The 72,089-nt window shown below is 45.1% G+C and overlaps 1 protein-coding gene across 1 annotated transcript; it reads left to right on the forward strand.

The window, feature by feature from the left end:
• The first annotated feature begins 5,616 nt into the window (after window positions 1-5,616).
• Window positions 5,617-32,641, forward strand: si:ch211-232m10.6 (uncharacterized protein LOC572203 homolog). The gene is made up of 6 exons (XM_060903950.1): window positions 5,617-5,812; window positions 13,132-13,323; window positions 14,716-14,763; window positions 31,209-31,367; window positions 32,008-32,119; window positions 32,230-32,641. The coding sequence occupies exons 1-6, from the start codon at window positions 5,617-5,619 to the stop codon at window positions 32,639-32,641; spliced, it is 1,119 nt and encodes a 372-aa protein (XP_060759933.1).
• The last annotated feature ends 39,448 nt before the right edge of the window (window positions 32,642-72,089 follow it).

Consider the following 72,089-nt stretch of genomic DNA (forward strand, 5'->3'; position numbering starts at 1 on the left):
TCGAATCACTAAACCTCGAGCCCAGTCTCGAGTCCCCAGTGTTCAAGTCTGAGTCAAGTCCAAGTCGTTAAAAAAAAACTTTGAGTCAAGTCCAAGAACAAGACTCCAACTGCACCATTTGACGGTGGATGTTTTAGCCCCATTAACATTAGTTTGTTCCTGAACATGCCGTATGAACAGGTGAATGTGCTTCTCTTTGTCAGGGAGTGTGAAGTATTCTGTCAGAGATGGTTGGGAGACGGATGCAAGTGCAGATGATGTGTTTATTAATACAAGTGAAGATAGGTAAATAATCCAGAACAGCAGGCAAAATTGTAAAACAGTGAAACAGGGAATAGGTCAAGTGAGGCACAAACAGACTATCGTAGACTCGGCAGAATCAAAGACGAGGAAATCAGGGATCAGGAACCCAAACAAGGAAATAAGACTTGGTAATGTGTCAGCAACGCAACTCAATACTTCGCAAAGTAAGTGTGTTTTCACAGTTTTTATATTGGCGCGCTGATTGTGCCTTAATCCTGTGCAGGTGCAAGTCATTTACGGCGCGCATGCGAGAGTCTGCTTGGCACGTGCACTGTCCAGAGCGCCCGAGAGTCTATCTGACAGCACGCGCCAAGGCATGCAGGTGTGACACTCTTGCACAAAATTAGTACAAAAATTAATGTAGATATAAATAGCTTGTGCCAAATTATTATGGCATGTTACAAAAAATAAATAAAAAATCTGAGTCCTTGTCTTCACTTTATGAGTCCAAGTCCAGCACTCAAGTCTGGTTTGGTAGTTTGATCAATCAAGTCACAAGTCCTCAAAATTAGGGCACGAGTCGGACTCGAGTGCTACAAGCCTGATTAAGACCTCCGGGAACTGTGTCAACTTGTGGAAAAGGGGTATAATACATCACCTTTAATGTTAAATGAAAGGAATTGAGTCACATCAGTTTTGCCTTGAAACCTCTAGTGGCTGTTAGTCTCTTGAGTATGATAATGTTTGTGTAGCGATGGACAAATCAGGTTAGCATTCACAAGAAGCAGATAGATAGATATATCTTCTGGGAAATTCTAGCAAAATTAATTTCTAAAAAATTCATATTCATCAACTTAGTGATGACTGGTACGAATGAAACCATTTTAAAATCTGAAACATATTTTAAACATTCACTAAACCTCATTTATAATCTGTCAATAATTTAGACCAGAATTAATACCAACTATTATCTATGATGGTCAGAGTTCAGGCTCTCTGATGGCCAAACAAGATCGAGGCAGAAAAAAAGACTCGGAACAGATGCACTTTTATCTCAAAGATTAACATCATTCACAAAGGATTAAACAGAAATTCTCGATGATGACTGAGACATGGACTAATCCCAGACAAAACACATAAAACCTTAATCTCTCAAGGAAACGGATCACACAAAGGATGCAAAGAAGAAAGATGTCACAAGAACGGAAGATCAGACCAGTGAATATTTAACACGGGCAGATGTCTTCTAGAAGATTCTGTATACTGATGTACACAGCTCGGAGATGTACAAAGGTAAGTCAAATGAAAAACCTTAAAAGTGCAATTGTAAATTAGAATTGAATTACAGTTTTCTTGAGCTCTAATGCTTGAACAAAACGGAACTGCAAAAATGATGTACTTTTGTGACACCTTTTTGCAATAAGCAATGCAAAATAAAAATAATTAAGATCTTCATTTGAATCTACCTCCTAATAACACAACTATTCATCAAAGTTGTGCAATCAAACTCGCATCTGGTCTGTGTATGTGTAAATTTCAGTGGAAGCCTACCTTAGAAATGTTTGATTAGCAGATAAATAATATCAATTTTGTGTGAATTATTACAGCATGTACTGTAACTAGAGTAGTAAAAGTGATAGCATTAAAATTAGAAAATAATCATAATTGTAGACAGGAAACTTGTCAGTTGTGTTAATAGTGTTGGGTTTTTTTTGTTGTTGCTGCTGGGTTTTTTTTTATGTCATTACATCATTTCATATCAACACTAAAACACATCAAATAAAATTAAAACAGACCGGATGTTATTTTAGTCATTTTGGTAGTTTGACCAGTCCCTTTTAGCATTTTGTTGTTGTTTCAAATTAATGGCTTGTTTACTTGTCATGTTCTTGTTCTGTTAAATTATTTAAAACTATTTTTGTCATTTTCCAATTAACATACTGCAACCTTGAGTATCAATTGATCCCAATGACTGTTATTTAAACAAAAAAAAAAAAAAAAAACACATGGACAGTGAAGCCCCTACAGATCTAGCACCCCTGCTGGCTGGTTCCAGTATAATGTGTAGCTCCTCCCATCCACATATTCTTCAATGACAAAATACAGTATCACTTTTCTCATCTAAACACTCTTTCCGTCCACCATGTCTAATTCAAATAGTTAGTTTTCCCAACGCTGATATCTGCACATTTTTATTTATTTTCCAACAGAAATTAGTTTTTAAAGCATTATTCTACTACATCATAAGAAGACATGGATACACATGGAAATTAAATGATTGGCCAATGGACCTCGGTATTGGGAGAAGGGGCAGGTCTACCAAATGAGTAGGTGTACTTGACTTCAACTCTCCTCTCTACTGCGTAGATTCTGGCTCTAAATTTGACAACATGGCAAAGGAATTTTGGCTTCATTTCTATAGAACGGGAGGCAGTGGAGCCACACTAGCTGTATTTTTTTTAAACAATCAAGGGTTGATACTGATACAAATAAGATTGCTTGTTTGTTTCTTTAAAAGCTTTAAATGTTGTTTTTTTTTAAACCGAAGCATTTCGCAATTAAATTCTTTCACCCAGAAATCACTTGCATTGTAAATATAATAAAGCTAGTAGGTGACATGGTGGTGCTAGCACCACCTATTGCTTCACAGCAAGGAGGTTCTGTGTTCGAACCTTAAAGCCAATTGGGGCCTTTCTGTGTGGAGTTTGCATGTTCTCCCTGTGCCTGTTTGGGTGCTCTGGTTTCCTCCAACAGTCAGACATGTAGAATAGGTTAACTGGCTACTCTAAGTTGCTCATAGGTGTGAGTGTGAATGGTGGTTCATCTTTGTGTTAGCTCTGTGCTAGACTGGCGACCTGCCTAGGGTGTGCCCCACCTCTTGCCTCTCAGCTTCCCCATGACCCTGATGGATAAGCAGTGTAAAGGATGGATGGAAGTAAAGCCAGTCAAGTCTCTTTATATGTAATATTTCCATTCCCCAAAATAAGTTTATCCTCCAAAGCCAATACTAATCTTTGCTGTTTGTTACAGAAGCCGATATGTGACATGTTTTCTCCGATATCCAAACCACCATTTTTTTACATACACTGAAACATAAAGAATTTTTTTTTCATGAAGACTTGGACATCATCTTGTGATCATGAGGACTTGGCTATAAAACAGCAGGGTCTTGGGAAAACTCTTAACTGCTTTTGGACCAACAGGGAGTGCTTTCTGTTCAGGATTCTTTGAACCATGGTACTAGCTGGCAAGCCACTCCATGTTTCCACCAGTTTTGAGTGGAACTACTGTAATCAAGGATACATCAATGGAAGGCATTGCACAGTGGAAGTAAAGAGTAGTAGCAAGATGGCGAAGTGCATTGATTCCAGTACCAGCCAAAAGTTTGGACACTCCTTCTAATTCAGTGTTTTTGTCTTTATTTTTATTAATTAAAAGACACTACATGTCTTAAAGTAATGATGGATGTCATTTCTCTTTACATAGTTGAGCGGTTCTTTACATAATATGGGTTACTACAGTTGTGGTGTGGAATAGGGATATTTTGTGTATTATTTTTATTTACTGTTTGATCTCTAATGCATTAAGAAGGTAAGAAACTAGTCCGCTAATTAACTTTTGACAAGGCACACCTGTTAATTGAAAAGTATTCCAGGTGACTACCTCATGAAGCTGGTTAAGATAATGCTAGCAGTGTGTAAAGTGTCAAGGTAAACGCTGGATACTCTGAATAATCTAAAATATGAAACACATTTTGTTTTTTCACACTTTTTTTGTTTACCACAGAATTCCATACATGTTCTATATGTTATTTCATAGTTTTGATGTCATCGGTATTGTTCTATGATGTAGAAAATAGTCAGAATACAGAAAAACCTATGAATGAGTAGGGGTGTACAAACTTTTGACTGGTACTGTACCTGTGAGCTTTTGTTCCATTATTGCATATATTTGCTTTCATCCAAAAAAAGAAGAATAATGGACCAATTACTAATGATAAGAAGTCTTTATTTGTCACATGGACACTTCAAGCACAGTGAGAGTCATCCTCTGCATTTAACCCATCTGAAGCAGTGAATACACGTGCGCGCGCACACACCCAGAGCAGTGGGCAGCCACACTACAGTGCCCGGGGAGCAGTCAGGGATTAAGTACCTTGCTCAAGGGCACTTCAGCCCAAGGCCCCCCACATTAATCTAACCTAACTGCATGTCTTTGAACTGTGGGGGAAACTGGGCACCCGGAGGAAACCCATGCTGACACGGGGAGAACATGCAAACTCCACACAGAAAGGCCCCTGCCGGCTGCTGGGCTCGAACCCAGAAGAGATGTAGAAACTCTCCAAACTAATGACACACCCACTGATGTCATCATGGTTCGCATTGGAAAAAACAAACTATCATTTGGTTCCAGCTGGGACCCAACTTTTTAGGTTCTGAACCAATGTACTGTATTTTTGGTCAAAATGCTCCAAACTGTTCAAACTTGGTGCATGAACCAGAACAGGACCTGTTCCCTGTTCATGGAGAATGGGTATGTGTGGATGATTATGGTGAATTGAGTTTTCACAGGTGAGATGTGGTTTCCTTCATTAACACACAGAGTTGAGATTGATGACGCCAGTATTTAGGAAAACGAGACCGCCATGTGAGAATGTTGAGAACTGTGTGTCGAACTTTGCTCAGTGACTTGCAGCAGAATTACAAACGATGTTGAATCAACAAGAACGTGTTTATCACTGTGAAGGAACACTGAATAGATTTTAGCATGAGGAATCAATTACTTGGTGTATTCATTCAGTTACAGTGTGTCCAAAGGAGAAAATATAAATGCTTTAATTAAACCGCCACTTATGGATGGCATGTTTGTCACATGTACACACAAGCACAGTGAAATTCCTCCTCTGCACTGAACACACACAAGTGAGCACACACCCAGAGCAGTGGACAGCTATGCTATAGCAGTTGGGGGTTAGGTACATTTTTCCTGCCAGTCCTGGGAATCGAACCGGTGACTCTTTGGGCCCTAACCTTCAAGCCATGGCTGCCCCCATATTTAGTCCAACATCCACCTGAAGATTAAGCTTATTGTTATTGAAGCAAATCTGTCTTGTCCTTACTCTCGAAATCATCTGTTTCTCTTCCACAGATTTGCTGATCTTGGATACTGAGATTATTTTTATATCTCTCCACTGTTCAGACCACTTCCCCGACAGTAAAGAGTGCTTCTATCATCTCATCCATAACACTTCCTGTCCATCTTGCCTTGTAGGTCTTGTTGTAGTTCTTTCATCTTTCCCGTGTTCACCTCCTTTGGTACTTGTAGAATATTTTTTCTAGTGTCTTTCTACACTCTTGCATTCCTTTATTCATTATGCTGAAGTGCATGTCCAGACGCAGCCGCTCCCTGCTGTCCCTCTCTCTAACCTCTCTGGCCCTGACTCTCTCTGTGCTGGCCTTCTGCACCTCCTACTGGTGTGAGGGGACACACAAAGTAGTGAAACCACTCTGCCTGTCTGTTGTGAAAATGAAGAACTGTGGCCAGAACAATAGCTGGCCCTACACCACCGGTAAGAAGGATTCAAGTTGCACAGATAGCTGCAGAGGCATTTTCATATGGACTGTACAGTGGTGCTTGAAAGTTTGTCAACCCTTTAGAATTTTCTATATTTCTGTATAAATATGACCTAAAACAACATCGGGGCAGCATGGTGGTGTAGTGGTTAGCGCTGTCGCCTCACAGCAAGAAGGTCCTGGGTTCAAGCCCAGTGGCTGGCGAGGGCCTTTCTGTGTGGAGTTTGCATGCTGTCCACGTGGGTTTCCTCCAGGTGCTCCAGTTTCCCCCACAGTCCAAAGGCATGCAGGTTAGGCTAATTGGTGGCTCTAAATTGACCGTAGGTGTGAATGTGAGCGTGAATGGTTGTCTGTGTCTGTGTTAGCCCTGCAATGACCTGGTGACTTGTCCAGGGTATACCCTGCCTCTCGCTCATAGTCAGCTGGGATAGGCTCCAGCTTGCCTGAGACCCTGTAGGACAGAATAAGCAGCTACAGATAATGGACGGATGGATAAAACATCAGATTTTCACACAAGTCCGAAAAGTAGATAAAGAGAACCCAGTTAAACAAATGAGACAAAAAATATTATACTTGGTCATTTATTTTTTGAGGAAAATGATCCAATATTATATATCTGTGAGTGGCAGAAGTATGGGAACCTTTGCTTTCAGTATCTGGTGTGACCCCCTTGTGCAGCAATAACTGCAACTAAACGTTTCCGGTAACTGTTGATCAGTCCTGCACACCGGCTTGGAGGAAATTTAGCCCATTTCTCCATACATAACAGCTTCAACTCTGGGATGTTGGTGGGTTTCCTCACATGAACTGCTCGCTTCAGGTCCTTCCACAACATTTCGATTGGATTAAGGTCAGGACTTTGACTGGGCCATTCCAAAACATTAACTTTATTCTTCTTTAACCATTCTTTGGTAGAACAACTTGTGTGCTTAGGGTCGTTGTCTTGCTGCATGACCCACCTTCTCTTGAGATTTAGTTCATGGACAGATGTCCTGACATTTTCCTTTAGAATTTGCTGGTATAATTCAGAATTCAATATTCCATCAATGATGGCAAGCCGCCCTGGCCCAGATGCAGCAAAACAGGCCCAAACCATGATACGACTACCACCACCATGTTTCACAGATGGGATAAGGTTCTTATGTTGGAATGCAAGGTTTTCCTTTCTCCAAACATAACGCTTCTCATTTAAACCAAAAAATTCTATTTTGGTCTCATCTGTCCACAAAACATTTTTCCAATAGCCTTCTGGCTTGTCCATGTGATCTTTAGCAAACTGCAGATGAGCAGCAATGTTCTTTTTGAAGAGCAGTGGCTTTCTCCTTGCAACCCTGCCATGCACACCATTTGTCGTTCAGTGTTCTTCTAATGGTGGGCTCATGAACATTAACATTAGCCAAAGTGAGAGAGGCCTTCAGTTGCTTAGAAAGTATCCTGGGGTCCTTTGTGACCTCGCCGACTACTACACGCCTTGCTCTTGGAGTGATCTTTATTGGTCGACCACTCCTGGGGAGGGTAACAATGGTCTTGAATTTCCTCCATTTGTACACAATCTGTCTGATTATGGATTGGTGAAGTCCAAACGCTTTAGAGATGGTTTTGTAACCTTTTCCAGCCTGATGAGCATCAACAATGCTTTTTCTGAGATCCTCAGAAATCTCCTTTGTTCGTGCCATGATACACTTCCACAAACATGTGTTGTGAAGATCAGACTTTGATAGATCCCTGTTCTTTAAATAAAACAGGGTGCCCACTCACACCTGATTGTCATCCCATTGATTGAAAACACCTGATTCTAATTTCACCTTGTAAAACTTTGAGTGGGTGGGTGGAGCACAGAAGTACGGCAGGCCAGAAGTGAGTTTCCAAAAACTCTGTCACACTTTTCAGCGTTTACACTCTACCAGACTCTCAGACATGCGCGCACACACATCAGTCATCTGGTTGGGGAGAGAGCTCCCTTCGTCTGCTCTCTCCTTCCTTATATAAGGTGCGGTCACTGGGGAAGACACACAAACACAGGTTAATTGACATCAGGTGCAATGATTCTGCCACTTACCTTCCCTCACTCTGCCCTCCAGTCACAGACTGACGCTTGACCACACCCCCGCTGCCACATACCCCCACTGCCCGACTCAGGCCGGGCAGCCGTCTGGCCTGCAGCCGAGACCCCCCCCCTGACAGGAGAGGAAGTCCTCCACGACCATCTGCGTCCCCAGCCTGTGGATCACCTTGAAGTTAAAGGGCTGGAGTGCCAGATACCAACGGGTGATCTGCGCATTGGCATCCTTCATGCGATGGAACTACTGGAGGGGCGCGTGGTCCGAACAGAGGGTGAAAGGGCGTCCCAGCAGGTAGTAGCGGAGGGCGAGGACCGCCCACTTGATGGCTAGGCACTCCTTCTCTATTGTGCTGTAGCGCCCCTCACGCACTGACAGCTTCCTGCTGATGTACAGCACGGGGCGATCCTCCCCCTCCACCTCCTGGGACAAAACAGCCCCCAGCCCTCTGTCCGACGTGTCCATCTGCAACATAAAGGGGAGAGAAAAGTCAGGGGAGTGTTACAGTGGCCCCCGCACAGTGCAGCCTTCACCTCAGAGAAAGTCCGCTGGCATTGTTCCGTCCACTGGACCGGATCTGGTGCCCCCTTTTTAGTGAGATCAGTCAGCAGGCTGGTGACGTCTGAATAATTAGGTATAAACCTACGATAGTAGCCAGCCCCAGGAACTGTCTCACCCCCTTTTTGTTCGGGTAGCCTGTAAGGGCGGCAGCGCACTACCACCCCCGGGGGCGTCTCAATGTGGTGTTCTATGAGGCGGGTGTGGCCGGGCAGGGGCGTGAACACGTCCGAAAATTCGGTCTGCAACTGGGCAACCTCCATGAGTTGGGTCGGGGAGAGGTGGTCTCCACAGGGGACCGGAGAGGAAACGATGTCAATGTCCCTTTTTGAACCTCCGGCCCCAGCTCCACCTTCTCCGGAACCACCACCACCAATGCCACGGGGACCTCCTCGTTCCAGAGTTTGAGCAGATTGAGGTGGTAAATCTGTAGCGCCCCACCCCTGTCCATTCGCCTCACCTCATAGTCAATGTCCCTGACTCACCGTGTGACCTCAAAGGGTCCTTGCCACTTGGCGATCAATTTGGAGCTCGACGTGGGCAACAGCACGAGTACTTTATCTCCCGGTGCGAACTCCCTAAGGCGCGTACGCCTGTCATACAGGTGGATTTGCCGTTCTTGGGCCTGCCGCAAATTTTCCTGGGTTAGGTGTGTGTGTGTGTGGAGTTTTGCGCGCAGGTCAATAACATATTAGATTTCATTTTTGCTCGGTGAAGGTCCCTCCTCCCAATTTTCCCTCAGTACATTTAGGATGCCGCGCGGCTTATGCCTATATAATAATTCGAACTGGGAGAACCCCGTGGAGGCTTGTGGGACCTCTTGCACTGCAAATAACAGGGATTTGAGCCATTTATCCCAATTGCGTGCATCCTTGCCTACAAACTTTTTATGTTCTTGAGGGTGCGATTGAACCATCCGACTAAACCATCCGTTTGTGGGTGATAAACGCTGGTGCGGATTGGCTTAATTCTCAGTAACCTATACAGTTTGTGCAGCATGCATGACATAAACCAAGTGCCTTGATCAGTCAGAATCTCTTTGGGGATTCCGACTCGGGAGATGACGTGGAAGAGCGCTTCCGCAATACTGCGTGCTGAGATATTGTGAAGAGGCACTGCTTCCGGGTATCGCATTGCATAGTCCACCAGAACTAAAATAAAGCGATACCCTCGTGTTGACCGATCTAATGGCCTGACGAGATCCATCCCAATTCTTTCGAACAGGGTCTTGATTAATGGTAGAGGGCGCAAAGGTGCTTTTGGAATGGCCGCTGGATTTACTAACTGGCATTCGCGGCATGCCGTACACCACCTACGGACATCGCCGTGAATCCCTGGCCAATAGAACTGGGCCATTATTCGGGCTAGTGTCTTATCCTGCCCCAAGTGTCCAGCCATGTGATTAAAGTGAGCCGCCTGGAATACCAATTCCTGGCAGCTCTTTGGGATCAAAAGTTGTGAGACCGTCTCCTTAGTCTGAGTGTCCTGCGTCACTCTGTATAATCCATCCCTCATAATGGAGAAATAGGGGAAGGACGGGGTGGCATTTGGCTGGAGCGTTTGACCATCGATTACTCTCACTTGGTCAAACGCATGCCGCAGAGTCTCGTCTCACGATTGCTCTAACGGGAAATCCACAAGGGATTCCCCGAGAGAGGGAGGAGGAGCCTGCTGCTCCTCACGCTGATGCGGAGATGACGTAGATGGCTCTGTGACAGCTGCTCCCGCCAATGCCACACTGGGACCTCCCCGTGCTAAACTACGGCAGGACCCACTCTTCACTAAATGAGTCATTAATTCCCGAAATCCCGGCCAATCAGTCCCCAAAATTATCGAGTGGGTAAGGCGAGGATTAACCGCCGCCTTTACACTAAATTTCTCCCCTCGAAATAGAATGTGGACCAACACTAAAGGGTAGTTGTGAACATCCCCATGCACACACAACACCTTCACCAATTGTGCTCCCCCCAATGCCTCCCTCTTGCACCGGGCTTTGGTGGATTGAGGTCTGATTACAGCCAGAGTCCACCAAAGCCTGATACGTATCCCCTTGGACACTCACTGATATGCGATACGCTCCGGCCCGATCGAGGGCGGTTCCTGGCACGTCAGGGATCCGGGCCAACGCGCCCACCTCCATGGCCAAGCACTGATGCTGGAGGTGCCCCGGCTCCCCACAGCGCCAGCAAACCAGCCCGGGCTTTCTCTCTGCACCGGCGCTCTGGGGCTCACTCACCTGAGGGGGGAGAGAGACAGACACAGAAGCGAGAAACGGGAGGGCACCGCGGGTGCGGCGGGCTGGCTGGGGTGGACGAGGAACAGAAGGGAAGGGGGGAGAGGAGAGGTGAGAAGAGGAGACATGCTGTCTTGCCATGGGAACAGCCGCCAAATGATCCTCCGCCAACTCTATGGCCTGATCCAGCAATGCCGGGCGATGGCACTGGACCCACTCCGCTGTTCCTTTGGGAAGTCGGATAATGAACTGCTCCAGTGCCACCAGATCGACGATTCCCTCGGCGTCGCGGTTGTCAGCCCTCAGCCACCGCCAGCAGGCATCTCAGAGTTGCTGGCCAAATGCGAATGGCCGGCCGACCTCCTCTAGGTGTAGAGTGCGGAAGCGCTGGCGTTGTTGTTTGGGGGTGCACCCCACACACTGGAGGATGGCCCAGCACAGGTCTGCATAGACCAGCCGGCTGTCGGCAGGGAGCTTTAGCGCGGCCAGCTGCGCCTCGCCTGTTAGCAGGGGGAGGAGGCGCGCTGCATGCTGTTCCACCGGCCAGCCCCAGGCCTCTGCTGCTTGTTCGAATAGCGCAAGGAAGGCCTCGGGGTTGTCGTGCGGGCCCATCTTTGTTAGGGTGAGGTGGGGTGGGGTGGAGGCGGTGGACCCCGCCGACGCGAGGAGGTGCCAGAAGGCCTGACAATTTTCCTGTTGTGCCAGCACCAGGGCCTCGAACCGTTGCTCCTTTCGGAGGGCGATCAGCACCTGGTGCTGGCTCTGTTGGGCCGTGGTGAGGGCGGTGGATCAGGTCTGCGAAGGGGGAGGACTCAATGGGGCTGTTCTCCTCTGTGCTCCGTCCCGGGTTTCGGCACCACTGTAAAACTTTGAGCGGGTGGGTGGAGCACAGAAGTACGGCAGGCCAGAACTGAGTTTCCAAAAACTCTTGGTCACACTTTTCAGCATTTACACCAGGGGTGTCCAAACTGATCCATAAAGGGCCATGTGGCTGCAGGTTTTCATTCCAGCCATGCAGCAGCACACCTGATTTGGCTTATTCAATCAACTGACACACCCACCCTTTAATCAAGGGTGGGTGTGGCTGCAAGTATTTGACTGTGTGAAGACAGTTCAGTTGATTGAATGAGCCAAGTCAGGTGTGCTGCTGCATGGCTGGAATGAAAACCTGCAGCCACACGGCCCTTTATGGATCAGTTTGGACACCCCTGATTTACACTCTCCCAGACACTCAGACACGCGCGCGCACACATCAGTTGTCTGGTTGGGGAGAGAGCTCCCTCCCTCCGCTCTCTCCCTCCTTATATAGGGCGCAGTCACTGGGGAAGACACACAAACACAGGTTAATTGACATCAGGTGCAGTGATTCTGCCACTTACCTTCCCTGACTCCGCCCTCCAGTCACAGACTGACGCTTGACCACGCCTCCGCTGCCACACACCTTCAAATGAACTACTAATCCTAGAGGTTCACATACTTTTGCCACTCACAGATGTGTAATATTGGATCATTTTCCTCAATAAATAAATGACCAAGTATAATATTTTTGTCTCATTTGTTTAACTGGGTTCTCTTTATCTACTTGTGTGAAAATCTGATGTTGTTTTAGGTCATATTTATGCAGAAATATAGAAAATTGTAAAAGGTTCACAAACTTTCATGCACCACTGTATGTACAGTAGCAGTCAAAAGTTTGTACACACCACTCATTCATAGGTTTTTCTGTATTTTGATTGTTTTCTACATTGTAGAACAATACCGAAGACATCAAAACTATGAAATAACATATGGGATGTATATGGAATTATGTCATAAACAAAAAAAGTGTTTAAAAAATATGTTTCCTATTTTAGATTCTTCAAAGTATCCAGCGTTTACTTTGACACTTTACACACTATTCGCATTATCTTAACCAGCTTCATGAGGTCGTCACCTGAAATACTTTTCAATTAACAGGTCTGCCTTGTCAAAAGTTAATTAGTGGACTAGTTTCTTAATGCATTTGAGATCAAACAGTAAATAGTAAATCATAAAAATACAGTAAATAGCCCTATTCCACAACTGCAGTAACCCATATTATGTCAAGAACCACTCAACTACGTAAAGAGAAACAACATCCATCATTGCTTTTAGACATGAAGTGTCTTTTAATTCATAAAAATAAAGACAAAACACTGAATTAGAAGGAGTGTCCAAACTCTTAACTGGTACTCTATCTATCTATCTATCTATCTATCTATCTATCTATCTATCTATCTATCTATCTATCTATCTATAGACAAGATTATAAATATTTATGGCTTTGGAATGAAATCTTAGTCATCTTCATCTTCAACACAAATTTGCATTTCATTTGCAGTGAATCCATATAATCTCATTAATAATTATATATAATGTAATGATTTATAATTTAAGAGCTATCCACACATTTTCCCCTCTATCTCCACTCCAAACCCCAACACAGAGAGCCCAACTCTAAAGCCTGAGTCTAATGTGACAGTTTCCCCAAAGCAGAAGAAGGAGCAAGTCCTAATGAAGGCAAAGAAGCTGGCCAATGTAGTCCAATATATCTGGGAAACAGGAGAGGACAAATACATGCTGAGATACTTTCACACGGGTTTCTGGCTATCTTGTGAAAAACACCATAGCGGTGAAGGTAAGACAGCAATTGTCCTTTTTCTGGCTATTTCTTCTCCAAGAAAATCAGAATTTACATACATTTAGCAGATGCTCTTATCCAGAGCAACTAACATCACAGCAGTTGGAAGTTAGGTGCCTTGGTCAAGGGCACTTTAGCCATTCCTGCTGGTCCAGGGAATCAAACCAGCAACTTTTTAAGCCCAAAGCTGCTTCTCTAACCATTGTGTCCCCAGGTTCAGTATATCGCCTTCCTAATTAATTACCATACAATTCAGGTTGGACTGTGTCCAGTGATGGTTAACTGAGGTTATTTACACACACACAAATGTATTTATAAGCATGGAACAGTGAAGTGAGGATGCCGAGAAACCATCACACATGACGACACTTTTTCTGTGTGAACTGAACACTGAGTCATGTATATTCCCTGTTCCCTTGCATCCCCAGGTCTACACTTTTTTAGATCAAGTTAATTCAAGTAAAGGAGCCATGGTCGCAAGCAATTTTTACCTCTAACTTTGATAGCAATTTGCTGCTGCTACTACTACTACTATTATTATTATTATTATTATTATTATTATTATTATTATGTGGTGTAGTGGTTAGCACTGTTGCCTCACAGCGAAAAGGTTCTGGGTTCCAGTCTAGTGGCCGACAAGGGCCTTTCTGTGTGGAGTTTGCGTGTTCTCCCCATGTCTTTGGTTTGCTCTGGGTGCTCTGGTTTTCCCCCAAAGACATGCAGGTTAGGCTAATTGGTGGCTCTAAATTGACCATGAGTGTGAATGGTTGTTTGTGTGTCAGCCCTGTGATGATCTGGTGACTTGTCCAGGGTGTACCCTGCCTCTTGCCCATAGTCAGCTGGGATAGGTTCCGGCTTGCCCGCGACCCTGCACAGGATAAGCGGCGACAGATGATGGATGTATTATTAGTAGTATTGCTACAGTAATAGGAAATAAGTCTTCAGACACATTTGTGACTGTTATTTAATATACCTTCAGTATATACAGTATATCCACTTTAAATTTAGTTTTTTAACACTGTGTTTACAAAAAGGTGTGTATCCATAAGAATTACCAAAAAAGGATATGTTGAAAAAAAAACTTTGAGCAATAATGACCATTCTACATCAACAAAATAAGTCTTGGAAATGAAGAAAAGAATCTTGATGCTGTGTTTTAAGAATAACATTTTCATGATTTGGCCAGTAAAATTACCTAAAGCACATCTGCTGAAAATTTGCCTGGCCTTGTGCATTCACTTCTTTTGCTAAACTGTAGTCATATGAATAGTGCAATCCCCCAGAAATTGTAAGCAATCTTATACAGTTTTCTAATGATATTGAACAAAATAATTTATCATCTAAATGGGTTTAAAATTAAATCAGGGTGTAATTTTGTTTCCGTTTCAGGAGAGAAATGTCGAAGTTTCATTGAGTTGACTCCTGGAGAAGCCCAAGGTAAACCCATACAGTCTGTAACTATACTTCTGTGAGCAGCAGGGTTGGTGAATATGCACCTGTTTTGTGCATGCACATGCTGACCAATATCTTCATTAAAACCATGAAGTGACTATTCGATGTAGCATTAGTGATAGTCTTGTCATAGTCAACGTTCTTTTGGAACCTTCTCCCTACATTCTGCTGGTGGTTATTTGGTGTTCAAAGAACCACAGCTATGTATGTAACTACAACGCCAAATCAGAAAAAGTTGGGATGGTATGGAAAATGCAAATAAAAAACAAAGCAATGATTTCTAAATTTACTTTGACTTGTATTTCATTGCAGACAGAATGAACAAAGATATTTCGTGTTTTGTCTGTTCAACTTCATTTCATTTGTCTGTATACATCTATTCCTGCATTTCAGGCCTGCAACACACTCCAAAAAAAAGTTGAGACTAGGGAATTTAGGGCTAGTAATGAGGTAAAACAAACAATGTTGTGATTTTAAACATGTCATGTCAACAGTGTATTTGTAATGTATTCATGATTTGGTACAAAATCAGTATTAAGTAAAGGACGAGCCTTTGAGAAGCAAAGATGGTCCTAGGATCTCCAGTTTGTCAACAAATGCATGGGAAAATTATCAAAACATTTAAAATCAATGTTCCTCAAAGAAAGATAGGATGGGATTTGGATATTTCACCCTCTATGTTGCATAATGTAATTAAACAATTCAAGGAACCTGGAGGAATTTCATTGTGTAAAGGGAAAGGGCACAAGCCTAAGTTGAACACTTGTGATCTCTGATCCTTCAGACGGCACTGCATCAAGAACCGTCATTCATCTATAGCTGATAAAACCACATGGACTCTTGATTACTTTGGCAAACTTTTGTCGAGCTCTATAAGACAGAGTTACATCCACAAACACCAGTTAAAACTTTTATTGTGCAAAAAGGAAGCCTTATGTTAACTGTGTCCAGAAGCACCACTGACTTCTCTGGGCTCGGAGGCATCTGGGATGGACCATCACACAGTGGAAACATGTATTGTGGACAGATGAATCAGTATTCCAGGTCTTTTTTCTTTTTTTTTTTTTTAAAGAAATGGACACCAGGTACTCCAGAGTGTTACCAGCAACAAGTCCAAAACCCAAGGTGTGTCATGGTATGGGTTTGTTGTCAGTGAACTTGACAAATCTAACTTATACCTCTGTGATGGCAGAATTAATGCAGAAAAGTACACTGAGATTTTGTTGCAACATATGGTACTTTCAAGACGATATCTTTTCCAGGGGTATTTCAACAAGACAATGCAGAACCAAATTCTGCACACATTACAAAGGCGTAGCTGTGGAAGTTTGTGGAAGCTGTGGGTGTCTGTCCTCTCTGTCCCCAATAGAGAATGTGTGGTGAATTTTGAAATAAAAAAAAATATGATACCCCCTTCCTGTCGCACACCTTAAGACCTGTTTGGAGGAGGAATGAGACAAAATAACACCTGAAACACTTCATCTCTTGGTGTCTTCAGTCCCTTAACATCTTTTAACTGTTGTGAGAAGGAATGGCAACATTTGAAAGTGGTAAATACTTTACTGTCCAAACATTTTTTAAAATGTGTTGCAAGAATCAAAATTAAAATGTTTATTTTGAAAAAACAATAACATTTGAGGTAAATCATCATATAATGTGCTAGTTTGTTTTTGAATGCAATACAGATCAAAGGTTATTTACAAATCATTGTTTTCAGTTTTAATTTAAATTTGCAACATACCATCTCAACTTTTTTGGATTTGAGGTTGAAGTAGTGTTGTGGGACTTGAGATCCATATTTTTTGAAGGTCTCAGTCTTGTTTCAGAATCGACCGCATTTTTACTTGCACTTGTCTCAGTCTTAGACATGGAGGACTTGGAATTTTATTTCAAGACTGGTCAAGATCACAACTGCTGGGATTTCACTAAATTGCCCGTGCATTGTCTGATTTTTTTTTGTTAACATCGTTACTGCGATTAGATGCAAAATTATCTGCTTCAGATGCAACCAATAATATGACTCATTATTGTAAGGAATTTTTTGTTCCTGTTAACAGCTGTCATTCCTCCCCACCCTCTTCACACACGTCCTGGTCATGATTTGGTCTCGCCCTGCCTTGTTCTTGGTCTCAACCCCTCAAAGTTTTGGTCTTGTCTCGATCTGGATACACTCTGGTATTGGTCATGACTTGGTTTAGGTGGTCTTAACTACAACACAAGTAACTAATATTCTTTTTCACTTTTATTAGCCTCCAGGCAGTGAATATCACCTGGACAGCATGTGCCATAATGCCATGAAGAACCAACCCGCATTAGGGCTAACTGAAAGATGTTTGGAGATTACCTCTGTGTTCATTCATCGTGGAGGGGCGATGTTAGCCTTATACAATGTGGACAGTATGCACAGTGATGCTCAGCTAGCTACAGTGCAGATTTTCTGGAGCATCATGTGTCTAAGTAATGCCCATAAGGAGGAGATGCTCCTCATAGAGTTGCATGTCACTTTTGATCTAAATAGCACCATCTGGCATAACAAGAACACTCAGCTAACTCATTTGATTGGTTAACAAAACCCCAGAGTCAACCACAAGCTTGCTGGTAGTCTTCCTGTTCCAAAGCATGAAGTTCTGCTACTATTTTTTGCATAAGTGGCAGCTAGTATAAAGGTCAGTCTGTAGAGATATTCATTTCACTTCAGAAGAAGAAGCCAAGCCTTTATTTGTCACATGTACACTTAAGCGCACAGTGAAATTTAACCTCTGTATTTAACCCATCTGAAACAGTGAACACACACATGCGCACACAAGTGAGCAATGAGCGCACACACATACCCAGAGCAGTGGGCAGCTATGCTACAGCACCCGGGGAGCAGTTGTGGTTTAGGTGTCCTTGCTCAAGGGCACTTCAGCCCAACCTCAGGCCATGGCTGCCCCATGTTAACCTAACTTCAGCATCCTGCAAGGGCTTCTTGTTAGGGCTGGTGGAGGTATGGTGAAGTTAGGATCCAAAAACAGAACAGACAGTAATCCAATAAATAAGACAATTTAATACAGGGAAGAAAGGGTGTGGCAAAAGATAAAGATTTTAGAGACGAGAGGTTTAAGCTGTCAAGTCAAGTTTATTTGTATAGAGCTTTTAACAATAAACATTGTCGCAAAGCAGCTTTACAGAATTTGAACGACTTAAAACATGAGCTAATTTTGTCCCTAATCTATCCCCAATGAGCAAGCCTGTGGCGACGGTGGCAAGGAAAAACTCCTTCAGACGACATGAGGAAGAGACCTCGAGAGGAACCAGACTCAAAAGGGAACCTATCCTCATTTGGGCAACAACAGACAACATGACTATAACATTAATAGTTTTAACATGAAGACAGTTTTGTTGATGTAATTCTTCACTGATGGAAACTTGAGTGCAAAACTGTTCATGACAACTGCAGTCCTAAAGTTAGCAAGTCAACTGTAGTCCTCAGCCATAAAAGCATTACTGTAAGAGTCCAGAGCATCCTCCAGGTGTAACCCTCAACTGTCCTCATGGGGCCGTCCTCCACAGGAGCGATGCAATAAAACTCCAACCAGACACAGGGCACCAGGATGGATCAAGCAGGTCCAAGGGGCAGAAGAGGCCAGCATCTCAATCCCAGGACCAACATGTAACTCAGAGGGACAGATTGGGAGGGAAAACACAGGTTGTTAGGTATGCCCTAAAAATGACATAAGTATTAAGTCGGTGTGGTAGGCTCGCAGAGACGAGAGTCTTGACATCAGGCATAATACACAACAATGGCATGTTAATATGGTTAAAAAAATATGACCTGCTCTGGCTGGATGCTTGATTGGGTGATGGGAGCACACTCCTCAGCAATGATGGGATGCAGATGGGACCCTTAGGGCTGGACAAGACAATTCAGTTACATTTCACCGGGTCTGGGACATGCGACAGAATGTCTGACAGCCAATTCCCTGCAGGCTACGATAGCCAGTCGAGGTCTCCACCCTCTCCACCAAAAAATTTCCTGTTGACTCCATGTAACTCAGAGGGACAGATTTGGGGTGGGGGGGGAGAAAACACAGGTTGTTAGGTATGCCCAATGTCACCTGAATAAGTAGGAACAGTATACATATTGCACTGAGTACAAGCAGGGACTCCGGCAACTAACTATGACAGCATAACCAAAAGGGGAGAGCCAGAAGGTAACACAGGCATGAGGGAGCCCCAGAAAATAAAGCAGCAGCCACTACACTATCAACAAACTCGAGTGAGCAAGCGAGTGGGGACTGACAGCATCCATACATCCCAGTTTACCAAAACACCCTGTCTGAGGACCCTCCAGATCTACACCTTTACCTCATAAACACCATTAACAAAAGGTTTGACTAAACAGATATGTTTTCAGCCTAGACTTAAACGCTGAGACTGTGTCTGATTCCCGAACATTACTTGGAAGGCTGTTCCATAACAGTGGGGCTTTGTAAGAAAAGGCTCTGCCCCCTGATGTAGCCTTCACTATACGAGGTACCAGCAGATAGCCTGCACCTTTTGATCTAAGTAGGCGTGGCGGGTCATAGAGGACCAGAAGTTCACTCAGGTACTGTGGTGCAAGACCATTTAGTGCTTTAAAGGTCAATAGTAGTATTTTATAATCAATACGAAATTTGATTGGGAGCCAATGCAGTGTGGATAAGACAGGCGTGATGTGGTCAAGTTTTCTAGTTCTAGTAAGGACTCTTGCTGCTGCATTTTGAACTAACTGGAGTTTGTTTATGCACTTATTGGAACATCCAGACAGTAAGGCATTACAATAATCCAACCTGGAGGTAACGAAAGCATGAACTAGTTTTTCCGTGTCATGTAATGACATTAAATTTCTTAACAATATTTCTGAGATGAAAGAAAGCTATCCGGGTGATGTTATCAATGTGAGTTTCGAATGAAAGACTGGGGTCAATAATCACTCCGAGGTCTTTTACTGCTGCACGTGAAGAAACAGAAAGGCCATCCAGAGTTACTGTCTAATCAGAAAACTTACTTCTAGCTGCATGTGGTTCTAGTACAAGTACTTCAGTCTTGTCAGAGTTAAGCAGAAGGAAATGAATAAGCACCCAGTGTCTAATGTCCTTCACACATTCCTCAATTCTATTAAGCTGGTGTCTCTCATCAGGTTTTGCAGAAACATACAACTGTGTGTCATCAGCATAACAGTGGAAACTAATACAATGTTTACAAATAATATTACCCAGAGGTAACATATATAGAGAAAAAAGCAGTGGACCCAAGACAGAACCTTGTGGAACACCAAACTTTACCTCAGTACGTCTAGAAATATCACCATTTTATATCAACATACTGATAACGATCAGTTAAATAAGAGCTGAGCCAGGAGAGGGCCGTTCCCTTAACTCCCACAACATTTTCTAGTCTATCCAGAAGAATGGAATGATCAATGGTATCAAATGCTGCACTAAGGTCAAACAACACAAGTAGCGAGAGACAGCCCTGATCAGACGCCAACAGTAGGTCGTTTAATACTTTAACCAAAGCTGTCTCTGTGCTATGATTAGGTCTAAATCCTGACTGATACAATTCATGGATGTTATTCCTATGTAAATATGAGCATAACTGTTGTGCCACAGTTTTTTCAAGGATCTTGGAGATAAAGGGGAGGTTTGATATTGGCCTATAATTGGACAGCTGACAGGGACCAAGGTCAGGTTTTTTAATCAGGGGTTTGATAACTGCTAGTTTAAAGGATTTGGGTACATAGCCAATCGTAAGAGAAGAATTTATTTTTAGAAGCGGTTCAATTACTTCAGGTATTATCTGTTTGAATAGACGTGTAGGTAAGGGATCTAGTATGCAAGTTGAGACTTTTGATGCCGAGATTAATGAAAGTAATTCAGTTTCTTTCAGGGGAGTAAAACATTCTAACTGATGATCTGATAGAGTTATATAGTTAACTACAAGGTCACTTTCATTGTCTGACCTTAAATTAGTAGTTTGAATTTTTTGTCGGATATTCTCAATTTTGTCATTTTAAAAAATTCATGAAATCGTTACTATTATATACTGCAGGTGTGCATGTGTCTATAGTGGACTTATTCCTGGTTAATTTTGCTACAGTATTAAATAGGAATCTAGGATTATTTTTATCTTCTATTAGGGAGGAGAGATATGTTGATCTCGCAGCACTAAGAGCTTTTCTATCCTTCAGGAAGCTCTCCTTCCACGCTAATTTGAACACTACCAATTTTGTTTGACGCCATTTACGTTCCAATTTTCGAGTGGTCTGTTTTAATGTGCAAGTGTCATCATTATACCAGGGTGCTAATTTTTTGTCTCTGACCATTTTCCTTTTTAGAGGAGCTACATTATCTAAGGTATGGAGGAATGTTGACTCTAAACATTCAGTTGCCTGATCAAGTTCTGCAGGGGCTGACAGTGACCCAATCAAAGTTGATAACTCTGGGAGATCATTTATAAAGCTCTGTGCAGTAGTTGACATGAATGTATGTTTAATACAGTAGCGTGGTGAGGTGCATATATTATTACTCAGACATAGTTTGAATGAGATGAGATAATGATCTGAGATAACTTCAGACTGTGGAAGCATGACTATATTGTCTATGTTTAACCTGAATGTTAGTATTAGATCAAGGGTGTGACCATTATGGGTCGGTCCTAGAACATTCTGATTAATCCCTACTGAATCTAAAATGGACACAAATGCTGTTTTCAAAGGGTCTTCTGGGTTATCGAAGTGAATATTAAAATCTCCGACAACTAAAGCTTTGTCTAAGGAAATAACCAGATCTGAGATAAAATCTGCAAATTCAGAAAGAAACTCAGAATATGGCTCTAGGGGCCTGTAAATAATAAGCAATGGAATTAACTGGGCAGACTTCTTTTTCGAGGCTACATATATTATATGAGTATGAAGAACTTCAAATGTATTAAATTTATAACCAGGTTTTTGTGTTACACCTAGATAATCATTATAAATAACCGCAATCCCTCCTCCTCTGCCAGTTTGACGAGGCTGGTGTATATAACTGTATCCAGGAGGACTCACTTCATTTAATGCTATATATTTATTTGGCTTAATCCATGTTTCAGTTAAACAAAGTACATTAAACTCCTGATCAGTAATGAGTTCATTAACCATTAGCGCTTTAGATGTAAGAGATCTAATATTTATTAGCCCCACCTTTAGATCAAAGGTGATAGCAGCAGCTGTACAGTCAGTATGATCTAATTTTATATTGATTAGGTTACTGGAGCAAACTCTCTGAAAATTTCTACCTTTTTGTTAAGCACGGGGAACAGACACACACTCAATGTAGTGGACCCTGAGTGACGACTCTGTGCAGCTAGCAGACAGTCGGTTTAGCCTGTTCATCTGCTCCGTGGCCTTGGCTCTGGATTGTCAGAAATTAACTAGGCCTGTTCTGAGACTATGACCCATGCTGCAGGAAATGAGAGCAGCACCTTTTTCTCTCCGTGCTTCCATGGAAGGCGGTTGCATTCTGCTCTCCCTCCTTTTTTTCCCTGCTTGTGCTTCTGTGTCTTGTCTCGTCTGCTGTACTTTTTGAAGAGACTCTTCCTGCATTACTTTCTAAACTAAAAAGCATAGAATTGATAAACTGGTCTCCTAACGAAATTGACAGTTTTGGGTTTCGGGGAACCCATTTGTCCTGCCGGAACGTTTGTGGCTGGTTACACGATGGATGCGTGGGAGCGGTGGCGGGTCATGTGCCTGGCGATTCTTTCTGTAGAGGACATTGAAGATATCTACCTATTCGGAACCATGATTACAGGACTTTTGCTGATTGGATTAGGCATTGCCCTGGTATATTGAGGAAATCAGACAACGGTGACAGCTGTTCAAAGCCCCACAAAGCTGCCCGATATGATTGGAGTGGTGGGCAAAGCTGTTGGCACTTGGACTGTGGACATTCAGAACTTTAACCACAAAATGGTTATCTCGGAGTAGCTTTCAGCTTTGCAAGGAATACGTTTTTCGGAGATCAATTTGAATAGAATGGACAGATATGGACAAGTGGTGAGGATGTCCAAAGACTGCATCTGGAAAGAGCAAACAATTCATATCTTATCGACATTCGGCGCCCTGAGACAGAACCGGCCTTGTTTCAGGCCGTTGCTGAGAAAACATTTCCCCCTGAAGGTCAATGCCGGGAGACACTCTCATTCCTTGCATTCCTCTCTAACTCTCTGCGGTCACCATTTTTACCCCCAGTGTGACAAGCGGGTGCATGACCAGTGCCTTCATGGCTGCAGGAGCGGATGGCTGCTTGCTTGCACTGGATTACCTCCTCCACCCCCCCATCCCCTCCACCCCTTACCCCTGATTCCCCCCCCTTCAAGTCCCATGTTTAAAGTGTACCTGTGTTGTAGTTGTGCTTATGCAAAGATTTTTTAAATGTTCCCACACTGTACTCCTGACAGGAGCATAGTGGGGGGGGGGGGGGGGTGTTCTTTTTTTTCCTTATCTCTCATGTTGTGTTTCCTTTTTATCTTTATCCCTGTCTCCCTGTCCTGTCTACCCTATGTCAATTGTATGTTGTATACGTACGGACAGGTTGATGGCTAATTTCGCTGGTACATGTGACTAGTGGCAATAAAGGGCATCATCATCATCATCATCACCTTCCCGAGTGGGATGGATACCGTCCCACCCTAACAGGCCAGCAGTGCCCTCAAAATTAGCCCAATTATCTATAAAGCCCACACTGTTTTCAGAGCACCACCTGGACAGCCAGCAGTTCAGCGACCATAACCTGCTGTAAGCTATATCACCACGCCACATTGGGATGGGGCCAGAGCATACTACAGCATCGGACTTCGCCTTCACTAATTTAAACACCTCTACAAAGTTACTCTTCGTAACCTCAGACTGACGAAGGCGTATATCATTAGCTCCTGCATGGATAACTATCTTTGAGAACCTGTGCTTGCCTAGGACCCTAAGATTACCTGCTATGTCCTGCACCCTGGCTCCCAGTATACACCTGACTAAAGCTGCTGGTGCCCCTAAAGGCTGAGCTAATTTCACGTGCCATATGATAGAGTCCCCTATAACCAGAGCTCTTTCAGGATTCTCAGCGGGTGCATCACTAAGGAGAGCAAACCTGTTCAGCACGTGACGCGGAGAGGAGTGGTGCTCCCGTGAGTGAGCCTCAGCGGTAGCTTTGGCTCTATGCTTATGCCACCGAGCCGTCACCCATTCGCCCCACTGTAAGGGCTCTAATGCCAGAGTTGGGGGATTACTAACTCCACCTAGGGCATCCAGACTTTCCCCTACAGAAACTACACTGTCTTCTCTAAAGCCTGGACATGCGCTTCTAGCACTGTAATCTTCTCCGTCAGATAGCTAACTAATCTGCACTTATCACAAATAAAGCTAATAAAGCTATCGCTAGTGATGTAGGAAGAATGACCAAACATCCTGCACTCAGCACACTGAACAGGCTGAAGGTGTGCCATGATGAAAAGATTCACATACCTTAATCGAAGATCTGTTGATATTGTTACACCTGCTGGCTCAAGGCAAGTGCAACATAAAGGGAGACCACACCAAGTAGTACGTTCGATATATCGATATTTATTTAAATAATGAAAGAATGTCAGTAATATGTAAAATAAAAGTGTAATGTGTTGTGGTCTGGGTGCAAATAAGTTTAGCCAAACCAAAATGAAGGAGGAAGCTCCCTCTTGCCTTCTCGGGAGACCTTTTATAGGCCAAGCCCCCATTATCTACAATCCTCCACACCTGGACCATTCACCTGTTGATTGCACATTAAGCAACAGATGGACCAGGGTGGAGCTAAAGACACCCCAAAACAGACAAGGTAGTGACAATATTAAAGCAGATCTGATGTGTATGGCCTCCGCTTGTGGTCTTTACACAGGAGGAGAGAAAAAGAAAGCTTCCGGTCTCGGCGTTATTCCGAGCTGTGACACGTGGGGTGGATGTGTCGCATGGTGAGTGGTAGTGCCAGTCTGATGGAACATGGGTTGATTACCTTTTTGATGAGGAAGGGTCCTAGGGACTTGGGAGCCAGCTTGTGGGAGACGGTTCTGAGTGGCAGATGGCGTGTGGAGAGCATGAGTCATTACCCCACCCAGTAAGTGGGCACCTTAGAGCGCCGTTTTTCGGCCTGCCTCTTGGATGCTAGGGCGGAGCGAATGAGTTTTCTCTGGGCCAATGCCCATGTCCTCCTGCAGCGGTGTATGAAGGTCTGGGCTGAGGGTACGGTGACCTCCTTCTCTTGGTTGGGGAAGAGTGGTGGTTAGTAACCTAGGGAGGACTAGAAGGGTGAGAGACCTGTGGCAGATGAAGGAAGAGTGTTATGAGTGTACTCAATCCAGGGTAGGTACTTACTCCAAGAACTGGCATCCCTGAACGCCATGCACCTGAGTGCAACCTCCAAAGCCTGGTTTGCCCATTCTCCCTGGCCGTTGGTCTGTGGGTGGAAGCCTGAGGTGAGACTACAGGTGGCCCCGATGAGTTTGCAGAAGGCCCTCCAGAACTGTGCAGTGAACTGAGGGGCCCCGGTCAGAAACGATGTCGGTGGGTAGTCCATGTAGGTGGAAGATGTGGTGGACGAGTAATTCTGCGGTTTCTTTGGCTGAGGGGAGCTTGGGCAGAGGAATGAAATGGATGGTCTTGGAGAAACAGTCAATGACAGTGAGGATGCATGTGTTGCCACCTGAGTTGGGGAGTCCTGTGACAAAGTTCAGGGCGATGTGAGACCAAGGTCGATGTGGAGTCGGGAGGGGTCTTAGCAAGCCGGCAGGGGGTCGATTGGTTGTCTTGTTCCGGGAGCATGTGTCGCAGGCTGCCACGAACTCCTGGACGTCCTCCTTGATGGATGGCCACCAAAAGCGCTGCTGGATGAGTGCCAGGGTTCAGGTGGATCCCGGATGACAGGCCAGCTTGGAGCCATGACCCCACTGCAGTACCTGGGTTCACACAGGACAGGGAACAAACAGATGGTTAGGAGGAATGTTGTTGGGGTTATCTTCACCGGGGTCTTGCTCCAGGGCCCTCCGCATGAGCGTCTCAACCTCTAGAATGGCGGCTCCCACCAGGCAGCGTGAAGGAAGGATGGTCTCAGGTGGCTTAGGCTCCTCTTGGTGGGAAGAAAACATCCTGGATAGGGCGTCGGGTTTGCCATTCTTGGAGCCTGGGTGATAGGAGAGCGTGAAGTTGAACTGGGAGAAGAAGATAGACCAACGGGCTTGATGGGAATTAAGGCATTTGGCGGACTTGAGATACTCCAGATTCTTTTAGTCAGTCCAGACTAGGAAGGGGAGCTCCGACCCCTCGAACCAGTGCCTCCACTCTTCCAAGGCTAGTTTAACAGCCAGTAGTTCGCAGTCGCCGATGTCATAATTCCGTTCGGCTGGGGATAGCCGGCAGGAGAAGAAGGAGCATGGGTGGACCTTGTCGTCACTGGCCCTCTGGGATAGTATAGCTCCGACACCTGACTCGGAAGCATCGATCTCGACAATAAACTGCTTGGATGGATCGGGTATGGTGAGAATGGGTGCTGTGGTAAACCTGTGCTTGAGCGTGGAAAAGGCTTTCTCTGCTTCCTCCCCCCACTTGAATTGGGTCTTGGTTGAGGTCAGGGCTGAGAAAGGTCTGGCCACCATGCTGAAGTTGTGAATGAAGCGCCTGTAGAAGTTGGCGAATCCTAGGAAGTGCTGGAGCTCTCGTCTCGAAGACGGGGTGGGCCAATCGGCAGCTGCCTCGAGCTTGAAGGGGTCCATCTGGATCCTTGCCAGGTAGATGATAAATCCCAGAAATGAGACAAAGCTCAGGTGAAATTCATTCTTTTCCACCTTGACGAACAACTTGTTCTCTAGCAGGCGCTGAAGGACCTGCCAGACGTGACCCCGATGTTCCTCCAGGGAGTGGGAGAAGCTCAGGATGTCATCCAGGTACACGAAAACAAAGATGTTTAGGAAGTCAGTTAAGATGTTGTTAACGAGTGCCTGGAAAACTGCAGGTGAGTTGGTCAGGCTGAAAGGAACCATGAGGTACTCTTAGTGACCAGTGGTGGCGCTAAAGGCCGTCTTCCACTCATCCCCCTCCCTGATCCTGATGAGATGGTATGCATTGCATAGATCTAGCTTGGTGAATACCTTGGCTCCCTGGAGTAGTTCAAAGGCTGTGGTCTTGAGCGGTAGTGGGTAGTGGTTCTTGACCGTGATGGCGTTGAGACCCCGATAGTCAATGCAGGGGTGGAGCAACTTGTCCTTTTCCATGAAGAAGAATCCTGCCCCTGCTGGGGAAGAGGAAGGACGGATGATCCCAGCTGCCAAAGATTCAGGAGATGTGCTTCTCCATGGCTTGCTTTTAGAGTCGTCCTTTGGGTGGCACTGTCCCAGGTAGGAGGTCAAGTTCACAGTCATAGGGTCTGTGAGGAGAAAGGGACACTGTTTTGGGTCTTGTTGAAAACAAGTTTGAGATCCAGATATTCCAAAGGCACGTGAGAGAGGTCGGGGAACTCACTGGGTGAAGGCTGCGGTGGTTTGGCAGGAGGCAGAGCGGAGTTCAGACAAGAAGCTAGGGAGGACTAGCTCCAGCCTAGGATGGTGGTGTCAGCCCAGTTAAGGTGGGGGTTGTGCTGCCATTAACCATGGTAATCCTAAGACTTGGTGGGTACGTGGGGGTTGTTCATGACGTGAAGCTGGATGGTCTCCTGGGTGGTTACCAGAAATCCTTAGGGTGAGCGGGGCAGTAAGGTGGGTGATGCTGGTCAAGCCAGTGCCATTGAGTGTCAGGACAGTGAGAGGGACGTCAAGAGCAAGTAGCGGGATTCCCAGACACTTGGCAATGGCGGAGCAGATCAGCTTCCCGTCCGCCCCTGAGTTGACGAGGGCCTGGAGGTGGTGATGCTGGTTGTCATGGATAATGATGACAGGAAGTAACGGACGATTAGTGGGGGACTGATTCCGAGCGTTGCCCACCAGGGTCCCTTGATTCACTGCTGGGCTCATCCTTTTAGCGGGCAGGCTCAGCAGATGTGTCCCAGCTGACTGCAGTAGAAGCAGGCCTCCATGCTCCACTGGCGATGTCGTTCCTCCGCTGACACCCGAACCCGGTCTACCTGCATGGGTTTGACGGACGCGGCAGGAGGTGGAGAGGAGGTGAATCTGGGGCGGTTCTTCTCTCTCCTCCATTGCTGGATCCGAGTGTCGATGTGGTTGGGGAGGTCTGACAGCAGTTCCCGCGATTCCAACTCATCCTTGATGGCGTCGGACAAGCCGTGCAGGAACGCGTCGATCTGGGCGATCTCGTTCCAACCGCACAAAGCCTCCAACATCCGGAACTCAATGGCATAATCCAAGGTAGACTGGGACCCCTGCCGCAGCTCCATGAGCTCTCTGGCCACCTCCTGGCCAGACAGAGAGTGGTGGAAAGTTTGCCTCATCTCCTCAGAGAGATCCTTGAAACTGGAACAAAAGGGTGCATTGGCATCCCAGACCGCAGTCCCCCACTCTCTGGCCTTGCCGGTGAGGAACGTTATTGTATATGCTACCCGGGAGCATTCTGTGGGGAAGGCCAGAGGTTGCAGTTCTAGGATCAGCAAACATTGAGACAAAAGTGATCTGCAAGTACCTGGTTCTCCATTATAGGGCTGAGGTGCTGGAAGTCTCGGTTCGTGGAGAGAGGCGGTGGCAGGAGCTGAAGTAGGAGATGGCTGAGCAGGGGTAGGCATGGTTTGACAGTGCTGCATCTGCGTGGTGAGAAGGTTGAGTGCGTTGGACAGGGTGGCGAGGTTCTGGGTAATTTGTTGTAGGTCTTGTTGGTGGGTCCCGAGGAGAGTCCCTTGCTGCTGGATGGCCGTTCTCAGATGGGCAAGTTCCGCTGGATCCATGTTGGCCAGAACGTACTGTTGGGGCTGGTGGAGGTATGAAGTTAGGATCCAAAAACAGAACACAGACAGTAATCCAATAAATAAGATGATTGTAGGAATGGGGCGGCACGGTGGTGTAGTGGTTAGCGCTGTCGCCTCACAGCAAGAAGGTCCTGGGTTCAAGCCCCGGGGCCGGCGAGGGCCTTTCTGTGTGGAGTTTGCATGTTCTCCCCGTGTCTGCGTGGGTTTCCTCCGGGTACTCCGGTTTCCCCCACAGTCCAAAGACATGCAGGTTAGGTTAACTGGTGACTCTAAATTGACCGTAGGTGTGAATGTGAGTGTGAATGGTTGTCTGTGTCTATGTGTCAGCCCTGTGATGACCTGGCAACTTGTCCAGGGTGTACCCTGCCTTTCGCCCGTAGTCAGCTGGGATAGGCTCCAGCTTGCCTGCGACCCTGTAGAAGGATAAAGTGGCTAGCGATAATGAGATGAGATGAGATTGTTGGAATGAGAGCGGGTGGGTGGAGCACAGAAGTATGGCAGGCCAGAACTGAGTTCCAAAAAACTCTTTATTTGCATTTTTCAGTGACTACTTTTCACTCTCCCAGCCACACAAGCGCGCGCGCACACATACACACAAGTCGTCTGGTTGGGGAGAGAGCTCCCTTCCTCTGCTCTCTCTCTCTCTCTCTCTCCTTTTATAGGGCGTGGTCACTGGGGAAGACACACAAACACAGGTTAACTAACATCAGGTGTAGTGATTCTGCCACTTACCTTCCCTGACTCTGCCCTCCGTTCACAGACCGATGCTTGACCACAGCCCCGCTGCCACATACCCCCACCGCCCGACTCAGGCCGGGGAGCCATCCGGCCTGCAGCCGACTCCCCCCTCCCTGACGGGAGAGGAAATCTGCGCCCTTGGCCTGTGGATCACTTTGAACTTAAACGGCTGGAGTGCCAGATACCAACGGGTGATCCGCGCATTGGCATCCTTCATGTGGTGGAGCCACTGGAGGGGTGTGTGGTCCGTACAGAGGGTAAAAGGGCATCGCAGTAGGTAGTAGTGGAGGGCAAGGACCGCACACTTGATGGCAAGGCACTCCTTCTCTATAGTGCTGTAGCGGCCCTCACACACCGACAGCTTCTTGCTGATGTACAGCACTGGGTGATCCTCCACCTCCTGGGACGGAATAGCCCCCAGCCCCCTGTCCGATGCGTCTGTCTGCAAAACAAAGAGGAGAGTGAAGTCAGGGGAGTGTAATAGTGGCCCCCCACACAGTGCAGCCTTTACCTCAGAGAAAGCTCGCTGGCATTGCTCTGTCCACTGGACCAGATCTGGTGCCCCCTTTTTAGTGAAATCAGTCAGCAGGCTGGTGACGTCCGAATAATTAGGTATAAACCTACGATAGTAGCCAGCCAGCCCCAGGAACTGTCTCACCCCCTTTTTGGTCTTGGGCCTTGGGCAGGCCGCAATCACTGCTGTCTTATTAATTTGGGGACGCACCTGCCCATTGCCAAAGTGGAAGCCCAGATACCGTACTTTCACCCACCCAATCGCACACTTCTTCGGGTTGGCTGTGAGACCCGCTCAGCTCAGTGACCTAAGGACGGCCCTTAGGTGTTGTAAATGCTGCGGCCAGTCATTACTATAGATTATAATATCGTCCAGGTATATGGCTGCATAGGTGGTGTGGGGGGGAGGACCCTATCCATAAGCCGCTGGAACATAGCGGGCGCCCCAAACAGCCCAAAAGGAAGTGTGACAAACTGGTGTAAGCCAAACGGTGTGGAAAAGGCTGTTTTCTCTTGGGATAATGGAGTCAAGGGGATCTGCCAATATCCCTTTGTCAAATCCAGTGTCGAATAAAAATGAGCCGTGCCTAGTTGATCAAGCAACTCGTCAATATGAGGCATTGGGTACGCATCAAATTTAGACACTGCGTTGACTTTTCTATAGTCCACACAGCCCATATCCTAGTACTATTCACCATCCCTGGAAGTTAGGAGGGGTACAGTAGAATATATTTTACAAAGTGCTTGTACAAGGTGTGTGAGTCCAACTGTATATTAGACACCAGATATATCCAGAATGGGTTTATGAGGTTACCAAGATAGTCATTTTGTTTTTAACACTGGATTTTTAACAATAGATTAGATTAAACTAATCCTTTAGGAGGGTTCCCTCAGGGAAATTAAGATTCCAGCAGCATCATTACAAATAAACGGAGAAAAGAAATAGAGAAAAACTTCTTGATAAATTAAGTATTTACATATACAAATATAGCCCTGTGATGACCTGGCGACTTGTCCAGGGTGTACCCCGCATTTCGCCCGTAGTCAGCTGGGATAGGCTCCAGCTTGCCTGTGACCCTGTAGAACAGGATAAAGCGGCTAGAGATAATGAGATGAGATATACAAATATAAAAAGAATAAGATATGGGGAAGAGAGGAAGGGGGGAGAGAGAGGAGGGAGGAAAATGGGAAAAAATAGAGAAGAATGTCATCATCTTACATGTCTGGGTTTTTTTTTATATCTATATTCAGGGGTTCTTTGGCTCGCCTTGTTCTCAGAGTTCATGTATATCACTCTGCTGGCTATGGGATTCCTTATGATGTGGATGGAGTTGCTGTTGCTTTGCTTAAATAAGGAGATGTATGCACTCAAGGTCAATGCCTTTGCTGCCATTTGCACCGTTCTCTCAGGTGAGGTGTTGGGTATCCTGTTTAATACCTTGATGGTAGTAATGAAGGTAACATACACTATTTAGCCAAAAGTTTGTGGATACCTGATTATCACAAACATATGTGCTTGTTGAACATCCCATTCCAGATTTAGTCCCCCTTTGCTGTTATAATAAGCTCCACTCATCTGGAAAAGTGTTCCACTAAATTTTTGAGTGTGGCTGTGGGGATTTGTGTTCATTCAGCCACAAGAACATTCATGAGGTCAGCCACTGATGTTGGGTGAGGAGGCCTGTGATGCAGTTGATGTTGCAGTTCATTCCAAAGGTGCTTAGTGGGGTTGAGGTCAGGGCTCTGTGCAGGACACTTGAGTTCTTCCACTCCTACCTTGGCACACCATGTTATCATGGAACTCACTTTGTGCACAGGGGTATTGTCCTGCTGGAACAGGCTTGGGCCTCTTACTTCCAGTGAAGGACAATTGGAATTCCAGAGCATATTCTTGACAATTCCATCCATTGGACTTTGTGGCAACAATTTGGGGAAGACCCACATAAGATCCGGTGTCCACATACATTTGGCCATGTAGTACATCATGCTGAGCATCATTATGTCTTTTTATTTTCTGTTGTAAATTTCCATGCCATTGTCTCTGTTTCAGGAATGATGGGGATGGTAGCACATATGATGTACACTACAGTATTTCAGTTGACTGTGAGCATTGGCCCTAAAGACTGGAGACCACAGACCTGGGACTACGGCTGGTCATTTGTGTAAGCTTTAACCTTTTGTCTCCTTCTCTTTTAAACATTTTTGATGTAACTAAGTAATATTCTCCATTCTGTTTGATTTAACACTAACCCACAGCTCCCTTTCCTTCCAGTCTGGCTTGGATTTCTTTCACCTGTTGCATGGCTGCTGCTGTCTTCACCCTCAACTCCTACACCAAGAGGGTGATCGAGATGAAGCATCGTGCTCGTATTCGCTTGGAAGAGGCTGCCAGCCATGCCCCCCCTTATGACGATATAATCATGGCTGATGCTAGTGGCAGCATCTACTCCATCAACCTTCCTCTTCAGCACTGCCAGCAAGGGAAGTTGACTGACACCACATGGCCCTCTAGGAAGGAGTGTCTGCCTGGGCTGATGATGGAAGGAATGAACCCTGAGGGACTAGTGCTGGTAGGAAGGTGCAGGACACAGGGGTGTGAAGACTGTGAGAGAGAGATAGACAAGATGAACATAGTGGAAATATTGGAAAAAGAAGGTGATGAAGAGGATGATGGCATATGCTGAGAGGACATGGGTGGGATGAAAAAAAAAAGTAGGAAAGATGTGGTGCCACTTAGGAAAAGGTGGTGGAATAGCATGTAAACAAAAGCCTTGAAAGGCATGTTATGAAATAAAGTTTGTTCCCCAGTCAAATTTCTACTTTTTTTTAACCTGTCCATAGTTTTAAAGTCATCCTTACAATTGTAAAATGTGAGAAGTAATAAAAATTAAAGAAACTATTTCCATATCCAAACATTTGATTGAGTATTGTGTGTGTTTGCCAAACACATTGCTAATGTTGTTTAACTGCTTAAAATATGAATGTGTCTCAAATAAAAATCCAAAAGTCCAACATAAATATGAGCAACTAGAAGAATTATTTTTTTCTACAGGAATCCAGACACTTGTTAAATACTGGAACACTTGCACTGAACGAAATGAAGATGGTGTAGATATATGATACACTTTTGTGACATCTATTTGCAATAACCAATGCAAATAATACACTCACTGGCCACTTTATTAGATACGCCCATACACCTGCTGTTTTATGCAATTCTCTAATCAGCCAATCCCTTGACAACAGCACAATGCATAAAATCATACAGATAGAAATCAAGAGCTTCAGTTAATGTTCACTTCAAACAGAATGGGAAAAATTGTGATCTCTGTGACTGTCACTGTGGCATGGGTGTTGGTTTGAGCCAGATGGACTGGTTTGAGTATTTCAGAAACTGCTGATCTCCTGGGTTTTCACACATAATGGCTTATGTTGCCCGATCTATCCTGGTGCCCTGTGTCTGGTTGGAGTCTCATCACATCGCTCCTATGGAGGACGGCCCCACGTGGACAGTCAAAAGTCACACTTGGAAGATGCTCTGGACACTTACAGTAATGATCTTATGACTGGTCTTATGACTACAATTGATTTGCTAACTTTAGGACTGCAGTTATCATGAACAGTTTTGCACTCAAGTTTCTATCAATTGAAGAAAGTTATAACATCAACGATACTGACTTCATTTTTTTTTTTTTCTTTTTTATCAGACATCTAATTTTGGGGTTTGTTTACCTGACATGTTTCGACGTACAACTTCCGTCTTCCTCAGAGTGTCACCGGATGTTAATTGGTGACGCATCTTTTATCAGCTGCTGTTTCTGAAGGCGTGGCCTTCCTGTCTGGTTTGACAGGTCGGTCACGCCTTATACTGTCTGTTCGTCCCCTGCAAGATGTCACTCCAGGTATGGGAGAGCATGTATGCTCCCTCATCCCGGTTGATGGTCCTCGGGCTTCGCTTACGGATCTCTATGGCCTCCCTGATCCAGCGCTGATGTTTGTTATCTTCTGTGCGGATGACTCTGGCATTCCCCCAGTCCATAATGTGATTTTCCCTTTTACAGTGATCTGTTATAGCTGACTTATAATTTTCCTGTTGTGCCTTTTCTTTTATTGTTCGGGTTTGTCTTGTAGCTGTCTCCTTTTCGCACTCTTTCTTGTGTTCATGTTTTCTTGTGTTGAAACTCCTTCCTGTCTCCCCAATATAAGTTTTATTGCATAATTTACATGGAATCTCATATATGGTGTTGCATCTGTTGTCCGGATGTATTCTGTCTTTGGGATGAACCAGGATCTGACGGAGTGTTGTGTGTGGTTTGACAGGTGTGTTAACATTGTGTTTCCTCATTACTCTTTGAATGCGTTCAGTTATTCCCCTGATGTATGGTAATGTAACTACTCCCCTGTGTTCTTGTTTGTTAGTTTGTTTTTTCTCTTTCTTCTGTGTTTTGTTGTTTTTAACCTGTTCCACCCCTTTGGATATTGCCCATTGTGGATATTGACATGCCTTCAGTGCGTGTTGTATATGTTGTTCCTCCTGTTCTTTGTCCTGTGGATCTGTAATTATTGCTGTGCGTTCATGTAATGTTCTAACTACGGATATTTTGTGCATTATGGGGTGTTCGGAAGTCCAGTTTAAATATTGGTCGGTGTGTGTGTGTTTTCTGTGTACTTTTATTTTGATGTCCCCATCTTCTGTGTGTTGTATTTTTAAATCCAAAAATGCTATTGACTGCTCCGTTTCTTCTTCATGTGTGAATTTTATATTGCCGGTATTGTCTATGGTGTTAAGATGGTCGGTGAGTTGTTGAGTGTGTCCCCTCTTTACTTTTTCCAATATGTCGTCCACATACCGTTTCCAGAGTGTTGGTCTGTATTACGCTGGTATTGTAGTGAGTGCTTTCTGCTCCAGATCCTCCATGAAAAAGCCGCACATGATGGCTGATAGTGGGTCTCCCATGGCAAAACCTTCCTTCTGTCTGTAGATTGTATTCCTGAACTGAAAGTATGTGGATGTGGCGATGAATTGAAGGAGCTGAGTGATGTCTTGTACGGTGAGGTTTGTGCGTTTCTTGAGCGTCCTGTCTGTTTTTAATTTGTCTTGTACTATCTGTATGGTGACTTCCGTGGGTGTTCTGGTGAAAAGAGATATGACATCATGTGAAATGAAAACTTCATCTTGCTGCATTTTGATGTTTTTTAGTTCTTCTGCCAGATGTTTTGAGTTTTTGCAGTGTTGGTCTGTGAGTCCTAGTAATGGTTTAATTATTTCGGTGAGTGCTTTTGATAAGTTGTATGTGACCGAACCAATGCTATCTACTATGGGGCGTAATGGTGTTCCTGGTTTGTGTATTTTTGGTGTACCGTAAATCCTGGGGATGACATTGGCTGTGGGTACTAAATGATTGTAATCCTGCTTATCTATTTTATTTTCATCGAGTAGTGGTTTTATTAGTGCTTTAAGTTTCTTTTTCTTGTCTTCTGTTGCGTCTTTTTTTAATATTTCAAATGCGTTGTCGCTGAGTAATTCATTCATTTTTCGTTCATATTCATCAGTGTCCATAATAACTGTTGTTCTGCCTTTATCTGCTGGGAGGATTGTGATATCTTTATTTTTAGCTAATGTTCTCATGGCTTTGGCTTCCTGCTTTGTGATGTTACTGGGTGGTGGTTTGGCCGTTTTCAATATACCAGCTATTGCGTTTCTTAGTGCTGCTTTTTGTCCCTGATCCTGTATTTTCTCACATGCTAATTCAGTTGCCAGAATGAATTCGTCGTGTGGTATATGGTTCGGTGTGACAGCGTAGTTGAGTCCTTTTGCTAGTATACTGCGTTCTGCTTGTGAGAGTTTGTACCTTGATATGTTATGAATCCATTTGTCATTGATGTGTGCGTGCTCCGGTTCTGCCTTCTTTTTCTGTGCGATGAGTTTGTCCAGTTTTCGTATTTGTCGGGTTTTTGTCTCTGTGAATTCCTGTTCGTGTATGTCTGCCAAGTGTCCGTGTATTGCTATTTCCATTTCCTTGTTCTGGGGAAACCGGCGTTTGAAAGTTTCCGTCTCTCTGTGTAGTTCGCTGTTGATATTATTTAATTTATCCGTTGTGCACCGTATCCGTTCTTTTACCAGAGTCATCCGCACTTTCCTGATCATCTTTTCCGCGTTTCTGGTTGGAATCGGGTTCTTGATGTTCAGGCTGGCCGGTACGACTTCCTCATCCCGGCAGCGCAGGTTGAATCTCAGGTGATTCCTGTATCGTGCCCGTTTCCATGTCAATCTCTCTAGGCGGCGAAACTCCTTGATGCTTTCGTCTCCGTAACTAATTCTTAATCTTTCGATTACGTTCATTATGTCTTATATTAAATATAGTTAGTTTTTTTTTTTTCTTTTTTATCAGACATCTAATTTTGGGGTTTGTTTACCTGACATGTTTCGACGTACAACTTCCGTCTTCCTCAGAGTGTCACCGGATGTTAATTGGTGACGCATCTTTTATCAGCTGCTGTTTCTGAAGGCGTGGCCTTCCTGTCTGGTTTGACAGGTCGGTCACGCCTTATACTCTGAGGAAGACGGAAGTTGTACGTCGAAACATGTCAGGTAAACAAACCCCAAAATTAGATGTCTGATAAAAAAGAAAAAAAAAACCTAACTATATTTAATATAAGACATAATGAACGTAATCGAAGGATACTGACTTCATGTTAAAACTGTTATAGTCATGTCTGTTGTTGCCCAAATGAGGATGGGTATTGATTGATTGATTGATTGATTGATTGATTGATTGATTGATTGATTGATTGATTGATTGATTGATTGGTTGGTTGCTTTATTCCGAACAGTAAAGAAGATATAAATGTTGCCGGGAAATGATGTACACAGAACAACAAATGCATTTCAAGGGTTTTATCTGATAGAAAGTAAATGTAAGTGTATCTTTAGTAAGAGTAAAAAATAGAAAATAAAGAGCACCACACTTGTGACTCAGAAGATCAACAAGAATTACAATTGGAAATAAAATTGACAAGGTTGCTTTTTGTCAGAGTAAAATGTTCCCAGTTCGTGTTACAGTACAATTGCCTCAAAATACCCAAGAGGCTAATCTCAAAACAAAATTGTTAAGTACTACGAGATAAAGCAGCCAAACTGATAGAACATTGAATAAGCTTATGACCCCAAATAAGTCAGAACAAACGGTAGTGGTGATAACAATACACACGACGCCACACCAGCACGTGCTCACTGATCTTCACAGGACACCGAGTCTCCATCAGCTAACATTTTAACTCTATATCCTCTTGTAGCGGCACTACGTTGAGTCACAGTATACCATACTAGTGAGGCAGCAAATCTGCAAGTAAATCTACATTCATCTGTTACATAGGCGAACTCTCTGAAATCATCTTCAGCAAAATTCACCGTGTTAATTACGTGTAGCGATATATTTGAACAGAGGTGAACTTACAACGTTGCTTAGTGCAGATTATTTCTCGTCTCGCTTGGTTTTCAGTCTGGGTTCGTGAACCGTTTCCCCAACCGGAAAACCCCGATCCTCCTCATGGCATATCCCGCCTACAACCTGAAGTCACTTCCTGTTTTGAGTCAATTTCAAACCAGGGTAGTTAAACCCAAAATTAAATAATCAAAAATCCATAAACATGACCCGGTTACATTCTCCCCTGCTTACAAGTCAACGGCCTCGGTGACTACAAATGAGTTTTTGATTTCCCTAACAGCTTCTCTGAACAACACTTCCCCTAGGTTTGCAAATATCTGAGAGATTACAGCTGAAGAACTGGGATCTAAAACTGACTTTGGCTCATGGTGAGGGTTGGAGTGATGGCCTGCTGTTGACCTTTGACTCCTGCGGGGAAAGGAAGCAGGTTCAGGCCTGGCCTCATCTTCTGTATCAGAATGTGCTTCCTGTGATTCTACCTCAGATTCTGGTTCGGGAAATTCTTCATCCCGTTCAGACTCACCATTGATACTACCTTCGGCGCTATTCTCACTGCTAGGGAGCCTGACCTGGCCTGGATCTTCAGTGCGAGCTGGAATATGGACTGGACAAGGAACCCTCACTTCTTCCAAAACTAAACCATCGGTAGTGTCCTCTGAATCTATACAGTCCTCCTGCGGGGACGCTAGGGGCTTTCTAAGACACCTGCTACTGGTTCGTGACCTGGGGACAGGCGGGGACACACATGGTCTGATGTCAACTCTGTTAACTCTTTTTGTAGGCCCCCCTTCTACTGGTTCGACTGTGTATGTGGTTCCTTGAATCTGCACCACGCGGTGGGGAATGGGTTTCCAAGCATCTTGAATTTTGTTTCTGCCTGGAGGCCGATTTCTGACATACACAATCTGACCTAGCTCAATGGGAGGACAGTACACCTTCTCATTATGCATGGAAATGCGTTCAGCAGCTTTCTGTTCACAGTACTCTTTGGCCCTGGCATGAGCATCGTTCAGACGCCGCTGATGTATCGCCAGCCAGTCGTGACTGGGTTCTACAGTGGACTCCTGTCCTAAAAGGGCATCAACAGGAAGGTGTGGGTCCACACCGAAAAGAAGGTAGTAGGGGGAGTAGCCTGTCGTTGAATGTGGGGTAACATTGTACGCATAGACTAACTCTGGCAAATGCTCTGGCCATCTGCGTTTTTTCTCGGGCGGGAGGGTGCGCACGAGTTCATGCAGTGTCCTATTAAAGCGCTCACATTGAGCATTGCCGGTAGGATGATGGGGGGTTGTACGACTTTTCTTCACACCATACAACTTGCAGAGCTCTGAAATCACTTCGCTTTCAAAATTCCGGCCCTGGTCCGAATGCAACCGTTCAGGGACACCATACTTGAGAAACCACTCTCTTAGCAGAACCTTGGCTGTTGTGTCAGCTTTTTGATCACGTGTTGGGAAAGCCTGTGTGAACTTCGTAAAAACATCAGTGATCACTAGTACATTTTCCCTACCGTCGCTAGCGGGTTCTAGAAGAGTAAAATCCACTGCGACTACTTCTAATGGCCTGCTAGCTAGAAATGACTTCATAGGGGGCTGAATCTTAGGATTCGGCATTTTTGTTAACACACAGCGGTCACATTTCTTTATCCACTGTTTGACATCCTCATGAATCCCCACCCAAAAACACCTTTGTCGTAACAATTCAAGAGTCCGCTCAATGCCTTGGTGCCCCATTGAGTCATGCACACTCTCTAGCACTTGGGACTTCAAACAGCCTGGCACGAGTAGTTGAAAACATTCCCCATACCTCACATCCTCAATCACCCGATACAGCAGTCCCTCCTTCTCCCTAATATCTGGCCAATGTTTCAAAAGGGATAGCACTGGTTTTTCAAGATTTTTCCTCTCCTGAAAGTTAGGCTTACTCTTGCTGTCCCAAAACCTTCTAAAAACCCCCAGTACTGGATCCTGCCCCTGAAATTCTTTCAACTCATCTTTTGAATAGCCAGGTAAGGTTGGAGTATTTCCCTGTGCTCCAAAACCGGAACCATCTCCCTTTTCGTTTGCCCGCATCTGCCTAATTTTATAACTGTCAATACCAGCGGTTGTTAGCTCAGCGGCAAGTGCTGTCCCTTTCTGGATAACATTGCAGATAGCCACACACCCATCATACTCCATGTCAGCCGGCATAGGTTCATGCTCCCCTGCAAATGGGTGCCTAGATAATGCATCGGCAGCCCGGTTGGACCGGCCAGGCCTATACTGCACATCAAAATCAAACACTGCTAACTGAGCCATCCATCGCTGTTCAAGTGCTCCTAATCTGGCAGTGTTAAGATGACACAGCGGATTGTTATCAGTAAGGACAGTGAATTTAGAACCTAGCAGGTAGCCTCTAAATTTTTCTGATATTGCCCATTTCAGAGCTAGAAGTTCTACTTTCATACTGCTATAATTTCTGTCATTCCTCTCTGCATTTCTGAGCCTACGGCTTGCATACGCAATAACTCTTTTTCCCCCTTTTGTTGTTGATACAATACTGCTCCCAACCCTTGGTTACTGGCATCAGTCTCAACAACAAAAGGACGAGTAAAATCAGCATACCCTAGTACTGGGGCACTAGTGAGTTTCTGCTTCAGAACATCAAACGAGTTTTGACATTGCGGCGTCCATAGACTACACATCCACTGATTCACCTTGGAGGGAGGCCCTGCATTCAAGCAGAGATTCACTAGGTCATGGAGCGGGCTAGCAATCTGGGAAAAGTGCTCAACAAATCGCCTATAATAACCACAAAACCCTAGGAACGAGCGCAACTCCTTCAGTGTGGTAGGCACAGGCCATTGTTTCACTGCCTCTATTTTACCTGGGTCCGTTTCAATTCCCTCTGCTGAAATTTGGTGACCTAAGAACTTAACCTTCTGCTGCAGAAAGTGGCATTTCTCTAGTTTGACTTTAAGACCGGTATCCTGTAGTCGTTTCAAGACTATGTCAACTCTTTCTAGGTGCTCCGTGAAGGTCTTGGAAAACAGCAAAATGTCATCCAAAAACACCAGCATGATTTGGAATATCAAATCATTCATTGCAGTTTGCATTAATCTTTGAAACGTTGCTGGACCATTACAGACACCCATCGGCATTCGCAAGTATTCATAAAGTCCAAAAGGGGTTGTGAAAGCGGTTTTATGTTGGTCATGCTCTTTTACTGCCACCTGGTGGTACCCACTTGCTAAGTCAATTGTTGAGAAGAACTTCGCGCCCTGCAAAGCATCAAAACTCTCATCAATTCTTGGCAGCGGAAAAGCATCTTTTCGAGTCTTCTGGTTAAGTTTACGGAAATCCACACATAGCCGTATACTACCGTCAGTTTTTCTCACTACCACCACAGGAGATGCATAAGAGCTACAACTCTCCTTGATTATACCCTTCTTCAACAGCTTGGATATATGCTCTTTCACCTCTGTATACTGGTTAGGTGGAATTCGCCGATAAGGCAGGTTCACAGGCACATCATCCACTAGGTTTATGTCATGTTTGACTCTGTCGGTGTACCCCAAGTCATCATCATCAACGGCAAAAACATTAACATACTTAGCTAGCACAGTTTTCAATTTTTCCTTTTGCTCTTTACTCCCTCCAATATCTAATTTGTCCAAGGCAGATGAGGTGCTGGCACCCAGGGCACTGGGCTGATCAACTGAGACATGTTCGATACGTGCTGAAACACGGTTAAACTTTACTTTAACTGGGGGTTCGTCACTTAAGCACTCCACAGGGGAAAATACCCCAAGCCGGGTCCTAGCATTTAGCCACACATCCTCCGATGAAAGATTCACTACCTGCACTGGGACAGTATTACTGCTAGCCTCAACCAAAGTGGGTAGGACAACAAGACCACTTGGAAAAGTGATGTTCCCCAGCTCTAGTAACCTCAAGCTGTCACCATCTTGTATCTTTGAAGGCCCTTTTGCCATGACCGTAACTACTGATGCTGCGGGAATGTGGGCTCCACAACTACCTACCAGCCTCGCTACACTTCGCCTAGTGACTGTATATTTCTGAACTTGCTGAAAGGCACTTCTCCAGTCTGAATCAAGTTTTCCCCCTAGGACAGTATCAAACTCAGCATGCACCAGTTGACGGCAGCGGCTAATGATATTCATGCCAACAATCCCTGCAGTTTCTGAATTTGGCGGATCTTTCACAACGAGAAAGCCACAATCAGGTATTTTCAGTCCCATGGTCTCGATCTCTAACTCAAGATATCCTAAATATGGAATTTCTAATCCATTAGCAGCAGTCAACCTTAACCACCCCGCTGTAGCCACCATGTCATCATCCTCCCCACACAAATGCTGACGGAAAAACTGTTCAGTTATGGTGCTGACTTGGCTGCCCGTATCTAGTAAGCACTGAGTTACCACACCACGTATGTTAATCTCTACAGTGGGACATGTTCCTACTGCACGGGCCAGTAACTGATCCTGAGTAATCTGTGCTTTAACTGAGTCTGAAGTGTTCCCCTTAATCGCTTGACTCACAGCGACCGGGGCCTCTAGTTTCCCTGAATCCAACTGCTTTGCTGTGCATTTGGTTTCTGTGGGCAGTTCTTGGCTATATGCCCTTCCCCCTGACATTTAAGACAGATGGGTTTTCCATCATCTGTAAATTTCAACTGGGCTCGACGGCGGGTATTGGTCTGTCCACTTGAATTTGTTCTCTGCATAGTTAGGGTCTTAACAGCAGCAGTCAACTCACTGATCTGTCTCCCTTGCTCTGCTACTACTTTGAAGAGATCACCTACAGTTCCCACTTGCTGTTCCTGAGCCATTACAGCACTGCACTGAGTCTCTCTATCTCCACTGTCTCCTTTACTTTGGCTTTTAGCAGATTTTGAATGGCTACCATCCTCCACTGACCACAAATAGGCTTCTTCTCGAACCTGTATCATAGTGGAGTCTGGTTTCTCCCTTGTAAACTTCCTCAGTTCTCTCTTAAGGAGTGGATCATGAAGGCCTTCAATGAACTGATCTCTAAGAACTTTCTGCTCATTAGCTAGGGCATTTGAGTCATGCTTCAAGATCGTTCTTAGAATCTGACACAAGGCATGTGAGTAACCAAGAATATCCTCACAATCTTTTTGTTTTCGGCTGTATAAGTCATGTAAGAGCTGAGCAGTGGATCTTTTATCTCTGAAGGCTTCTCTGAGGTACTTGAACAGATCAGCAACAGGTAGTGACCCCCCCCACTACGAAATCGCATCTCCTCTAGAGCCGCACCCTTTAGAAGTGACATTACGAAGTCATACCCGTCATTGGCTGATTGGTATCGAGAATGCACCACACGCTCAACCTCTTCAATAAACTCATCAACCAAATGGCCATCCTTATCATAATCACCACTGAAAGGGGTTATTTGCCGTTCTCTAGGTACATAGACATAAGATCTCTGTGGTTCCTGCCTCAAAGAAGCGATAGCTGCCATGGCTTCATTTTGTTTACGTTTCAGTTCAGAAACCTGTTCTAAAATGTCTCTGTTTTCAGGCAATTCCTCAGCGCCCCCATGTGCAGCGCCACCCACTGCGCTCTCCTCCATGTTTAAAAGTCTCTCTTACAAGTAGTCAAGGATATTGCGTTGAACAGTCCAAGCCCCGAGCCGGTCTGATGAACCCCCGGGAAATGCAGTCTCTTGGCCAAGAGTCCTCTCAGCTGATCCACGGTCTACGATCACTCCTGCCGGTCCCTCCGTCTGCACCCCGTCAAGCTCCAACCGTCCAGCCACACACGTCTGCTTCGTATCACCACTACCGTTTACTGTACTCCGCCGCAGGACACCAACCCACTTTAAACTATCAGAAAATTGGTCCCACTCCTGGTACCAAAATTTGTTGCCGGGAAATGATGTACACAGAACAACAAATGCATTTCAAGGGTTTTATCTGATAGAAAGTAAATGTAAGTGTATCTTTAGTAAGAGTAAAAAATAGAAAATAAAGAGCACCACACTTGTGACTCAGAAGATCAACAAGAATTACAATTGGAAATAAAATTGACAAGGTTGCTTTTGGTCAGAGTAAAATGTTCCCAGTTCGTGTTACAGTACAACTGCCTCAAAATACCCAAGAGGCTAATCTCAAAACAAAATTGTTAAGTACTACGAGATAAAGCAGCCAAACTGATAGAACATTGAATAAGCTTATGACCCCAAATAAGTCAGAACAAACGGTAGTGGTGATAACAATACACACGACGCCACACCAGCACGTGCTCACTGATCTTCACAGGACACCGAGTCTCCATCAGCTAACATTTTAACTCTATATCCTCTTGTAGCGGCACTACGTTGAGTCACAGTATACCATACTAGTGAGGCAGCAAATCTGCAAGTAAATCTACATTCATCTGTTACATAGGCGAACTCTCTGAAATCATCTTCAGCAAAATTCACCGTGTTAATTACGTGTAGCGATATATTTGAACAGAGGTGAACTTACAACGTTGCTTAGTGCAGATTATTTCTCGTCTCGCTTGGTTTTCAGTCTAGGTTCGTGAACCGTTTCCCCAACCGGAAAACCCCGATCCTCCTCATGGCATATCCCGCCTACAACCTGAAGTCACTTCCTGTTTTGAGTCAATTTCAAACCAGGGTAGTTAAACCCAAAGTTAAATAATCAAAAATCCATAAACATGACCCGGTTACATAAAAAAACAAAAAATAAAAAAAAAATGCAATCATCAAAACATCGTCATAAACAAACAGAATAGTGTAGCCACAAAGCAGTAACAATGTTTGGAAAGGATTAGGAAGAAGTAAATAACTTACCAAATCCTAACCCTCTATACCACCGCTAATCAAACATCACTTTTCACCATAACAAACTATATATACACACGAAAACAAAATCAACAAAAAAAGAAAAAACATACCAAATCAAATACAGATACTTATGCAGATACTTCTTTTCAATGAAGATACACACATACAATACATATATACAGTACATACATATACACATACCTATAAGTATACACATCCATACGTACACAGATACCCATATAATTATGCATATTTTATATTATATTTTATATATATACACATACACCCATACCCACATATATTATCAATAGAATGTTATTGTAATTCCTCCTCCCTATACCTCATAAAGATCTGTTCCTTATACCTTTTTTGAACTAGTTTATAGTTGTACATTTCATGAGCTCCACATTCAAACTGTTCCATAGCTTTACTCCACAAATAGAAATACTGAACTTTTTTAACATTGTCCTAGCACTGCGAATTTTAAATTTCTATTTCCCCCTAAAATTATAGCCCCCCTCTCTATCCAAGAACATTGTTTGCATATTCCTTGGTACTTTATAATTCCTTACTTTGTACGTTATTAAGGCAGGAATGTGTAGAAGCTATATTCTACACTACCGTTCAAAAGTTTGGGGTCACTTTGAAATTTCCTTATTTTTGAAAGAAAAGCACTGTTCTTTTCAATGAAGATCACTTTAAACTAATCAGAAATCCACTCTATACATTGCTAATGTGGTAAATGACTATTCTAGCTGCAAATGTCTGGTTTTTGGTGCAATATCTACATAGGTGTATAGAGGCCCATTTCCAGCAACTATCACTCCAGTGTTCTAATGGTACAATGTGTTTGCTCATTGCCTCAGAAGGCTAATGGATGATTGGAAAACCCTTGTGCAATCATGTTAGCACAGCTGAAAACAGTTTAGCTCTTTAGAGAAGCTATAAAACTGACCTTCCTTTGAGCAGATTGAGTTTCTGGAGCATCACATTTGTGGGGTCGATTAAATGCTCAAAATGGCCAGAAAAATGTCTTGACTATATTTTCTATTCATTTTACAACTTATGGTGGTAAATAAAAGTGTGACTTTTCATGGAAAACACAAAATTGTCTGGGTGACCCCAAACTTTTGAACGGTAGTGTATAATATCCCTGACTTTTAAACATTTTGAATTTAAGAATAGTGAATTAGTATGATCTCGGTAACCAGCACTATGAATTATTCTTATAGCTCTTTTTTGAAGTATAGTTATTGCATGAAGTGAACATTTATACGTATTTCCCCACACCACTGAGCAGTAATTTAAGTACGGTAAAACCAGGGAACAGTAAAGGATGCGGAGTGAATTATAGTCCAGGACGTGCTTAGCTATACTCAACACAGATATGCTTCTTGATAGTTTAATTAGTATGTATTTTATATGTGATTTCCAATTAATTCTATCATCTATTATTACCCCAAGAAATTTATTATTAGAAAATCTTTCAATATCAACACCATCTACCTGTACATTTATTGCCCTATTTATTTTATAATTATTAAATAACATGATTTGTTTTAGACAGATTTAATGATAATTTATTTCGATCAAACCAACTTTTTAACCTGCACAATTCTGAAGAGATTATGTTTTCTAACTCATGTAAATTTGTTCCAGAACAAAACATTTGTGTCATCTGCAAATAATACCATCTTAAATATCTTTGATACATTGCACATATCATTTATATAAAGAATAAACAGTTTAGGACCCAATACTGACCCCTGAGGGACACCACAATCAATATTCAAATGAGTTGAGACAGTCACCTAACTTCACAAATTGTGTCCTGTTGCTCAAGTAACTTCTTATCCAATTCAATACAACTCCCCTTATCCCATATTGTTCCATCTTATTAATTAATATATCATGATTAATAGTATCAAAAGCTTTTTGAAGATCAATAAATATCCCAGCGACATATTTCTTATCATCTATAGCAGGGGTCATCAAACTACGGCCCGTGGGCCGACTCTGGCCCACCACCCCCCTTTGCCCCCCACCACTTGAACCCGCCCTATGAGGCAATCCCCAAAAGTGGTCATGGCCTATTTTTTTAAATTGCTTTTTGGCAAATAACAACATGTCTGCATCTTGTATTTTGTTGATTTTATCAATTAAAATTGATATTTAGTTATAAAATGAACTATTCAAATTTTCGTCATATGCTTGCGATCAAGCAGTGACAGGCAGCGCACGCGCAGAGAACTGTCAGTGTTCAGGACAGCAAAATGGCTAGCGGTAAGCGAAAAGTTGACGGAGAGTGCAGAGTTTTTAAAGAACAGTGGGCCACCGATTATTTTTTCGTTCAGTGTAGAGACCGTGCAGTTTGTCTTGTATGTAAAGAAAGTGTGTCGGTTTTCAAAGAATATAATCTGTGTCATCACTACGAAAGAGTATGCTAGTTTGCAAGGGCAAACAAGAGAAGACAGGATTCGGAGGATGAAATGCGGACTGGCTGCACAACAGAATGTATTCCTTCGCCAAACCCAGATCAACCAGGCTGCTGTCCGAGCTAGCTATAAGGTAGTTCACCTACTAGCTACCCATGGAAAGCCGTTTACTGATGGGGACTTTGTTAAAGTATGCATGCTTGCTGTGGCCGAGGAGGTGTGTCCCGACAAGAAGGATGCGCTCAATGCGGTGAATCTCTCCGCACCTACTATGACCAGGCGAACTGAAGATTTGGGGGACAGTGTGTATGACCAGCTGAATGAGAAAGCGTCAGAATTCAAGTTTTTTGCTTTGGCCATGGATGAGAGCAATGACGTGCAGGACACAGCACAACTGCTGTGATCTATTGATCTATTGCTCATATTATTATAATTTCACTGTTTTTTTTAAAAATTTATTTATTTTATAGACCTATTTATTTGACCTTTATTAAGTGCTGCACACAATTATTATTAATATTATTAATAATATCAACAGGCCTACCTACAATTTATAATTTTCCACTCACCTTTGCCAGTGTCAATCACCTCAACTAGGCAGATGTTTCTTCCCTTGACAGCTTTGATGTTATTTTTATTAGAAAATAAATAAATGGAATATCTGTGGTATTTCAAATTAAAACAAAGTGTGAAGACTCGATTACTACTTTTGCAAACCACTAGTAAAGATAAACAAATATGTGCCAGGAATCAAGTGTTGATATAGTAGTGTGGATATAGTAGTGGGGATGGCTGTGCCAGGCTAGTAATCTCTACTACACAATGAGGCCTGCTGGTGGTCATATTTGTCTGGGTCATACAATTCTATGTTATATAGCTGACCCGACCCCGGCCCCCCATCACAGTCAGGAACGACAATGTGGCCCCCAGAGAAAAAAGTTTGGTGACCCCTGATCTATAGAGTTACTGATTTCTTCAATTGACTCCATTAGTGCCACCTCTGTTGATCTATTTGCTCTAAATCCATATTGACTATCACTGAGTAGTTTGTATTTTTCAATGAATTTATCTAATCTGTTATTGAATAGTTTTTCAAGAATTTTGGAGAATTGAGGAAGTAAAGAAACAGGTCTGTAATTTGTGAAGTTGTGTTTGTCCCCAGATTTATACAATGGAATTACTTTTGCTATTTTCATATTACTTGAAAATGTACCGGTTTGAAATGACAAGTTACAGATGTATGTTAATGGTTTAGAAATCCCCCCAATAATAGTTTTCACTAGTTTCATATCAATATCATTACAATCTGTGGATATTTTATTACTACATTTATTAACTATATCAATAATTTCCTTCTCATCTACTGGTGTAAGAAACATAGAACAAGAATTCCTCTTTATAATATTATCTATACAATCATCATTTGTTACCGGATCAGAGATATTTTGAGCTAACCTTGGTCCAACATTAACAAAAAAATTATTAAAACTATTAGCAACTACATCCATGTTATAATTTTCGATACCTTTGTCAAAGTATTTAGGGTAATGTCCAGAGCCATCTTTAAGAATACGTTTTAACATATTCCATATTCCTTTAATATTATTTTTGCTATTATATATTAATTTACCATAATAATCCTTCCTACATGTCCTTATGATACTCGTTAACTTGTTTTTATATTTTTTATATTTATTTTCTGCCTCTTTGGTTCTTAATTTAATACATTCTCTATATAGAGTGTTTTTCTTCTTACAGGCATTTTGTAATCCCTTAGTAATCCAAGGTTGGTCATTATAGTTTTGTTTTGTACTATATTGCTTCAGTGGGCAATTTTTATCATATAATAATTTGAATATACTTAAAAAGTTATATGCTCTATCAATGCTATTCTCTATATAAACTGATTCCCAGTCTTGTATTAATAAATCATTATTTAATGCAAACATGGCCTCCTCAATCCTAACTCTTCTATACTTAAGTTTATGGTCTGTCACATTTCTTTTATGATTACAGTCATAAATTGTAAAAACTGGTAGATGATCACTAATATAATTGATTAATATTCCACTTATGTTATTATCTATATCATTGGTAAATATATTATCTATTAAGGTAGCACTATGGTCAGTAATTCTGGTGGGTCTGGTAATTTTTGGGTGGAGACTCATACTGTACATGGTATTAATAAATTCCTCAGTCATACTGTGCTTATGAGGGTTCAACAGATCAATATTAGTATCCCCACAAATGAAGATAACTTTATTATCTACTGTAAATGTTTTTTCTACCCAGTCTTTAAACGCCTCTATACTAGTTTCTGGCGCTCTATATATACGTACAGCTAATTAATACATTTCTACTTTTTTCAATATTAATTTCGATTGTTAAACATTCTAATAAGTTATCAATCACTGTTGTCATGCCATCTATTAACTTATAATTCAAATTACAGTCCACATACACCGACACTCCTCCTCCACCTTTATTTTTCCTATTTATATAATTAAATTCATATCCAGCCAGTTCGAAATCCACTCCTTTCTCCAGATCAATCCATGTCTCTGATATGGCAATTATGCTGAATGGATGAGTAAACTGACTTAAATATTTCTTGATGTGTTTGAAGTTAGTGTACATGCTTCTGCTGTTGAAGTGTATTATTGATAATTTTCCCACAGCCTTAGTAGACTGATTGTACTGTTCCTCTGTGTAATAGTGACAATTGTCATTAATGGTTGAGAAAAAGTTATTGTCCGGGTCTATGTCATTTTCTGTATCCAATAATTTATGGTCAGTGAATTCATGTGGTTTCAGTTCCAGGTTTTCATAATTAACAAGCAATTGTGTGAGCCGAGTAATGGATGAAGGAGTTATTTTGGTGTGTCATGGTTGAGTTTGGTGTAGTGTCACGTCGGTATTGATTACCATACAGTCCCGATAGCATCACTGATATTTGTCCAAGTCCTCGATGTTCCGTATGACCAGAACTCTCACCTCCTCCGGTGTACTGTTCAGCTTGATGAATACTTTGTCAGGACAAACAGACAAGGACCCAAGAGCGCAAGTTAAATGTTGAATTTATTGATAGCAGGGGAAAGGGAGTTGGGAGGATGTGTGTGTGTAAAGTTCAGTGGCAGGAGGACTGAGAGACAGGGATGGCTGGTGGGAGCGTGGTGGTGACGTCTGAGGTCTCCCATCCAAGTACTAACCAGACCAGACCCTGCTTAGCTTCTGAGATCAGACAGGATCAGGCGTAGTCAGAGTAGTAAGCTGACAGCACTTGGTATTCAGGCAGTCTCCCAGCGAGCAGGCTCTCAGCAGACAGCATGACAGACAGGAGTTTGGGAACAGGCTGAAACACAGAGTCACAGGTCAGGTAGCGAGAAAGGGGACAGAAATGCAGGGTCAGGTTACCAGGGCTGAAGAGTAGACGGAGTCGATGCCTAGAAAGACGATCTGACACTGAAGCTTAGGAGGACTGCAGTTTAAATATACACAGGGAAGGGAGCAGGTGATAGGAACCAGCCAATGACAGCCACTGAAAGTCAAATGAGGCTTAATAATGGTAATTGACAGCAGGTGAGCCTGATGGGGAAGGAGCATGCGGGCGTGGCAGGTAATACAGAGTGGAGAGGAGTGAAATGTTACCTGAAGAGAGGAAACCACAGGTAGGACCATGACAGAACCCCTCCCTCAAGGGACGGCTCCAGAAGTCCCTAGACATAGATCCACCAAGACGGGCGGGAGGAGGGGAAATACTGGTGGAGGGTCAGAATTCCTCTGACCGGTCAGTGTCCATAGCCTCCGCACCATCTTCACTGTCGGAAGACTCATCATCCAAGGGCCCCCGCCCAGAATTCGGTTCAGTGTCAGACTCGGACACTGGAGCAGAGGCAGGGTCCGGAAGTGGATCCGCACGGTAAGAACCCCTACGTCAACCCCATCGGATGGAGGGCTGGTCAGGGTGTAGTCGATGGAAGTCGGCGATGAGGGCCGGATCCAGAATCCTTCCAGCAGGGACCCATGCCCTCTCCTCAGGACCATAACCCTCCCAGTCTACCAAGTATTGGATGCCCCTACCCCTTCGTTGTGAGCGGAGCAGTCGCCGGACCGTGTAGACAGGTCCACCATCAATGAAGCGTGGGGGAGGGGCGGCGGTGTTATCGGGACCAGGGGGCTCTCATGCACCGGTTTGAGTTTGGAGACGTGGAAGGTGGGATGTATCTTCATGGTCCTGGGCAGTAGCAGCCGAACTGCCGTTGGACTGATGACCTTCTGTATGGGAAAGGGTCCGATGTAGCGAGGCACCAATTTGCATGACTCCACCTGCAGTGGTAGGTCTCGAGCAGACAACCATACCTTCTGGTCGACATAGTAAACAGGTGCAGGGGTCCTTCGCTGGTTAGGCCCAATAGCATAGCTGGTACTGGATTTCAGGAGTGCGGTGTGGGCCTGGGCCCACGTGCGGCGGCAGCGGCGGACGTAGGCGAGAGCAGACGGGCAGGTGGCTTCTCCCTCCTGGCTGGCGAACAGAGGTGGTTGATAACCATAGACACACTGGAAGGGGGAGAGTCTGGTGGCAGAACTGGTGAGGGAGTTGTGGGCATATTCCACCCAGAGCAGATGTTGAGCCCAGGCGTGGGGGTTGCGTGAAGCCACACACCTAAGTGCCTTCTCCAGTTCTTGGTTCATACGCTCTGTTTGGCCATTTGACTGTGGGTGAAACCCAGATGACAGACTGGCAGTGGCTCCGAGGAGGTGGTAGAATTCCTTCCAGAAACTGGTGGAGAACTGCGGTCCCCGGTCAGACACGACGTCCCTGGGCAGGCCGTGGAGTCGAAAGACGTGTTCTAAGACAAGCCGGGCAGTCTCCTTCGCAGTTGGCAGTTTAGGGAGAGGCACAAAGTAGGTCATCTTACTGAAACGGTCCACAATGGTGAGGATGACTGTATTACCTTCCGACAGAGGAAGACCAGTAACAAAATCCAGGGAGACATGGGACCAGGGACGCATGGGTACTGGCAGGGGCTGGAGTAACCTGGCTGGGGGCTGACTGGGGGATTTGTGCTGGTTGTAAGTGGGGCAGGCTCTCACAAAATCCTGGATGTCTTTCCTCATCAACGGCCACCAGAACCGCTGAGACAGCAGATGGAGGGTGCGTGTGACCCCGGGGTGACAGGCCAGGTGGGAGTCATGTCCCCATTGAATGACCTGAGACCTCAGACCAGCTGGGACATAGAGACAGTTGGAGGGGCAAGCGCTGGGGCTTGGCTGGTCCCTGATGGCATCTCGAACCTGCTCCTCGATGTCCCAGGTCAGGGCAGCAACGACACAGGGGCTTGGGAGGATGGGTGTAGATTCCTCCTTGGATGCCTCATCCCTCTGAAACATCCGGGAGAGTGCATCGGGCCTGATGTTGCAGGAGCCAGGACTGTAGGAAAGGACAAAGTTGAATCGGGTGAAGAATAATGACCACCGGCGCTGGCGGGAGTTTAGCCTCCTGGCTGTCCGGATATACTCCAGGTTTTTGTGGTCCATCCAGACCACAAACAGAACCCTAGACCCCTCCAACCAGTGGCGCCACTCCTCGAGGGTGAGCTTGACAGCCAGTAGCTCGCGGTTGCCGATGTCGTAGTTGCTTTCTGCTGGGGTCAGTCTTCGGGAGTAGAAGGCACAGGGGTGCATTTTGCCATCTTCTGCTGCTCACTGGGAAAGCACAGCCCCGACTCCCACGTCCGAAGCATCTACCTCCACCACAAACTGCCGCTCGGCGTCAGGCATCCAGAGGATGGGAGCTGAAGTGAAATGGGCCTTGAGGGTTTCGAAGGCTTTGTCAGCTGCTGCAGTCCATTGGAACGGCTGTTTGATGCTGGTCAGTGCAGTGAGTGGGGCTGCCATGGTGCTGTAGCCCCGGATGAATCTTCTATAGAAGTTGGCAAACCCCAGGAACTGCTGCAGTTTCTTACGGCTCTCTGGAACCGGCCATGACGTTACTGCCAACACCTTCGCAGGGTCCATTTGAATGCTGCCCTCGGTCACCACATATCCCAGGAACGAGACAGACTGAGCGTGGAACTCGCACTTCTCTGTTTTCACAAACAGCGAGTTTTCAAGCAGGCGGCGCAGGACCAACTGGACATGGTTAGTGTGTTCAGACAGGGTTTTTGAGAAGATCAAAATATCGTCCAAGTAAACGAAAACAAACTTATTGAGCATATCTCTGAGGATGTCGTTTACCAGCACCTGGAACACTGCTGGGGCATTGGTGAGACCAAATGGCATGACAAGATATTCATAATGTCCCGTCGGGGTGTTGAACACAGTCTTCCACTCGTCGCCTTCTCTCACTCGCACCAGATGGTAAGCATTCCAAAGATCTAGCTTGGTGAATACTGTGACCCCTTGCAGCAGTTCAAAGGTGGAGGAGAGTAGTGGCAGAGGGTAGCAGTTCTTAACCGTAATGTCGTTCAAGCCCCGGTAATCTATGCATGGGCAAAGAGAACCATCCTTCTTACCCACGAAGAAGAATCCAGCTCCGGCAGGAGAGGACAATGGACGGATTAGGCCAGCAGCCAGAGAGTCGTTTATGTAGTCCTCCATGGCCTTTCTTTCCGGGGCTGACAGGGAGTAGAGACGGCCCTTCGGGGGTGCGGTGCCTGGCAGGAGGTTGATGGCGCAGTCGTAAGGTCGGTGTGGGGGCAAAGACATGGCCTTGGACTTGTTGAACACCTCTCTCAGGTTGTGATAGCAGACAGGAACCTTGGATATGTCGGGGGCAAAGCTGGTGATCTCCTGGTTGGTTGGCAGGACGGCTCCCTTTAAGCAGGTCTGATGGCAGCCCCTTCCCCACTCTCGTATAGTGCCAGTCTCCCAGTCAAGTTGGGGGTTGTGTTGACGGAGCCACGGGTAGCCTAGGATGAGTGGTTGGCCGGGTGAGTGTAGGAGGTGGAACTGGATGGACTCCTGGTGGTTTCCTGACAGCAGCATAGTCACGGGGGCTGTGATGTGTGTCACTGTGCCGAGACGATGTCCACCCAGCGCTTGTACAGGAATGGGTGGAGTGAGATGGTGACGGCCCACACCCAGCTGCCATGCGAACTCTGTGTCCATGATGTTAGCTTCGGCTCCAGAGTCCACCAGGGCGGCCAGGGTATGAGTGGTGTCGGGAAACTGAAGGCGGAGCTGAAGCAGGGGTTTTCAGACGGAGGGAGACTGGATACGTGTCGAGCTCACCCGGATCTCCCCTACACCTGGTGAGCTCTGGCTTTTGCCGGGCAGGTGGTGACACGGTGGCCCTTCTCTCGTCTGCGGATCTGGATACGGTGATCGATGCGTATGGCAAGGGCAATGGCCTCATCGAGTGTCAGGGGTTGCTCATGGGAAACGAGCTCGTCTTTGACGTAGTCCGCCAAACTGTGGAGGAAGGTGTCCACCAGTGCCGCCATGTTCCACGAACTGCGCCTCGCCAGGGTACGAAAGTCGATGGAGTAGTCCGCCACCGTCCGGTTGCCCTGACGGATACTCATCAGTGCTCGTGACACCTCTGTTCTTGATGAGCCCAGGTCGAACACCTTTAACATCTCCTCAGCGAAGGCACTGAAGGAGGCACAGGCTGGGGTCTGCCGGTCAAACTCTGCTGTCCCCCACAGCTGAGCCCGGCCAGTCAGGTGAGTGATGACATACCCCACTTTGGCTCCCTCCGTCGAGAAGGTCCTGGGCTGCAGAGAAAACTGGATACGGCAGCTGGTCAGGAATGGCCGGACCTGGTTTGGGTCACCATTAAAATGTTCTGGATTACCAGTCTTCGGTTCCGGGTCATCGGGAGCTAGAGGCTGTGCCGCCAGGATTGGAGCAACCGGATTACGAGGAGAAGCCTCGGCAGAGGGGCTTGGTGGTGCAGAAGCGGATGGAGTGGTGAGGTTGGTGAGTACTTGGATGACTTGAGTTAGCTGATGCTGCTGCTGTTGGAGCTGTTGCTGTTGTTGCTGGAACAGTTGTTGCTGCTGGTTGAACTGCTGTCGTTGCTGGTGGTCAAGCTGGAGCAGAGATGCAATGTCGCCAGACATCCGGTTTATGTCTCCCTCTGTGCGTTCCAGTCACTGCAAGGCAGTCATTTCGGGTTCAATCCCCATGCTGGTCGGGAAGGGCACTGGGTCCACGATGGTCAGATCGTTCTGTCAGGACAAACAGACGAGGACCCAAGAGCGCAAGTTAAATGTTGAATTTATTGATAGCAGGGGAAAGGGAGGTGGGAGGATGTGTGTGTGTGTGAAGTTCAGTGGCAGGAGGACTGAGAGACAGGGATGGCTGGTGGGAGCATGGTGGTGACGTCTGAGGTCTCCCATCCAAGTACTAACCAGACCTGACCCTGCTTAGCTTCTGAGATCAGACGTAGTCAGAGTAGTAAGCTGACAGCACTTGGTATTCAGGCGGTCTCCCAGTGAGCAGGCTCTCAGCAGACAGACAGGACAGCACGACAGACAGGAGTTTGGGAACAGGCTGAAACACAGAGTCACAGGTCAGGTAGCGAGAAAGGGGACAGAAATGCAGGGTCAGGTTACCAGGGCTGAAGAGTAGACGGAGTCGATGCCTAGAAAGACGATCTGACACTGAAGCTTGGGAGGACTGCAGTTTAAATATACACAGGGAAGGGAGCAGGTGATAGGAACCAGCCAATGACAGCCACTGAAAGTCAAATGAGGCTTAATAATGGTAATTGACAGCAGGTGAGCCTGATGGGGAAGGAGCATGCGGGCGTGGCAGGTAATACAGAGTGGAGAGGAGTGGAATGTTATCTGAAGAGAGGAAACCACAGGTAGGACCATGACATACTTTGCAGTTGGTGATCCATGTAGATTGAATTTTATTTTCCTTCTTCAGATGTCGTGCTTTTCTGGAGATGTCAGCATTGCATTCCCTTTTGAGTCTGGTTCCTTTTGAGGTTTCTTCCTCATATCGTCTGAGGGAGTTTTTCCTTGCCACTATTGCCACAGGCTTGCTCATGGGGGAAAGATTAGGGATAAAATTAGCTCATGTTTCAAGTCATTCAAATTCTGGAAAGCTGCTCTGTGGCAATGTCTATTGTTAAAAGTACTATAGAAAAACTTGACAACAGTCTCTAGAGTTTACACAGAATGGTACAAAACAACCTGCTGACAACCTGGCATTTTAAGCCATCTAGGGTTATTTCAGGTTGCCAGTGTCCTCAGTCTATTTTATTAAAACTTGTGAAAAATATCTATTCAAAAATGTAAATAGTGCTAATAAAGGGTAATAAAGATTACATTTTGTTTTTCGACAACATTGAGTGTGCGACGGTTCTGTTGGTGGAAACGCCTTGTTGATAATAGAGGTCAAAGGAAAATGGTCAGATTGGTTCGAGCTGCCAGAAAGGATATAGTAACACTTTACAACTGTGGTGAGCAGAAAAGCATCTCAGCATGCAATAGCAGAAGACCACATTGGGTTCTGCTCCTACAGCCAAGAACAGGAGTCTTAGAATCACAGCCTTGTCACACCTGGAACACAGGGACACCTACAGTGGTGCTTGAAAGTTTGTGAACCCTTTAAAATTTTCTATATTTCTGCATAAATATGACCTAAAACAACATCAGATTTTCACACAAGTCCTAAAAGTAGATAAAGAGAACCCAGTTAAACAAATGAGACAAAAATATTATACTTGGTCATTTATTTATTGAGGAAAATAATCCAATATTGCATATCTGTGAGTGGCAAAAGTATGTGAACCTCTAGGATTAGCAGTTAATTTGAAGGTGAAATTAGAGTTAGGTGTTTTCAATCAATGGGATGACAATCAGGTGTGAGTGGGCACCCTGTTTTATTTAAAGAACAGGGCTCTATCAAAGTCTGAGCTTCACAACACATGTTTGTGGAAGTTTATCATGGCACGAACAAAGGGGATTTCTGAGGACCTCAGAAAAAGCGTTGTTGATGCTCATCAGGCTGGAAAAGGTTACAAAACCATCTGTAAAGAGTTTGGACTCCACCAATCCACAGTCAGACAGATTGTGTACAAATAGAGGAAATTCAAGACCATTGTCACCCTCCCCAGGAGTGGTCGACCAACAAAGATCACTCCAAGAGCAAGGCATGCAATAGTCGGCGAGGTCACAAAGGACCCCAGGGTAATTTCTAAGCAACTGAAGGCCTCTCTCACATTGGCTAATGTTAATGTTCATGAGTCCACCATCAGGAGAACACTGAAGAACAATGGTGTGCATGGCAGGGTTGTAAGGAAAAAGCCACTGCTCTCCAAAAAGAACATTGCTGCTCGTCTGCAGTTTGCTAAAGATCACGTGGACAAGCCAGAAGGCTATTGGAAAAATGTTTTGTGGATGGATGAGACAAAAATATAACTTTTTGGTTTAAATGAGAACCGTTATGTTTGGAGAAAGGAAAACACTGCATTCCAGTATTAGAGCCTTATCCAATCTGTGAAACATGGTGGTGGTGGTATGATGGTTTGGGCCTGTTTTGCTGCATCTGGGCCAGGATGGCTTGCCATCATTGATGGAACAATGAATTCTGAATTATACCAGTGAATTCTAAAGGAAAATGTCAGGACATCTGTCCATGAACTGAATCTCAAGAGAAGGTGGGTCATGCAGCAAGACAACGACCCTAAGCACACAAGTCATTCTACCAAAGAATGGTTAAAGAAGAATAAAGTTAATGTTTTGGAATGGCCAAGTCAAAGTCCTGACCTTAATCCAATCTAAATGTTGTGGAAAGACCTGAAGTGAGCAGTTCATGTGAGGAAACCCACCAACATCCCAGAGTTGAAGCTGTTCTGTACGGAGGAATGGGCTAAAATTCCTCCAAGCCGGTGTGCAGGACTAATCAACAGTTACCGCAAATGTTTAGTTGCAGTTATTGCTGCACAAGGGGGTCACACCAGATACTGAAAGCAAAGGTTCACATACTTTTGCCACTCACAGATATGTAATATTGGATCATTTTCCTCAATAAATAAATGACCAAGTATAATATTTTTGTCTCATTTGTTTAACTGGGTTCTCTTTATCTACTTTTAGGACTTGTGTGAAAATCTGATGATGTTTTAGGTCATATTTATGCAGAAATATAGAAAATTCTAAAGGGTTCACAAACTTTCAAGCACCACTGTATGTTCGAATGCTGTTTGTGGACTACAGTTCAGCCTTCAACAATGTCATCCCCAGCAGACTGACTGAGAAGCTCCACCCTTGGACTGACATCCTCCCTCTGCTGCTGGGTCCTGGATTTTCTCACAAACAGACCCCAGGCTGTCAGAGTTGGTACCAGAACATCCAGCACCAAGACAGTGAGCACAGGAACCCCCCAAGGCTGTGTGCTCAGTCCACTCCTGTACACCCTCTTCACCTACGACTGCACCCTCACCCAGAGTAACACTTCCATCATCAAGTTCGCTGATGACACCACTATCATTGGGCTGATCACTGGTGGAGATGAGAGAGCCTACAGGGAGGAGGTGGCTCAGCTGCTCTCCTGATGCCGGGAAAATAACCTCTCCTTGAATGCTGAGAAGACCAAGGAGAGGACTATTGACCCAAGGAAGATGAGGAGAGACCAGCACGCCTCGCTGCACGTCAACGGGACACAGGTGGAGAGGGTGAAAACATTTAAATTCCTCGGAACTCACATCAGTGAGGATCTCACCTGGACACACAACACACAGCAGACCATTGAGAAGGCTCAACAGAGACTCTTCTTCCTGAGGAAGCTGAGGAAATTTGGACTGTCCACCAAACTCCTCAGCAACTTCTACAGGTGCACAGTGACAAATTCCATCACTGTGTGGTATGGGAACTGCACAACTCAGGACAGAAAGGCTCTCCAGTATGTCATTAAAATGGCACAGTTCATCTGTGGAGCTGTCCTCTCCCCACTACAGGACATTTACAACACCTGGGTCACAAAAAGGGCACAGAGCATCATCAGAGACCAAACACACCCACAACACAGACTATTCACACTTCTACCATCTGGCAGACGCTACAGGAGTGTGAAAGCAAGGACTACTAGACTGACAAACAGTTTTTACCCCCAGGCCATCAGGCTTTTGAACCATGGATTATAAATCACCATCTACCTCTATATTTCCATCAGGCTTTTGGACCACAGATTATAATCACCATCTACCTCTATATTAGCAATTTTGCACAAGACATTGCACAGTATATCTACCTCTATGTTTGCACATTGTTTGTTGGCCTCTTTTTTTTCCATTCTTCTTTTAAATTTTGCATTCCATATGCACTTTATATTTTATATACAGTGGGGCAAAAAAGTATTTAGTCAGCCACCAATTGTGCAAGTTCTCCCACTTAAAAAGATGAGAGAGGCCTGTAATTTTCATCATAGGTACACTTCAACTATGAGAGACAGAATGGGGGGAAAGAATCCAGGAAATCACTGTGGCAGCAGGGGCGTGGCCAAGCGTCGGTCTGTGACCAGAGGGTGGAGTCGGGGAAGGTAAGTGGCAGAATCACTGCACCTGAGGTTGATTAATGTGTTTGTGTGTCTTCCCCAGTGATCGCGCCCTATTTAAGGAAGAGAGCGAGAGCAGTGAGAGCTCTCTCCCCAACCAGACGACTGGAGTGTGTGTGTGTATGGTTAAGGCTGAAAAACTATAATAAATGGGTTTTGTGAACTCAGTTCTGGCCTGCCATCCTTCTGTGCTCCACCCACCCATCCAAACTGCTACAGTGGTGCCAAAACCCGGGACTTGGAGCACCGAAGCAGAACAGCCCCATGGAGTCCTCCCCTTTCGCCGAGCTGGTCCATGCCCTCGCCACAGCCCAGCAAAGCCAGCACCCAGCAAAGCTAGTCGCCCTCCGGAAGGAACAGGAACAGCGGTTCGAGACCCTGGTGCTGGCTCAGCAGGAAGAGCGACAGGCGTTCCAGCACCTCCTCGCGTCGGCGGGGTCCACCGCCACGGGGCTGTCCCCCTTCACCCTGACGAAAATGGGCCCGCAAGACAACCCCGAGTCCTTCCTCACGCTCTTTGAGCAGGTAGCAGAGACCTCAGGGTGGCTGGTGGAACAGCGCGCGGTGCGCCTCCTCCCTGTGCTAACGGGAGAGGCGCAGCTGGCCGTGCTACAGCTCTCCACCGACCGCCGGCTGGCCTACGCGGACCTTCGCCGGGCCATCCTCCAGCGTGTGGGGTGCACCCCCGAGCAACAATGGCAGCGCTTCCGCGCTTTGCGCTTGGAGGAAGTTGGCCGGCCGTTCGCGTTTGGCCAGCAACTCCGGGACGCCTGCGGGCGGTGGTTGAGGGCCGACAACCGAGACGCCGAGGGGATCATCGACCAGGTGGAACTGGAGCAGTTCATCGCACGTCTACCAGCCAGAGCTGCAGAGTGGGTCCAGTGCCACCGCCCGGCGTCGCTGGATCAGGCAATCGAGCTGGTGGAGGACCATTTGGTGGCTGTCCCGGCGGCAGGACAGCAGACAACCTCTTCTCTCCTCTCTCTCTCTCTCTCTCTCTCTCCTCCTCTGCTCCTGTGTCTCATCCTCTCCCCATTTCCCCACCGCGGAGGCGGGGGCCGGCTCCACCCCAGCCGGCCCGCCGCACCCGCGGTGCCCTCCCATTTCTCGCTTCTGTGTCTGTCTCTCCCCCCCTCAGGTGAGTGAGCCCCAGAGCACCAGTGCAGAGAGGAAGCCCGGGCTGGTTTGCTGGCACTACGGGGAGCTGGGCCACCTCCAACAGCAGTGCTCGGTAATGGAGGTGGGCGCGGTGGTTCAGATCCCCGATGCGCCAGGAGCCACCCTCGATCGGGCCGGAGCGTATCGCATACCGGTGAGTATCCAAGGGGATACACATCAGGCGTTGGTGGATTCTGGTTGTAATCAGACCTCAATCCACCAAAACCTGGTGCAAGACAAGGCTTTGGGGGGAGCACAATTGGTGAAGGTGTTGTGTGTGCACGGGGATGTTCACAACTACCCTTTAGTGTCGGTCCACATTTTTTTTTGAGGGGAAAAATTTATAGTGAAGGCGGTGGTTAATCCTCACCTTACCCACTCGATAATTTTGGGGATGGATTGGCCGGGATTTGGGGAATTAATGAGTCACCTAGTGAAGAGTGGGTCCTGCCATAGTTTAATAAGGGGAGGTCCCGGTGTCGCATTGGCGGGAGCAGCTGTCACAGAGCCGCCTACGTCATCTCCGCGTCAGAGTGAGGAGCTGCCAGCTCCTCCTCTCTCTATTGGGGAATCCCTCATGGATTTTCCATTAGAGAGGTCGCGAGACGAGACTCTGCGGCATGCATTTGACCAAGTGAGAGTAATCGATGGTCAAATGCTCCAGCCAAACGCCACCCCATCCTTCCCCTACTTCGCAATTATGAAGGATAGATTATACCGAGTGACGCAGGACACTCAAACTAAAGAGCAAGTCACGCAGCTGTTGATTCCGAAGAGCCGCCGGGAATTGGTATTCCCGGCGGCTCACTTTAATCCCATGGCTGGACACTTAGCAGGGATGCAAATGGCGCGCCTTTTGGAGGATGCCGCCTTTTTCACAGCTGAATCGCGCAGATCCGATTTTTTTTTAGGGGGGGTGTTGGAGTGTCTGATTATAATTTCATCAAAGTAAATTCTGTATATAAGCAAATGCCGTTACAGTCCATGAAACATAGGAAGTATAAGTATATGAAGAAAACAGTAAATCAGAAAGCTGCGCACTCTTGCGCAGCTTTCACGCAAACGTGCGCAGCTTTCTGATTTACTGTTTTCTTCTCATACTTATACTTCCTATGTTTCATGGACTGTAACAGCATTTGCTTATTTAGTAAATTTAATACAGAATTTACTTTGAAATTATAATCAGACTTTCCAACACCCCCCCTAAAAAAAAAAATCAGATCTACGCGATTCAGCCGTGAAAAAGGCGGCATCCGCCAAAAGGCACGCCATTTGCATCCCTGACTTAGGGCAGGATAAAACACTAGCCCAAATAATGGCCCGGTTCTATTGGCCATGTTCTATTCGCGGCGATGTCTGTAGGTGGTGTACGGCGTGCCGCGAATGCCAGTTAGTCAATCCAGCGGCCATTCCAAAAGTGCCTTTGCACCCTCTCCCATTAATCGAGACCCCGTTCAAAAGAATTGGGATGGATCTTGTCGGGCCATTAGATCGGTCAACACGAGGGTACCACTTTATATTAGTTCTGGTGGACTATGCAATGCGATACCCGGAAGCGGTGCCTCTTCGCAATATCTCAGCACGCAGTATTGCGGAAGCGCTCTTCCGCGTTATCTCCCAAGTTGGAATCCCGAAAGAGATTCTGACTGACCAAGGCACCTCGTTTATGTCACGTACACTAAATGAACTGTATAGGTTGTTGGGTATTAAACCGATCTGCACCAGCGTGTATCACCCACAAACAGACGGTTTAGTTGAACGGTTCAATCACACCCTCAAGAATATAATTTAAAAATTCGTAAGTGAGGACGCACGTAATTGGGATAAGTGGCTCGAACCCTTGTTGTTTTCAGTGCAAGAGGTCCCCCAAGCCTCCACGGGGTTCTCCGCGTTTGAATTGTTATACGGGCGAAAGCCGCGTGGCATCCTAGATGTGCTGCGGGAAAATTGGGAGGAGGGACCTTCACAAAGTAAAAATGAAATCCAATACGTTATTGACCTGCGCGCAAAACTCCACACACCCACCTAACCCAGGAGAATTTGCGGCAGGCCCAAGAACAACAAACCCACCTGTACGACAAGGGTACGCGCCTCAGGGAGTTCACACCAGGAGATAAAGTACTCATACTGTTGCCCACATCGAGCTCCAAATTAGTCGCCAAGTGGCAAGGACCCTTTGAGGTCACACGGCGAGTCGGGGACGTTGACTATGAGGTGAGGCGAATGGACAGGGTGGGGCGCTACAGGTTTACCACCTCAATCTGCTCAAACTCTGGAACGAGGAGGTCCCCGTGGTGTTGGTGTCGGTGGTTCCGGAGAAGGCGGAGCTGGGGCCGGAGGTTCAAAAGGGAACATTGGCATCACGTACCTCTCCGGTCCCCTGTGGAGACCACCTCTCCCCGACCCAACTTGCGGAGGTTGCCCAGTTGCAGACCGAGTTTTCGGATGTATTCTCGCCCCTGTTCGGACCACGCGCCCCTCCAGTGGTCCCCTCCAACCCTTCAACTTCAAGGTGATCCACAGGCTGGGGGCGCAGATGGCCGTGGCGGACTTCCTCTCCTGTCAAGGGGGGGGGAGTCGGCTGCAGGCCAGATGGCCGCCCGGCCTGAGTCGGGCGGTGGGGGTATGTGGCAGCGGGGGCATGGCCAAGCGTCGGTCTGTGACCGGAGGGCGGAGTCGGGGAAAGTAAGTGGCAGAATCACTGCACCTGAGGTTGATTAATGTGTTTGTGTGTCTTCCCCAGTGACCGTGCCCTATTTAAGGAAGAGAGCGAGAGCAGAGAGAGCTCTCTCCCCAACCAGACGACTAGAGTGTGTGTGTATGGTTAAGGCTGAAAAGCTATAATAAACGGGTTTTGTGAACTCAGTTCTGGCCTGCCATCCTTCTGTGCTCCACCCACCCATCCGAACTGCTACAATCACATTGTAGGATTTTTAATGAATTAATTGGTAAATTCCTCGGTAAAATAAATATTTGATCACCTACAAACAAGCAAGATTTCTGGCTCTCACAGACCTGTAACAACTTCTTTAAGAGGCTCCTCTGTCCTCCACTCGTTACCTGTATTAATGGCACCTGTTTGAACTCATTATCAGTATAAAAGACACCTGTCCACAACCTCAAACAGTCACACTCCAAACTCCACTATGGCCAAGACCAAAGAGCTGTCAAAGGACACCAGAAACAAAATTGTAGACCTGCACCAGGCTGGGAAGACTGAATCTGCAATAGGTAAGCAGCTTGGTGTGAAGAAATCAACTGTGGGAGCAATTATTAGAAAATGAAAGACATACAAGACCACTGATAATCTCCCTCGATCTGGGGCTCCACCCAAGATCTCACCCCTTGGGGTCAAAATGATCACAAGAATGATGAGCAAAAATCCCAGAACCACACGGGGGGACCTAGTGAATGACCTGCAGAGAGCTGGGACCAAAGTAACAAAGGCTACCATCAGTAACATACTACGCCGCCAGGGACTCAAATCCCTCAGTGCCAGACGTGTCCCCCTGCTTAAGCCAGTACATGTCCAGGCCCATCTAAAGTTTGCTAGAGAACATTTGGATGATCCAGAAGAGGATTGGGAGAATGTCATATGGTCAGATGAAACCAAAATAGAACTTTTTGGTAAAAACTCAACTTGTCGTGTTTGGAGGAGAAAGAATGCTGAGTTGCATCCAAAGAACACCATACCTACTGTGAAGTATGGGGGTGGAAACATTATGCTTTGGGGCTGTTTTTCTGCAAAGGGACCAGGACGACTGATCCGTGTAAAGGAAAGAATGAATGGGCCATGTATTGTGAGATTTTGAGTGAAAACCTCCTTCCATCAGCAAGGGCATTGAAGATGAAACGTGATTGGGTCTTTCAGCATGACAATGATCCTAAACACACCGCCCGGGCAACGAAGGAGTGGCTTCGTAAGAAGCATTTCAAGGTCCTGGAGTGGCCTAGCCAGTCTCCAGATCTCAACCCCATAGAAAATCTTTGGAGGGAGTTGAAAGTCCGTGTTGCCCAGCAACAGCCCCAAAACATCACTGCTCTAGAGGAGATCTGCATGGAGGAATGAGCCAAAATACCAGCAACAGTGTGTGAAAACCTTGTGAAGACTTACAGAAAACATTTGACCTCTGTCATTGCCAACAAAGGGAATGTACTCACAAAGTAGTGAGATGAACTTTTGTTATTGACCAAATACTTATTTTCCACCATAATTTGCAAATAAATTCTTTAAAAATCAGACAATGTGATTTTCTGGATTTTTTTTCTCATTTTGTCTCTCATAGTTGAGGTATACCTATGATGAAAATTACAGGCCTCTCTCATCTTTTTAAGTGGGAGAACTTGCACAATTGGTGACTGACTAAATACTTTTTTGCCCCACTGTATATATATTTCTTTTTATACTGGTAAGCATAGTTTGGTTGGGCAGTTGCAAAATAAGAATTTCATTACCCAATAATAAACCGCTGTGTCTGTTATTGTGTATATGACAAATAAACATCTTGAATCAAGAACAAGTTCCTATTAAAGTGGCCAGTGTGTGTATATTATAAGAATGATAATAGTATTTTTATTTGCCTCACCCTCGTAATTGGGAATGCTTTATATATCTAGTACTTTCAAAAATTAGATACTGGGATAACAGAATCCAAGACTTAAACCCTAACATGATCTACCTGACATATGACTTCATGAAAATGACAGAGTTACACTACCGTTCAAAAGTTTAGGGTCACCCAGACAATTTTGTGTTTTCCATGAAAAGTCACACTTTTATTTACCACCATAAGTTGTAAAATGAATAGAAAATATAGTCAAGACATTTTTCTGGCCATTTTGAGCATTTAATCGACCCCACAAATGTGATGCTCCAGAAACTCAATCTGCTCAAAGGAAGGTCAGTTTTATAGCTTCTCTAAAGAGCTAAACTGTTTTCAGCTGTGCTAGCATGATTGTACAAGGGTTTTCTAATCATCCATTAGCCTTCTGAGGCAATGAGCAAACACATTGTACCATTAGAACACTGGAGTGATAGTTGCTGGAAATGGGCCTCTATACACCTATGTAGATATTGCACCAAAAACCAGACATTTGCAGCTAGAATAGTCATTTACCACATTAGCAATGTATAGAGTGGATTTCTGATTAGTTTAAAGTGATCTTCATTGAAAAAAACAGTGCTTTTCTTTCAAAAATAAGGAAATTTCAAAGTGACCCCAAACTTTTGAACGGTAGTATACGGTACATTGTTAAACAAATGAGGGACATGACAATTTTAACATTTTTCAAAACATACAACATAATATAGCATTTGGGGTTTTTTTTTTGTTTTGTTTTCATAAGCCTCATTTCAAAGTTATTTGCATTCCCACAATTGTGATGATTTTTCTACAGGGGATAACACTGTGCCCGTTCCTCCATCCATTATCAATAATAATGGGACGCTGGAGCCAATCGCAGCTGACTTTGGGCGACAGGTGAGGTTTACCCTGGATTTACCCTGGGGTTTACTGCAGGGCGGACGCAGAGATGAACAACTACTGACATTCACACCTATGGGCAATTTAGAGTAGCCAGTTTATCTAATCTACATGTCTTTGTACTGTGGGAGGAAACTCACACAGGCACAAAGAGAACATGCAAACTCCACATAGAAAGACCCCAGTCAACCACAAGGATCCAACCCAGAACATTCTTACTGTGAGGCAACAGTGCTGTCGTCATCATCCTTCGGCCTCGGCCGAGATGTTGCATACAACAGTTCGCCACACCTCTCGGTCAGCCATTGCGAATGGAAGATCCTGCAAAGGTATTCCCGAGTCCCTTGTGATGGTGGCAAGGAAAGTTAGCTTTCGTGACCTCACAGGGAGCTGGCTTGGGCTCCATAGTATCAGTCAGGAGATCGCTTCATCCTTGGCGTGGTAGCAGTGCCCAGCGAACTTCAGCCTCCTTTGCCTAACCCAAGTAGAAATTGGGGACAGGTCTCTGTAAATCTCCTGTAGCGTAGCATGCATTGACAAGTGGACCAGTGCTAACCACTGTATCATCATGCCTCCTGATTTTCCACATCCATTGATAGAATCTATATCTATTTCCAAAAATTCCACTGTGGCTGAAGATCTTTATCTAGTGATGCTCTGTAGTTCTCACAATGTTCATGACAGCCATTAGCAAGTGTGCAAATGAAGCATTTATTTCAGTCATATATTAAAGTGCCCTACATACAGTGGATATTAAACGTGTACTCACTCCATTAAAATGATAGGTTTTTCTGATGTAAAAAAACCCCACAATAAATAATTTCAAAGTTTTCCCACCTTTAATGTGACCTATAACCTGTACAATTCAATTGACAAACAAACAAATCTGTTAGGGAGAAAAACATAAATAAAAAAAAATGTACAATAGGTAGTTTTCACTGACATCACGGCATTCTGGGGAATGCCCCCCAGCCGCCATCTTGGTGGGCAAACAAAACAGACCATCGCCACTACTGGCTACATTATCTCGGACGAATTTATGAAGTTACATAGTCTCATCTCATCTCATTATCTCTAGCCGCTTTATCCTTCTACAGGGTCGCAGGCAAGCTGGAGCCTATCCCAGCTGACTACGGGCGAAAGGCGGGGTACACCCTGGACAAGTCGTCAGGTCATCACAGGGCTGACACATAGACACAGACAACCATTCACACTCACATTCACACCTACGGTCAATTTAGAGTCACCAGTTAACCTAACCTGCATGTCTTTGGACTGTGGGGGAAACCGGAGCACCCGGAGGAAACCCACGCGGACACGGGGAGAACATGCAAACTCCGCACAGAAAGGCCCTCGCCGGCCATGGGGCTCGAACCCAGGACCTTCTTGCTGTGAGGCGACAGCGCTAACCACTACACCACCGTGCCGCCCAGTTACATAGTCAGTTTTCTAAAATAAAGATCAATGTCGGCAAAATCAAGCAAACAGAAGTATATAGATACACATCTCACGGTATGCAGCCAAACTGGCCTTGATTGGGGGAATTGACCCCTACGAAGTGGACAAAGATGCATTTTCAAGTGACTATGCAGGGCTGCCAAAGCCTGAAACTGCCAAAGCCTGCTCCAAAGCCTGAAACTGACTTCATCAAACTTTAAAGGCTGTCTGATATATACAACTTTATATATTCACAGCGCGCCTTTTGGCGGATGCCGCCTGAATTGCACAGATCCGATTTTTTTTTTGGGGGGGGGCGTTGGAGTGTCTGATTATAATTTCAAAGTAAATTCTGTATTAAAATTACTAAATAATCAAATCCGTTACAGTCCATGAAACAGGAAGTATAAGGATGAGAAAAAAACAGTTTAAATCGGGAAGCTGCGCACATTTGCGCAGTCCTGCACACTGCTCAGGACTACAGAATAGACCTATAATGTTTTTCAAAAATGACCCTTGCGTGAGTGAAGTGACAAGTTTCAAATAGAAACGTGACAAACGAGCGATATTAAGTGTACATTACAATGTAAACGTACACTCAGCGGTTCCAGTTAGGCATTCTCCAGAGATTGTTCACATGATGTTTTGGTTTCCAAAAACAAACTTAAACACAATTGATTGTTTATTTAAACAACTTACCACTTATAAAATGATCGGAGCAGACTTTGCTGTGTTTGGAAGGCTGATAATCCTTGCGGTTGATTCTCGCAAGCCATAGATTTCTTCTTTGTATGCTGAGTTTGTTTGCTCGCCTTCATGCTCCTGTACAGTGGGAATTCCATAAAAGCTCAGCTTGACTTCATCATCTGACCTATTACGACAGCCGTGAATACAACAGGTGTGCACCATTGCTAGCTTTAAATAGTAGTAATGTAACTATAAATGTAAATAATATATAAATGAATGTAACTCGTGCGCTACAATGTGTGCTTAGTGACCCGTACGGTAAGCTAGTCCTCCAAGATGGCCGCCACCAGGGAATCCCTGACTCTGTGACGTCATGTGAAAACTATCTATAAGCTGGTTGCATAAGTGTGCACACCCTTAAACTAATACTTTGTTGAAGCACCTTTTGATTTAATTACAGTATTCAGTCTTTTTGGGTTCACACTTGCCATCAATTAAAATGACTCTGATTAACCCCAAATAAAGTTCAGACATTTACACAGTTGCATCCTCCAGCAAAAGCCATGATTCGCAGAGAGCTTACAAAGCATCAAAGGGATCTCATTGTTGAAAGGTATCAGTTAGGAGAAGGGTACAAAAAAATTTCCACGGCATTAGATATACCATGGAGCACAGTGAAGACAGTCACCAAGAAGTGGAGAAAATATGGGACAACAGTGACATTACCAAGAACTGGATGTCCCTCCAAAATTGATAAAAAGATAAGACAAAAACTGGTCAGGGAGGCTGCCAAGAGACCTACAGCAACACTGAAGGAGCTGCAGGAATTTCTGGCAAATACTGGTTGTGTACTACTGTTGACAGTCTCCCGTATTCTCCATATGTCTGGACTATGGTGTAGAGTCACAAGACAGAAGCCTTTTCTTACAAAGAAAAACATCCAGGCCTGGCTAAATTTTGCAAAAAAAAACCTCTCCCAAAAGCATGTGGGAAAACGTGTTATGGTCTGATGAAACCAAGGTTAACTTTTTGGCCACAATTCCAAAAGGTATATTTGGAGCAAAAACCAAGACTGCACATCACCATAAGAACACCATACCTACGGTGAAGCATGGTGGTGGCATCACGTTTTGGGGTTGTTTTTCTTCAGCTGGAACAGGGGCCTTTAGTCAAGGTGGAGGGCATTATGAACAGTTATAAATACCAGTCAATTTTGGCCCAAAACCTTCAAGTGTCTGCTAGAAAGATGAAGAGGAATTTCATCTTTCAGCATGACAATGACCCCAAGCATACATCAAAAACAACAAAAGAATGACTTCACCAGAAGAAAATTAAAGTTTTGGAATGGCCCCGCCAGAGCCCAGACCTAAATCCAATTGAAAATCTGTGGGGTGACCTGAAGAGGGCTGTGCACAAGAGATGCCCTCGCAATCTGACAGATTTGGAGCGCTTTTACAAGGAAGAGTGGGCAAATATTGGCAAGTCTAGATGTGGCAGGCTGACTCCAACCCAAAAAGACTGAATGCTGTAATTAAATCAAAAGGTGCTTCAACAAAGTATTAGTTTAAGAGAGTGTGCACACTTATGCGACCAGCTTATTGTGTTTTTTTTTATGTTTTTCCCCCCTAACGGATTTGTTTGTTTTTCAATTGAATTGTACAGGTTATAGGTCGCATTAAAGGTGGGAAAAGTTTTGAAATTATTTATCATGGTCTCATTTTTTTTTTTACATCAGAAAAACCTATCATTTTAACATGGTGATCACTTTTTATATCCACTGTAGGCTTCATTGCTTCATGGATTATCATGTTGTTCTTTGATTCTCCAGGGTCCCTGGGTCAATCCTGAGCTCAGATTACTGTCTATGTGGAGACTGTGCAATGTCTGTGCACATTCTCTCCATCCCTGTGTGAGAGGTCTTGAGATCTCTAGCCAAGTTCTTTGACTACTGTGTAAAGGATACAAACACAGTGAAAATAATTCAGTAGCTTCCCACTAAATTAGATTTAAAAAAAATAATAATAATAATAATAAAGGGCGGCACGGTGGTGTAGTGGTTAGCGCTGTCGCCTCACAGCAAGAAGGCCCTGGGTTCGAGCCCCATGGCTGGCGAGGGCCTTTCTGTGCGGAGTTTGCATGTTCTCCCCGTGTCCACGTGGGTTTCCTCCGGGTGCTCCGGTTTCCCCCACAGTCCAAAGACATGCAGGTTAGGTTAACTGGTGACTCTAAATTGACCGTAGGTGTGAATGTGAGTGTGAATGGTTGTCTGTGTCTATGTGTCAGCCCTGTGATGACCTGACGACTTGTCCAGGGTGTACCCCGCCTTTCGCCCGTAGTCAGCTGGGATAGGCTCCAGCTTGCCTGGGACCCTGTAGGACAGGATAAAGCGGCTAGAGATAATGAGATGAGATGAGAATAATAATAAATTAGCTGGCAGCCGAAAATTACAAAGTAAACCATGATGTGCAGCAAAAATTAGTTTCACACCAAAACTAAAAACAAAAAGAGGAATAACTTTATGTAATTAATGTTTCTGTGTCCTAATCGCAGTCATGACCAGAGTTTAGATGAATCAAAGAAGCAGCAGGGCTGGTGCAAAAGAAAAGGCACCTCCTATTGTCTGGAGATCACACATTTGAGCAGCAGGGAGCAAAACTGGCCGTGCACTGTTTGTGGGAGGAGTGGCAAATCACAGTGATGCTTACTGGTCATGGTCTCATATATGGAAGAGGGCAGATAGCACTTTCCTCTGAGCATGTTCAATTGTGATGCAGCATGTGCAGTAATTCAAAAAAAGATGAGCTTTCAGTCATCCAGCTGTCTTCATTTGTCTCGGAGGAAGCATGTACCAACCTCCAACCATCCTGTCTAGTAGCAGTCATATGACAGGGGAAAGCTGATTGGTGGAAAGGAACTTCCAGGTGACCAAATTAGGAAAGAAAATCCAAATACCAAATCAAAGGAGAGGAATAAGACAGTTATGGAACAGCTGTCCAAGTAGTTTTCGGGACTCAGACACAGTCTCAGTGTTTAAGTCTAGGCTGAAAACATATCTTTTTCGTCAAGCTTTTTGTTAATAGTTTTTATTAGGTAAAGGAGTAGATCTGGAGGGTCCTCAGGCATCGAGTGTTTTGGTAAACTGGGATGTATGGATGCTGTCACCCCTCACTCTCACACGTTCACTCGGGTTTGTTGATGGTGGAGTGGCTGGCTGCTTTATGTCCCAGGGCTCAGTCATGTCTGTGTTACCTTCTGGCTCTTCCTTTTAAGTTATGCTGTCATAGTTAGTTTTGCCAGAGTCCCTGCTTGCACTCAACGCAAAATGTATCCTGTTCTTCACCATTAAGTGACAACAGGCATACCTAACAACCTGTGTGTGGCAGCGGGGGTGTGGCCTAGCGGCAGTTTGTGAATGGAGGTCGGGGCAAGGGAAGGTGAGTGGCAAAGTCAATGCACCTGTGTCTAATTAATGTGCATTTGTGTTGCAGTGACAGAGGATAGAAAAGGAGGGAGAGTGCAGAGAGAAGAGCACTCTCATGACCAGAACACGTGTGTGTGTGGAGAGAGAGAGTGTGAGTGAGTGAGTGAGTGAGTGAGTGAGTGAGACGCTGAAAAGCGGAAAAAAAATGAAAATAGTGTGTGTACATCAATTACCACCTGCCGTGCTTCTGTACTCCACCCTAATCAAGGAACTGTTACAGTGGTGACGTGACCCAGATGTACAGAAGGGAACCACCACATGGAGTCCTCCCCATTCCAAGAGCTCATCCGTGCCCTCGCTACTGCCCAGCAGAACCAGCATCAAACACTGATCGCCTTCCGGAAGGAGCAGGAGCAACGCTTCGAAGCCTTGATGCTGGCCCAGCAGGAAGCTCGCCAGGCATTCCGGCATCTGCTCATGTCAGCGGGGGCTTTGACCAGCACCATGGCGGACTCTCACGAAGATGGGCCCACAGGACGATCCGGAAGCTTTCCTCGCTCTTTTCGAGCAAACGGCCGAAACGTGGGGATGGCCATTCGAGCAGCGCGCGGTGCGCCTCCTCTCGCTTCTGATTGGCGAGGCGCAGCTCGCAGCACTGCAGCTCCCTGCTGACAGCCGGCTTAGGTACACAGACCTGAAGAGAGCCATCCTGCAGCGTGTCGGCCGCTCCCC

The sequence above is a fragment of the Neoarius graeffei genome, chromosome 22 (assembly GCF_027579695.1).
Source record: "Neoarius graeffei isolate fNeoGra1 chromosome 22, fNeoGra1.pri, whole genome shotgun sequence".
NCBI lineage: Eukaryota > Metazoa > Chordata > Actinopteri > Siluriformes > Ariidae > Neoarius > Neoarius graeffei.

Bases quoted from the DNA above. Each gene is read 5' to 3' on its own strand.
- si:ch211-232m10.6 (XM_060903950.1), top strand. From the start codon at position 5,617: ATGCTGAAGTGCATGTCCAGACGCAGCCGCTCCCTGCTGTCCCTCTCT. The intron at 13,324-14,715 runs GTAAGACAGCAA...TTTCCGTTTCAG, and splicing joins AAAACACCATAGCGGTGAAG to GAGAGAAATGTCGAAGTTTC. The intron at 14,764-31,208 runs GTAAACCCATAC...ATCTATATTCAG, and splicing joins GACTCCTGGAGAAGCCCAAG to GGGTTCTTTGGCTCGCCTTG.